Here is a 72,089-nt window from a genome sequence, read left to right on the forward strand (position 1 = left end):
TCACAGCTGGGTTATTTAATACACAGGGTCCTGAGAGAAGTAGCTGTTCAGGTATGGGCATTACCAGGTTTCTCAATCTGATGGCTGAACCATAGCAGTTTCAAAGGGCCTCTCTATTGCAGAAAACCCTAGACAAAACTGTTTCTGAGGACCTAATTTAGGTGGATGATCTAAATTAGGTGAATGATCATAATGTAAATATCTGTGTTTTCCGGTGGTCACGACCCACAGGTTGAGAACCGCTACTGTAGAGCCTAAGACCATCAGAAAACACAGATATTTGCATTACGATTCATAACAGTAGCAAAATTACAGTTATGAAGTAGCAACGAAAATAATTTTATGGTTGGGGGTCACCACAACATGAGGAACTGTATTAAAGGGTCGTGGCATTAGAAAGGTTGAGAACCGCCGAAACCGGTTTGGCTCAGTGGACAGAGCGTCGGCCTGCGGACTGAAGGGGTCCCGGTTCGATTCCGGTCAAGGGCATGTACCTTGGTTGCGGGCATGTCCCCAGTGGGGGGGTGTGCAGGAGGCAGCTGATCAATGTTTCTCTCTCATCGATGTTTCTAGCTCTCTATCCCTCTCCCTTCCTCTCTGTAAAATATCAATAATATATATATATATATATATATATATATATATATATATATATATATATAAAAGAAAGGTTGAGAACCACTGGACTAGAATCTGGGGGCTAGAGACTATCACATTTTTCACCCTAAACTACAAAATTGTCAACATATTAATTAAGGACTTTGGATTCAGGGTCTGGCCTCAGGGATAGAATAGTGGAAACACAAGGCAGAGTAGCCAGGGCAATTTCAGATGGAATGCTGTGCACTGAACCACCTACCATCAATCATCATCATCATCATCATCATCATCACTGGAGAGGAGTCTCTGGTGCTTCTGATCCAAGCCCTAACAGTTGACTCTAATCCCTGCTGTGTGAAGAAACAATGTTTTATCCTTCCTGATGTCTGAATGGCTAACTTTGGGCAACTGTCAGAGATCAAATCAGGGATGCAAGGCAGTGTCTATCAGCATTAGAGTAAAAAATAGTACTGAGGCTCTAGAGGAGTTTTGAAAAGTATCCCAGCCTCACAAAGAGCATTTTTACTAGTGCCAAGTAAGGTATCAGCCGTATGTTTAATTCTAAATAGTGTTGGCCCTGTGCCCTCTCTCAATTTCTCAGCCTATGGAAGTTACGTGCCAAGATTTCTCTGAATTTATTCCTCTTTCTACCTTCAAGGGATCCTTTTCTTTCTTTCCTTCATTCTTTTATTTGACATTGGGAACCTCTGTTAGGCACCATGATGGTAGTGTAACACCTACTCACCCACACAAAAAAACAATCTCAAACCAAGTGATCAGACCCTGGTAGAATTCACTAATGATTTTGGGGAATGTGTGAAAGGAGAGGTTCACATATTAGCAATTGGAGAAAATAAGTATAATGGACACTTATCTCAGTCCTGGATAGTTCTTTATTTATTTCTTCCTCCATTCTTCTCCTTCCTCTTTATTTTTCTTTCCAATTTCGGGTGGGAATACAAGCCCCACAAATTACTTTTTTTCTCAGTCAAAATAGTTCTCTTCCATATCAGTTATAAGGTCATTTGCTGGTGTTAACATCCTCTGCTAAGTTATCATAAGAGAACATAAGGTAGTTTTTGAGGTACATTTTCTCCCTAAAAGAAATTCTTATGTGACCAGTAAAGATAGTAAAACAAATTTGATTTTATGGGCTAGTGACCACAATACTGGTGCTTAAATGATTCAGAATCTCTCTTGAACAATGCTAAGTAAATACTTTATAGGTTTTTTAAAAAGCCAATTCTTTTCTTAATTCTAGCAAATGTCTTTACTAGTCTAATGTTACCTAATGACAGTCAAGTAGTCAAGTTTAGCTTTCCTTACAGTTATTGTATTTCAGGTGCATGTCTTAGCATGTAGATTTTAGAAGATACACTGTTCTCATCAGCAATACTTTCAATATATCTATAATAGTAAGATCCTCTCTTGAATGAATTCCAAGAGAACAACATTTCTTTTATCTTGTTCTCTGTTTGGTTCAGTTTCTGAGAATGACTTTCAACCTTCTCCTTTGATTTTGAGAATGGCCCTTACTTAGAATTGGTGACTCCCTGTGCCCTGGCCATTGTTTCCAGGAAGCATTTTGACAGTAACTTTTGGTCAAACTAATTGTTTCTGTCAGTCTCAATAGAAGCCCAGTTGACAGAGATTCAGAAATGTCACTTTTGATTTTGTTGTGCAAAAACAGTGATTAGAGTAACCAAAATTCCTGATGTGACTCTGCCAAAAACAGTCTGTCCTGTGTAGCAATGCAGTTCACGTTTGATATGCCTCATCATGATGGTGGCCACGTGTATTTTTAATAAAAGTTATCTTATTTGACCACATTAAAAACAAAAATATTTTATAACTGAATTAGTATCCAGGTATTGAAAGCAAGGAAAAGGAAGGTAAGGAATAAGTAGAGTAGCCAGTAGGTTAGAACAAAAGTTAAGTATACTTATTGTACATTAAAGTTTAAGCATAAAACTGAATTTTTGTAGAAGTTTTTTTCTGGTCTATACCTATAAACCTTTTGGGTGTTTTCAAGTAATTTGTATATATTTTACCTTTGTAGTCCCTGGAGTTGGGAAATGTCTGTGGAGACAGTTGTTGTAACATCATAAAAGGAAATATGAATATAATGCAGAAAACTGCTCAAGTATGTCCAACAATTTGCTGCTGCCAATGAACCAGGGTGAAAGCAATCCTTTCTTGTCATCACTGCAGTTTGAATGGTGCATTCGCTGGCCAAAACTTTGTGAGTATATGTGTTTTCTTGGGGTGGGGGTGGATTTAAATAGAAAAAACTTATTTGGTGGTAGATTATCCCATTGTTGGATTCATGAATACTAATGGCTGTGCTGCATTATGGGCTATTCTCTAGGGGAGAAATGAGTAAGACAGGACCAGGCTGTGTGCTAGGGCAGGTTGAAAAAAAACCTGGCGGAGACAGCAAGACTGCTTGCTTCCTTCCTGCCTCTTGGGACGGAACCAGGCGACCAAGTCATTGAGTGAGTGGGAACCTGAAATTCCTGCCCTGCTGTTATAACCCTAGGACAGTGGTCGGCAAACTCATCAGTCAACAGAGCCAAATATCAACAGTACAATGATTGAAATTTCTTTTGAGAGCCAATTTTTTTAAACTTAAACTTCTTCTAATGCCACTTCTTCAAAATAGACTCACCCAGGCCGTGGTACTTTGTGGAAGAGCCACACTCAAGAGGCCAAAGAGCCGCATGTGGCTCACGAGCCGCAGTTTGCCGACCACTGCCCTAGGAGATGGGTATGGCACAGCTATCCTTTTGGAAAGAGTTCTTCTCAGGGTCAGGGGGTGCCTGCTGGGTTTTTAAGAAGGAAGCATGGCACAAGCTGATACCAAAAGTTCTTGTTGAGACGGGTAGAAAGAAGAAGGACCCCAAAGCCTCAGCTCCCCTCGCTAGCTAGCTGAACCCTCAGGGCTGGTTTCTTACCTTGCAGAGAGCTAGATAGTCACAGAAAAGCAAAGATCTTAGTAGATGGGACATTGAAGCTGGTTCTTTGTGTGCAATCAAGTAGATAGGAAGTTCCAACTTGATGCTCATCAACTAAAATTCCTTTCTGAATCCCCAGGAATATTTCTAGACCCATGTCACACAGTTAGAAGGCCTCCTAATATACCAAGGGCCTGCATTCCAGGGGTTCAGAGCTTGAGTGGGAGATATTCATGCAAGCATAGATCCAAGTTGTAATTACCAGAGAACTACAATTAAAAAAAAATCCTATCTAATAAAGAGGGAATATGCTAATTGACCCTCACATTGTCGCAAAGATGGTGGTACCCGCAGCCAATAAGGAGGGAATATGCTAATTGACTGCCACGCCCTCAAAGATGGCGGCGCCCACAGCCATAAGATGGCAGCGCCCAGTCCCCACCAGGGTGTCTGCCTCCAGAGTCCCCCAGTCCGCTCAGCCCCCCAGCTGCCCAGGGCCGGCCTGAGGTGCAGGCAAGCCTTGGATGGTGGCTGCTCAGCTGCCCAGGGCCACCCGAGGCTCAGGTAACCAGGGCTGGCCGAGGCTTGCACTGCAGATAGTGGCAGCAGCAGAGGTATGATGGGGGTGTCAATTTCCCCTGATCGCTGGGTCACCTCCCACCCCTGAGGGCTTCCAGACTGTGAGAAGGGGCAGGCTGGGCTGAGGGACCCTCCCTCCAGTGCATGAATTTCATGCACTGGGCCTCTAGTATATATATATGAATATATCTATAAGAGAGAGAGAAGCATTAATAATGAGAGAGAATTATTGATTGGTTGCCTCCTGCACTTCCCCCACAACCCAGGCATATATCCTTACTGGGAATCGAACCGTGATCTCCTGGTTCATAGGCTTATGCTCATTTCCTGAGCCACAGTGGCCATGCCAGAGAACTACAATTTTGATACAGATTATCACAGATTGATTTTAATGTATTGCAAATTAAATTATATACCTCTGCACAAAAATTAAATGGTGAATTCTTAGAATTAGCTCAGGTTGCAATCTTTATATGGGGTTTTTGTTCTTTTTCTTTTTGATCCTAAAGAAAAGTAAAGAACACACTCTCTTCTTGTCCCTGGGTTGAATTTCTTATGACCCAGGTGTACAGCGTGGCATGTAGGAAGGAATATATTATTGCAACCATATACATCCTGCTTTATTGCCTGGGATACCAAATAAGATCATATTCTTTTTCATATTCAAACTAGATGATGCTGAGTCCCTATACCACCTGTTGCAGGACTATCCATTTTCTTTGTCTGGGATCTCTCTCTTGCGATGACTGCAACAATCTCAGGGATATGTTTTTAGCCCAAGTTAATCCAAGGGTCAGGCCTGGTTACTGTTTGATTTTTTACTATCTCTCCATCTTCTATCTCCAAGCACACTTCAAGAGTCATGGGAAACTGGATAAAGGTGGAAGTGTGCAGAGAAATTTCCCAGAAGCTGGGTGAGTTCCTGGAGAGGCTGAGGACGTAGTCTTCCCTGATGACTAGTTCAGCCACTTGATACAACCGCTTGGCTCTCATTTTAAGCTCCTGCAGCAGTAAGAGTGAGATTAAAGAATTATGTGGGCATTTTGAAATTGTCTCTTTTAAATTCTCTGAGTCCAGTTTAAAGTTTTCTTTAGATAAATTGCTTCATTAGCATCTATCCATGTACACAATGTTTTTCAGACTTTAAAAATAAAAGATGTCAATGTTGAGGTAATCTATTTGATTGGGAGATTATCTTGCCCCTGAACTACAAATCCAAAGAAAACAACAAAAAAGAGAGTAGTTAAGCAGAGGGACATATTATGTGACTCTGGGGAGTGCCCTCCGTCACGAGGCCTGGGGGAAAATATTTTCTTATGCCTCACAAAGATGAGAGACTTTATGGAGAACTTTGATCAGTTTGATTCAACTTTAAGATGTTAGGACTTCTGAGTTCCATATGTTTCTGTGGTCATCAAGAAATCCTTGCACAGAAAAGTTTTCATCAAAGGCAGCTGAATCTGGAATTAGTATAATTCACCCTCCTATCTGATGGGATGGCTCTAGAGGAGATGTAGGTATAGACAGGGAAAAAGAAGTAAGTTGAAAAGTGTTTTAATAACATAAATAACTCTAATATTTATATGCAATTGAAAATAAAGTTTACATAAGAACAAAACCCTGTCTTTTTCATTTCTGAATTCCCCCTCAGTGACCAACTAATCTCTAACTAGTGTGGTTTTGAATGTCCATATATTTCCATACTTGCTTTTGAATTATTTCCCAAACAATTTCTTTACACTATGTTTACAAATAAAATCCTCACTTTCATTATATAGGAATCAACTCCTCTAAAGGTAAATTTTGGGCAATTTGCTTTATTAAAACAGAATTCTCAGTCTGTGTGTCCATGCAGCAAAGGAGATAAGGCCTCTCTTCCTCCTCTCTCTGCCCTCCTGCCCCTCCCCCTTCTTTTCTTCCTGTCATATTGCTTTCTGCCATTGGGTGGAAATTATAAAAAGACTGATTCAGAAAAACACAGTATTTTAATATTTTGACTTTCAAAATATATATGTGAAATCTTCAGGGGCCAGGCCAGACTTGAATAGGGGCATTGCCTGATTGCCATGGGAAGGTGAGAATCCCCTGGCTATGAAGCCTGCATCCTCCTCTGTTTCCCACCCCTCATTCAATCTCTCTAGGACAAAGATGCTTTTCTATTCATTCCTAAATTTTCCTTTTATTTACCTTCATAAGTCCTTTATTTTGCATAGAGATGAGGAGATGTTTTACTGTTCATATCACTGTCACTTGCCAGGGAACTGACTTATCATATGTGACACTAGAAAAAATAAAACACTAATTTATATTCATGAAGTTCTTGTTTGTGCTTTCTAAACGGATATAATACAATCAGTCTATCTAGGACATTCCTGAGGCCTGTCATTTTGTGGCATCTTATTTCCAACATTAATAGGAAAAAACAGTATATGAAACGTAAAAATACTACAAATAAAATTGGATTAAATAGGTTTCAGAAAAATAAAAATTAGAAGAATTACTAAGTGATGTTTTAGTTTCTAAACTTAATTCTGTAATACCTCAGTAGATGCAACAGAAAACATTGGCCTGAAATATGAGGATTAACACAATATGTTTCTCAGGTGCCAATGAATATTTGTATTGAAAAAAGAGCAAACAGAAATCAAAAAACACTTGCCAGTAGTAACTGGGCTCATTCAACTAAAGAAATCTGCAAAAAAAGAAAAGCCTCACCTAAGAACTTACAACACACCAAATCTCTCTTGTTTTTACATGTCCTGAAAGTTTTTACCATATCACACATCTCAACAAAACCAAAAAACAACATTCACCCTTTTAAGTTTTCATTCTTTAAATGAATGCCATAATATTCGAGATCTGCTTGTGAAGCCAGATGGGACCAAGTAGTTTCAACATCACTTCCTTAGAACAAGCTCCCCGAACTTCTAGATTTGTCTAAGCGTGCTCCTCTGGCATGTTCTTCTGAAGCACTCTGTCCTTCCCCGTCATAGACTTTGTACAGTCGCAATGTAAGCAAATATTTCCTGGCTGCTCACCATTAACCCAAGCCCCATGGTGGAGATGCTGCCTGGTCCTCTTCCCACTGTACACCCAGGGCTGACCACAAGGCCTCCCTCATATAGATACTGTACTTGCTCAAAAAATAGGTTGACTAAGGAGTTGTGATCCTCACAATCATCTTTAATGTACTTGAAGCATTTAAAGTTTCCATAAATACAGAGGGATTGCTTCCTCTGAAGGGACTTGGCTTTGAGGTAAACCTACTAAGCTGGTCCAGGGTGTCACAGCATTGGATTTTGTCCGCGGTGAATGCACCTTTGTATTTGCAATTATTACCTGGAATTAAAAATGGTGAGTAATGTGCAGCTAGAGTATTTATGTAATGAGGCCACAACTGGATTTATTCTGTGACAGCTTTTTTAACTTACAGCAGAAGCTAAAAGCTGAGGAAAATAACAATGCCATCTAACCATGGAGATGAGAGCAGCCATTACCAGAAGCTGAGCAGTCATAGGAAGCTTCATTCAGATTTGGAATCTAATACTAAACAATTTTCTATCTCGGCAAGGCAGAACCACATAAACTGAAATAGGGTAAGAAACCCTTTCGAAGGGTGAGCTTGGAAAACAGCCTGTTGGTAAAAATGCCAACTAAGTGGCTGACAAGTCTGGTTTTCTGGAGTGTTGAATGCTGGCTTTCTTAAAATACCACTATAAAAAGCCTGATGGTCCAGCAAATCTGAGATTGTTATTCACAAAGTCAAGGTGAAGGGAAGGAAAAGTCAGGATAATTTTGAGGCTTTAAAGTCTGGTTTAAGGGTTAAAATTGGGACAGAATCATGATATAATTAAAATTAATGCTGTACTCAACATGGGAGTACAGATATCCAGGGTATGGAAACAAGTTAATTATCTGTCAATGGATGGATTTATCAAAAACGTGATATTTAAATAAAATGAAATATTATTCAATGTTTAAAAGGAGGAAAATCCTGCCATTTGTGACAACATGGATAGACCTTGAGGGCATTGTGTTAAGATAAGCCAGACAAAGAAAGACAAATACCACATGGTGTCTCTTATATGTGGAATCTAAAAAAAGATTTTAAAAAACCAACCTCATAGAGACAGATAGTTGAAAAGTAGTTGCCGAGGGCTGAGGGAGTGAGAGAAAATGGGAGAGTGCCGAGGTTCTTGTCCCAGCATTACAAAGGGGTTCAGCAATCTGGAGAAAGGAGCTGATGCATAGATTCAATAAGGAGTCCAAGGACAAAAGATAGTTTTGAAAGGCATTAGGGGTCAGAGGAGCTTCAGCTAAAGGAGCTAAAAACTATCCCTTGACTCAGGACCCCGTGCTATTTATTAACACAATTTGTCCTAAGGCCAGGTGGAGATAATACACTTCAAAGGGTAGGGTTTCAGGTTGGGGAATAGCCTACAGCTGTTCAGGTGTTTGGCCAACAGGAGGCAATAACATGCAGATTAAGATGCTCTGAGCTATCTGGCAGCAGACAATAAGGTTTGGGGGAAATGCCATTTAGCTGCTCCAACAGGTAATTACATGTGTGGCTCAGCCCTTGTTGAGCTCCCAAGCTTCACCAACCTTTTGGTGAAACTCTTGTAATTATGACATGCTGGAATTGGTCCCCAGCAGGAGAGGCTGGTAAAGGGTATACATTTTAGATATATAATGTCTGAGGACCTACTGTGTAACATGGTAACTATAGTTGATAACACTGTATTGTAGAATTGAAATTTGCTGAAAGCGTAGAACTTAAATATTCTTGCCAAAAAGGGAGGGGTATCTATGTGAGGTTAATGAACTTTATAGGGGAATCATTTGACCATATATACATATATGAAATCATCTTATTGTATACTTTAAACACAACATTATTTTCCCATTATACCTCAATAAAGCTGAAAGAAATAAAATAAAATTGGTGGGTACAGCAAGGCAAGGGTTTTATGGTAAGGTCTTTAAGAGTCTTGAAGAGTGCTATCTATTGAAAAGCTGGACAGTCTGATACTAGGTGAAATGGGATTTTGGATAAGTTTCCAAAATGAACAATGACAGTACCTGCAACTTTGATCTTCATGGGCCATGATTTCTTGCAATAGTGAAGTGCTATTGACAAAGACAGTGGGATAGTTAGGTCCTGTTAAAAGTGAACAGTGACCTGCATGGGTGTCAATATTTTCAGGTCTCTGCTCTTCTTGATCCATGACACTTTACTTTTTTAGCAAAAGGTACCCCTTGCAGGAGCATTGGGGAAATATTGGTTACTTCAGCACAAAATTGTTACAGTCAGCAGTGGGAATGGGTGTGATATCTACCTACTGCATCATGAGCAAGACTTACTCCTTATCCTCTATTTCAGCGTGAACATTAGAGCTCATGACTTTAAATCCCCTCATTCCAAAATTTCTAATGAAATAAATATAGAGCAGTGGTTGGCAAACTGCGGCTCACGAGCCACATGCGGCTCTTTGGCCCCTTGAGTGTGGCTCTTCCACAAAATACCACAGCCTGGGTGAGTCTATATGGAGAAGTGGCGTTAGAAGAAGTTTAAGTTTTAAAAATTTGGCTCTCAAAAGAAATTTCAATGGTTGTACTGTTGATATTTGGCTCTGTTGACTAATGAGTTTGCCGACCACTGATATAGAGGAATAAACAAGTACTAAAGCAGAAAAGGAGGGGGAAGTGGCAGATGCTACGTGTTTAATTCATGTACTTAGGGACTTCCAGAAATATTTGGGTGTGTGTGAAATAGTTTATACTGTGAACAGATAACATAAATTTATAAGCTTAGTTACTAATGCATTATGCATGGTATAATACTGCACGCCATATGATATTTCTGATAGGTATAGGAAGAAATGCTATTAAGTGGACCAGCTATAATTTGTTTTGTCTTATTATGTGCTTGGTTAAAAATGTTCATTCTCATAATCAAATGAATACCAGATGAAGGGAATATTGTGATTCAATTCTGATATAACAAATGTTTCTAATAAAATGCAGATTTAATTTTTGGAAAACATATTGCAACTTAGAAAAATGCATTAAAATGCTAAGCAGAATTCTAAAGAGAAAGTCCGTATGTCAAGGCCCTTCCATGGAATGGAAGGCTAGCAAATCCTCCTGACCTGCTAGAGACAGGAAAGATGCGTTACAACTCTCATAGCTACAAAACTGCGTGAACACATGCCTGACCAATGGGACTGATTGTAGCAACTGCATCATCATTATTTTAAGCGACTTAGAGGGAACTGAACTGACTGGGATACTGGTGTGATTTCTTGGCCCTTGCAGGACTCTTCTTCCTCCCCCAAATGCTTCCTTCTGTGATGAAGGGGATGAATCTATGTAGAGCAGGCTCACAAGTCAAATGTCCCACTGAAACTCAATATAAGACAGTGAAGTGGACCCCAGGAAGATTATGAGGAGTACTAAGGACTGTGGGTAACTGGTGATAAGAGCAGCAACAACAGAGATCTGGTTGTTTGTCACCTTGTAGGCCAAATGTGCCAGAGGTTTTGTTACTGGGAAACCCCTGGGTGGGCTCGGGCTTCCTGTCACTGTGTCCAATAACAAAGACAGGGTTGAATCACGTTAGGTGTTTATTGAGAAGCCTAGCCAACCAAGAAGAGAGGGCACCTACAAGCATTCAAATCCTGTCCTCCAGCCAGGTTCAGCGGATAGGATTATAAAGGGGAAGGGGCTGGGGTGAGGCAGCCCTGGAGGTCCACAGACATCAGCTATTGTCCTTTAGTCATCAGGTGATGACACAATGTTGATGAGATGATATTTAGACTCCTGGTGGGTCAGTCTGACCCTGCTTATTGGTTCTGCTTGCTGGATTCACAGCTGAGTCACCTCTTCAATTGCTTCCCACAGGTCTTGAAAAGGAAACTTAAGAAAAACTTAACATGACTTCTGTGCATGCATATGAGCCTAATCAATGGACACAGACAACAGGGGGGTGGGGCATGAGTGGGGGGGTGGGGGGTAATGGGGAAATAAGGACACATATGTAAAAAAATAATAATATAAAAAAAATAATAGAAAAGAAATTGTGAGGTAACCAGAACCCCAAGAATGCCTGAGAACGTCTTTCTTGCCATGCTAGCAGTCATCCGCTGTACGGTAATATTACCTGGGGCAAATGGGGAAATATTTTGGACTTATGTTCCTGACCCTTCATGGGTAAGAGCCCTTACGTGGGCTGATCCCCCTCCTAATGTAGTCACCAATAATACCAAACACCTTGGTCATCCAGGAGGACCATGGGTGGGGCAAAGAAGTATAACTACACAAGGGTCGCCACCCACTTCCCTTTTGTATGACACAAAATCAAACCACTGCTCCTTTGTGTGTAAAATTAAAGAGAGGTTTCTGGCTTGCGTGGACACCAAAGGAAGGGACTATCACTACTTGCTCCTGGGAGAGGTGCAAAAAATGTAACTAAGACCTTGTCTATACAAAAAGAAATTGACAACCAGTTTGAAATGGAATTGCCATGGCCTAGAGCAAAGAATATCCTTACATGATATTATTCTACAATCTCATTATAATTTTTCCCAGATTTGTATTACCCCCATTACCTATAATAGTACCTTGCACCCTTGGGAATCAATAAAAAATCATCTTTTTGGTGCTTGGAGACAAAGGTAACACAACTCTTGATATTTTAGAATTATAACAGCATAATGTACAATTATCCCAAACAAACTTACAAACTAATTATTTGAATGTCTGGCAGCAATTTAAAAAGGACATGAAAGGATTTAGTCCCTTCCACTGTGTAGAGGGCCCCCTGGGAAGGCACCTGAGCATTCTATATTGGCCCCTCTTGCCCTTTTGGCCAAGGGACCCTCTTCTCACAATCCAATTGCCCACAGCTATTGCCTGAGCTTTCTGTTTATGCTGAGGTTGAAGCCTCATGGTGGCTGGAACCATGGATCTGTCTCTCACCCAGTGGGGTGAGCTGGGCCCTCCCTGGAGAAGAAACCTGGGTTCCTCAAGATATGTGATCAGTGCCGGGGTCCCGCCAGAAGGCGAGGGGATCCCAAGGCAGGTGCTGGGCGTGGAGGCCACAGGGCCATAGGCTACCAAGGAGACAGAACTGAACCTCACATCACCCTGCTTGGCCCCAGAGGATGGCTGGTTAGCCAGAGATGGGTAAGATTCCTCAGGGAAGGAACAACCTAAGACAGGCACAGTCACAGAGGGGCCATTAGGAGAGAACTTGGGTGTCAACAGAGGTGGGGCACAGACCCTCACCCCCACAACTTTGCAGGGGCCTGAACCCTCACCCCTTCTGAGGGAGGTCTCCTGCTCCCATGGCTGCTTCGCTTCTCATGCCCAGCTCAAATCAGGACCCAGGTAACAGACAGAGACTTGGCCGACAGCAGCTGCCCTCTCACTGCAACAAGACTTGTTTGAGTTGTCTTGTACTCATGGTGTGGGGAAGTGGGTTTTTGATATCTAAATCCAGCCTAGCACCAGGAATGCTCAGGGCCTACTCAAGAAGGCAAATAATCCTTTTCACTAATATTTACAGGGTAAAATAAGATTGTTGTTAGAGTATTAAATTTGACAGTAAAATAGTAGTCAAGTTCTCAGACTAATTTAAATTGGCTAATTGAAATAAGTGAATAGTCTAGAAAAATTAATGGTACTGGACAAAAAGCTGTTCCTAAAGTGGTAACTAAAATTTTTATTGGTAGTTCATCTCATGGTAAAATTGCGTAACATGTAATGAACCTAAAACAGTCATATTTTAGTTAAAAAAATTAAAATTTAAAAGCTATCAAGACTACATTATAAAATTTCCAAAAGCCTCCTAATATTTAAATCAAAAAAGGGGGGAGAGTAGAAAAATATCATGTAAGGAAAAATATCCTGTAAGTAAATTACATCTAGAAAATTTTTACTTTAGAAAATTAACTTTCATTTGTAATGCTAACAGCAAGACACCCATGAAAAACACACATGGTGTCAAAACAAGCCAAAGGAAAATCGTTTGGGCAAAAAATGAAAAAGGATCCCAAGTCAAATTTATAGAAAAGATTCCTTTATTAACTTTTGGTTGAGAATATGTTTGTATATTTTCAGAAAACAACTCCAAGACCATGTGGATTCCTGCAACAGAGAGCAATTGACAGGACTGCTCCAGCCATGAAGACAGAAGAGAAACAGTCCAGAGATGGAAGACGCTGACGACGCCTTGCCATACTAGCAGTAAGCAGCTGTGCGTCACTGCAGGTTGCCCAGGACCAAACCAGAGAGGGTCGGACCTGCATTACCACCATTTGTCCACCATCCAGAACTGAAATATCATTGCTGACATGTACACATAAGGAACTGTTTGACATTGAAATTGGGACTCAAAAGAACTGTTGGCCCAGAAAGAAACTCACTACAGACTGATTCATTTGCCTCTCAGCATAACCAATATTGCTTGTCTCATTTTTGGTTCTTATAAGTGTATTTCTAGTATCACATGATCTCACTCATGTAGGGGAAATAATGAACAACATAAACTGATGAACAAAAACAGATCCAGAGACAGGGAAGCATTGGTCAGACTGTCAAACCTCAGAGGGAAGGTAGGGGAGGGTGGGGGTAAGGGGGAAAGATCAACCAAAGGACTTGTATGCATGCATATAAGCCTAACCAGTGGTCACAGATAATAGGGGGGGTGGGGGCATGTGTGGGGAGGGGTTTGGGATGGGAATGGGGGGATGAGGACAAATATGTGATAACCTTAATCAATAAAGAAATTAAAAAAAAACAAAAACTTAACCCCCTATTCACATAAGTATGTGTTCTAAGATCTACACTAATAAAAGAGAAAGATGCAAATTGACCGTACTTGCACAACGCCCACCGGCCATTCAGGAGCAAGTGTGCAAATTAACCCAACAAAGATGGTGGGTTAATTTGCATACACAGGCGCTGAGCTGCCAGGGGCAGGGCGGGACACAGGTGTTCCGCACCGCCCCAGCAGCTCCAGGCCTCTGGGCAGTGTGGGAAGGCAGAAAGGTGGCTCTGGGCCGGAGTAAAGGCGGTGCCGGCAGCCAGTGGAAGGAAGGCCCATTCTTGCATGAATTTTCGTGCATCAGGACTCTAGTTTGAAATAATATCGTTATTTTTCAGATTAATTCAGGTGCTCTATTTATCAGATTATAAGTCCCCTCTATCAGTTTTGATGCTTCAAGAAATTCTGACAAATCAGATTTTTAAATATTAGTTTCCTATTTGTAAAGCATATTTTAATTGTCAAAAAATCTACAGATTGAACTTTGCCTGTGGGCCTTATCTTTTTTTAAATAGCTAAATTCTAAAGACATAATAGCCAATATAATATCCATTTTGTCCCTTGTCCCTCTCATTATGTCAGATAGCAGACCATGAATACCTTTTAATTTGAAGAAGAAAGCCCCTAGAGCATCCTAGAGAATCCTTTACTGCCTACAGCAGGATGTGAATTTCCATTGTTAGTTGTACATTATTTTTTTTAGGACAGAGGGACCTTTAGTTTCCTGCTAAACATTAGAGTATATCTGATTATCACCTTAGTGAGGTAATCAAGAAAATCTTAATTCACTAAAACTTCTGCTGAAACTGACTAACTAATGGATTATGGGAGAAAGCAAAGCTTCTGGGAAATGGTTCTACCATGTAAAAAAGTCACTTGTTTAAAATGCAGATCTCCTGGCTGCAACCCTGGAGATTCAGATTTTTAGAATCTAGAGAGGAGGCGCAACTGCATGTCTAAAGAGCACTCCTGGGTGATTCTCAAGCAGGTAGTTTTTAAAAGTAAACAACACTCAAACTTTAGTGTCCATGAGGTCACCCAAAGGGCTTGTTATAAAACAAATTGCTAAGCCCCATCGCCAGAGCTTCTGATTCAGTGGTTCTGGGGTGGGGCCTGAGGATGTGCATTTCTAGCATATTCCCCTTTAATGCTGCTGCTGCTGCTGCTGCTGGACCAGGACACTGCATGCAGGCAGGTTACTGGAGTGGCCCATGGAGGCCCTAGCAAGAGTACGCAGGAGATGAAAGTGAGGATGGGAGAGGCTGAAATAACTTCATCTGCTTCCTAATGTTGCCATGGATCTGGTGCTGGAGCCTGAACTTAACTGCAATGTAGACTTTGCAGCTGGTTCATTCACTCTTCAAATACTTATTGACACTTGTCATGTGCCAGATACTATGCTAGATGGGCGTAGGTCCATACATTATTTACTTATTAAATCACTAATTAATTAATTCAACAAATACCTATTGAGCATCTACCATTTATCCAGGCCATGAGCTAGTTGCTCATAAGAATTAGGAGCCAGCAACTCTTGGCTTCACTGCTGTGATCCATATTCAGAAGGTGGCTTGAAGAAAAGGTTGGTCCTCAGCCCGGCTAGCGTGGCTCAGTGGTTGAGTATTGACCAATGAACCAAGAGGGCACATACGTGGGTTGTGGGCTCAATCCCCAGTAGAGGGCATGCACGAGGCAGCCTACCAATGATTCTCTTTCATCGCTGATGTTTCTTTCTCTGTCTCCCTCTCTCTTCCTCCCTGAAATCAATAAACATTTATTTTAAAAAATAAAATGTTGGTTCATTCTGGGCAGAATAGAATGATAGAGCTGGTTTATTGTGCTATCCTGGGGGAATGATATTTTGCACAGGTCCCTGGAGCTCAGAGCGGGAGACACTGTCTGAACGACACTGACAGCTCTGGTCCTGAGGGCCCAGAGAGGACGCAGAGCACTTTCCTGTTACAAGCATCCAGGCTTCCCAACATCAGCTCTGTGCTGGGCAGCAGGACCCTAGACACTTTTTACAGAAATAGTGTCTAGCGTGTGAAGACAAATACATGAGACAGGCTGTCAAGGGCTGCTCCCATGTAGCAGTCCTGCGTGGTTTCCTGGAAAACAACCCACAGGCCCCACAGGAGACCTGCCCTTTCTCTGTGTGCAGACAGTGGGTGAAAGGGCAGGCAGGGGGTGGGGGTTGGTCAGAGCACAAATATCTCTAAAGTTATAGAGGCAGCTGCAAGTGTCCCCCCACGTCCTGCATGGTTCAGGGTTCAGGTTCTGGAGGAGGCTGCACACAAATGAAAGAGACTAGACAAGAAAATATAAATTTGAGAATTGGGGGCCAGGTGGGAGCCCAGTTCAAGAGGAAGGACTCCCCTTTGCTCTGGCCTTGCTATCTCTTTTATTCAGGTTTTGGGATACACCCATAGCCCTTAGGCAGGCAATTCCAATAATAGCCAATCAGCAAGGATTTACATAAAACTAAAAGGTGGAAGTTGCTTCAGCTACCACTGTCTCAACTAAACAGTGGGTGCAGAGCTCTGACCTTTCAGAGCTCAAGGTCTCCAGCCTTCTGGGTTCCTTGTCAACACCTCTCTGCTAGTGAAGACAATGGGCAGCTTCCAACATCTCCCCTGTTACTTTTCTTTAGTAAATCTTGCATGGTGAATGCCGCCTGAAGAGTTCGAGTCCTCTTAAGACTCTTCATTCAGCATATGCAGACTAGAAATAAACATAAGAGAACAAAAATGAGATAAGCAATTGTGGTTATGCTGAGAGGCAAATGCAAGGATATCCAGTGGAAGGGGTTAAATTCTTTCATGTCCTTTTTAAATTGCTGCCATGCATTCAAAGAATTAGTTTGTAAATTTGCTTGGGATAATTGTAATTCTAAAATATCAAGAGTTGTGTTACCTTTGTCTCCAAGCACCAAGAAGATGATTTTTTATTGATTCCCAAGGGTGCAAGGTACTATTATAGGTAATGGGGGTAACACAAATCTGGGAAAAATTATAATGACACTGTAAGGATATTCTTTGCTCTAGGCCATGGATTTTATCACCCATCCACAAGACTGAAGAACTTAATGCTGTCAATTCAATTTCAAACTGGCTGTCAATTCCTTTTTGTATAGACAAGGTCTTAGTTATATTTTCTGCACCTCTCCCTGGAGCAAGTAGTGATAGTAGACATATTTGGGCTTTTGCCTCCCCCTCCTTTGGTGTCCATGCAAGCCAGAAGCCTCTCTTTAATTTTACACACAAAGGAGCAGTGGTTTGATTTTGTGTCATACAAAAGGGAAGCTGGGTGGCGACACCTGTGTAATCATACTTTGTCCATATACTTCCTTGCCCCACCTGTGTTCCTCCTGGATGACCAAAGTGTTTAGTATTATTGATGACTACATTAGGCTGGGGATCAGCCCACATAAGGGGTCTTACCCATGGAGGGTCAGGAACATAAGTCCAAAATACTTCCCCATTTGCCCCAGGTAATATTTCCCCACAGCTGATTACTGCTAGCATGGCAAGAAAGATGTTCTCAGGCATTCTTGGGGTTCTGGTCTCCTCACAAATTCGCCCAGCTTTCTGTACCATCTTCTTTACCATGCCCCAGGTGGTCTCCGGGCTGTTTGTTGTCTGGCTGGTCCTTCTCCTGCTCCTCATCTTCAGTGGATTGCTTGGAGTCGCTGCTCTCTGTGGCTGAGGTCAGCTGCATGGTGTGGCTCCGGGCACAAGGTCCTTATTAATCTGGCTAGTTCCTCTCTTGGATCCATGTTGCAGTTTAATATTTCTAGCAGGAATCCACACAGGTTTGGAAAAATTCTCTGGAAATATACAAGCATACCCTCTGCCAAAGGTTAATAATTGATTGGGTCCCTTCCATAAACCAGATTCGGGATCTTTCCGTTTAACTAGACCATTTTCCTTTGTTTTATTCTGACACCAGTGTAACTCCATAGGTGTCTTGCCATCAGCATCACAAGTGAAAAAATTTAAAGTAATTAAGGCTTGGTGCAGCCTACCCACAGGTGATTTCTCCATAATCCCCCCTTTTTGTTTTTCAAGTTGGGATTTTAGCTGCTGATGCTGTCGTTCAATAATGGCCTGTCTTTGGGAATTACATGGTATTCCTGTAATGTGCTCAATTTTCCACCTTTTACAAAATTCCTGGAAATGACAGCTTGTGTAAGCAGGCCCATTATCGGTTTTAATAATTTTTGGAATTCTCATGATGGCAAAAGCAGCTAGGCAATGATTAATAACCTGTTTTGCCATTTCTCCTGTAGATGCAGTAATTTCTCCCTCATAATCTGAATCAATGACTCCAGGAAGAAAAGTTAGTCCTTTTAGAGTGTTTCCACTCCTCCCTAAGATTAATCCTAAAGTTCCCAGTGGCACAGGTCCCCAAATTCCTGTAGGAATAGCTTGCCGAGCAATATCGGGGATCAAAGTGACCGCTATAGTGCTGTTAAGATCCAGGCCTGCGCTTCCTGGAGCTGCTCGGATGAGGGAATCCACTGTGGGCCTTGCAGGGCAGATTTCCCCTATTGATGACGGGGCTGGGGGACACCGCTCTGGCCGTTTCCCGGCGGTTGACCATGCCCTATGTCTTGATCTAGCGGCTGCCCATTTCTATGAAATTTCATTCTACACAGACTGGCCCAGTGGTTCCCTTTCTGACATTTAGGACACCGAGAGATTGAATCTGGAAGCGGAGTGTTCACGCCACTCCCTAGAGCGCTACCTTGTGTCCTTCTCAGTTGCCTACATTCCTTTTGGAAATGTCCTATTTTTCCACACTTATAACACCTCTTATTTCCCACTGTTACTGCAGCAGCGAGTAAATTTGCTTGAAAAGTGTCTGATCCCACATTCTGACACGCTCGAATCATCTCTGTAATGGTACTATCTTTTCTCAGAGACGGCAGGCATTTCTTACGATCAGCATTGGCATTTTCATAAGCTAATCGTTGAATTAAAATATCTCCTGCTGTCTCATGTTGAATCTGTCGAGTGAGACGAGCCACAAAATCAGAAAATGACTCTGTAGGTCCCTGTATACATTTACTAAAAGCTCCCTGAGGGGTCCCCTTTTGCTGGTAAAGCCCACCAAGTTCTCCTTCCACAAAGTCTAATTTGCTCATACACCTGTTGCACATAATGTAGCTGATTTTGTACATCCATATACTGTCCCAGTCCTGCCAGCATTTCATAGGTTATTTGAGAATTCGGCCCTCCGTTTGCATGGGCTTGCTCTCAACATTTCTCCAAATATTCTCCCTTCCATAGTAAATAATCTCCTCCATCCAGAGAATACCAATCATAAGGAGTTAAGAATACTTCATAATTTCTCCTGTAAAAAAAGCCGTCGGACCATTTTGAACAACGCTTTCTCACAAAGCTTTTATCATTTTAAAATCAATTTTTCATGGTGTCTTATTATCTAATTTGGGAGCTGTGCGTCAGCTACTTGTATAACAGGAAAAGCAAGCCTTTCTTCCACCGACATGTCCTTCATTCCTTCTCTGATGGCTCTCTGTGTAGATGATTCTATTGATGGCGAATTAAATGTTTCAGGATTAGGACATGGAGGTGGAGGGGGCCATAAAGGCCATCCCTCCAATTTTTCTTCCTGCTCCTCTCTAGGAGCAGAGGGAGCCAGGGGAGGAGACTCCTCCTCAGCCTCTCTAAAAGGCTCTAGGTTAGCAAATGCAGTATTGTGTTCCGCATGGAGAAACAGTTTGGAGGCAAGTTTTCTCCTGCTGCTGAGCTTTTTTCAAGTTTTGACCAACTTTTTGCCAAACATTCAAGATCTAATATACATTCTTCAGGAAACCAAGGGTTATGTTCTATAAAATCAAACAAAAACTGTAAGAGAGTACCTTCTAAAACTTTAATTCTTAAGCATGTAAGCCAAAAGTTTATAATAAAGTTTACTTTATAACCTAATTCTGCCCCATTAGCCTGGCTGAAAAAGACGTTCCCACCCTACTTACAGATTGCGACTTCTGCAGCTGATCGTGGGCTTTGCGTGCGGTGAATTTCCCTCACCTATACAGTGAATTCTTCCCCACCTTTTCGGTGAATTCTTCCCCACTTTTTTGGTGAATTCTTCTCCACATTTTCAGTGTATTCTTCCTTTCTTTGCTCTAAACGAAATATCATCCCCTCCAGAGGTCCCACGTCGAAGGCGCCAGTTGTAAGTGTCCCCCCCCCCCCCCCGCAAGTCCCGCGTGGTTCAGGGTTCGGGTTCTGGAGGAGGCCGCACACAAATGAAAGAGACTAGACAAGAAAATATAAATTTGGGAATTGGGGGCCAGTCCGGAGCCCAGCTCAAGAGGAAGGACTCCCCTTTGCTCTGGCCTTGCTATCCCTTTTATTCAGGTTTTGGGATACACCCACAGCCCTTAGGCAGGCAATTCCAATAATAGCCAATCAGCAAGGATTTACATAAAACTAAAAGGTGGAAGTTGCTTCAGCTACCATTGTCTCAACTAAACAGTGGGTGCAGAGCTCTGACCTTTCAGAGCTCAAGGTCTCCAGCCTTCTGGGTTCCTTGTCAACACCTCTCTGCTAGTGAAGACAATGGGCGGCTTCCAACAGGTAGCTCCATATGACACCCATTGACAAGTAATTGCTTTTTAATGTAAAAGCTAAGCCTGGAGGAGAACAGGGAGTCTCCTGGTAGCTCTCCTTGCTTTCTTGGATTCAGACCTCTTTTTACAAACATGGTACATTGATGTTGAAGTCAAAAAGGGGCTCCAGTCCAGTCTGGCTCTTTCTCTTTTTCTTTCTTTCTCAGTTTTCTGAGTCTATCCATTTTTACACAGCCTAAATAGTAAATTATTATTGAGGGAACACATGTTGAGAGTTTTTAATATGGTAAATGGATTGGTTACATTGGCTTCAAAATATAGATCATTTCCTTGAGACATCATTGTGGTTTTCTAACATTATACAAATTTTTAAAATCACAACTATTTAACTTGCAATACTTAAACTGAAAACTCCTTGGTAACTGAAACTGGCTAATTCAGCCCTATATCTCTCCGATATTTGCACATGGTGGACACTCAATGTATGTTTGTTGACTATATGACAGAAGGAGAGAATGAATGAACATTGCGAGTGTGGAGGAAACAGGCTCAGGGAAGTGTGGGGATGTCTCGAGGTCTTCTTGCAGCAGAAGCAGGTGAGAAGCTGCCTGTTGCCTGCCAGGGCAGCGTTCACGCACGGCCTCTGTCAGAACCCCGCTGACTCTCACTGTTAAGTACAGATGCTTACTCTCAGTTACTAAAGTTGAGATTTGAAGAGTCCAGGGAAAAGTGAGCTGTATCCAGAATAATACATATTTTAATGTAAGTTGAAATTAAAAAACAATTTATTCGGGAGATAGTTTTTTTCCTCTAGGGGACAGATGTAAGAGGAAAATTGGACAGAAAATTTAATTTATAATCTTAGACTCAGGTAAGGATTTTCATAAAAACTCTAAATCCTATTAAAGCTGCTTTAGGGAAACATATGCACACCTTTTACTACAGATCTTTTAATTGACTTGATAAATTGAGTTCACCAGGAGGTGGTATAATCTCTGTAAGGCTGGAAGGAGGAATATTTAATTTCCGTATCTGCTCAAGAAACTATTTAAACTCAGAATACTTATCCTTATGGCTGGAAAACAAGGATAATGTGACACTAGTGAATATAAAAGCTCAAGCAGTTCTAATAATTCTCTGTTTATCTCCTCTGTGCTGTATCTCATTTAGCAGACCGCTCCGGTCTCGAACTGCCATGGCACCATCTAGTTCTGCCAACTGTGTCTCTGAAATACCTCTCAACCCCATTCCTCTTTTCCATTTCCTTTGGCCAAATTTACATGCCCACCATCTCCCTCCTTCTTCTCCTTCACACTACCGTTAGCTCTCATTTGAAACACAAGACACATTATGCCATTTCCTAACACCCTACTATAGCTCTTCACCGCACAGTGTGAAGTCCCAATCCATAGCCAAGTGTTCAGGGCCTCCTGCAGCTCTGCTCCAATTACTCTTTCTTCTCCACACTCTCCATTCCAGCCACGCTCAACTACTCATGGTCCTTCTTCAGATTATAAAACGAGAAACACAGTAAAGTGTAGCTGTTAAGAGCAGGAGCTCTAGGGGCATGCTGCCTGTGTTCAAAAGCCCATTCTGTCGTGAACTTGGTGACCTGAGTATTTGTCACTTCTCTGAGTCTCAATTTTTTCTCATCTGTGAAACAAATAATGATAGAACCTCCCTGGGGAGGTTACCAATAGTTTAACCAGAGATGACACATGTAATATGTTTGGAACAGAGCACATTAGTCACCATTGTCATCTTTCCCGTTGTTGCTCATGATCCCCTCTCGGTGCCCATGGGATCACACTCACCCTGTAGTGAAATGTTCACTTACCACTTCGGAAATCAACCAGTGAACCGATTATTTTTCTGGATTCCTGCAGCATTTGGTTGCCCTTACTTTTTGTGCCTTGAGTTCTAATGAGTACTTGGCTATCTTCATACCCTCCCCCAATGATGAACTCCTGGAAAGCAGGAACACTGTGGTCATTTTACATCTGCTGTGCCAGCCAGGACTTAGCACCTGGGAAATGCTCATCAAATATTTGGTGAAGCAGAAAAAACTTAGCTATGAGATATTCAAAGCATTTTATGAACATCCAAAAAAACAATCTGATTAGAGACTACTACTCATTCACCTTATATAAAAGCTAATTTCACTCACTCAACAAATATTTATTGAATGTCTACTATTGCCAGTCACTGTTCTTAGCACTGGGATACAACAATTTTAAAAAACGGGTAAATTTTCTACCCTCAAAGAGCTTCTATTCTAGCAGATGGAAACAGTTAATAAACAACATTAAGAAGCTAACAGTACTATGGGTAAAAAGAAAGCAGGAAGAAAGATAGATGAAAAGTTGCTATTTTATAAATGGGTGGTCCAGGTAGACCTCATTGAGAGTGTGACATCTGAGCAGAGACGTGGGAGAAACTTGCAGCATTGGAGGGGGAGGGGGAGCTCTCAAAACAGAGGGAATGTCCAATGCCAAGGCTATGAGAAAGAGCTTGCCTGGAGAGTTTAAGGACCAGCAATGCAGATGTGTGGCTGCAATGGTGTAACCCCAAGAGGGAGTGGTGAATGTGAGGTGAGGTGATTGGAGCTGGATCTTATAGAACCTCTGGGGTTCACCATGTTTGAATGTATTTCTCTATTCCCTATCCTCACCCCATCAAAGGTTACCCTTAGCATGAGTCTCTTCATTTCTATTAGAGAAAACTTTAGGATCCAGTTCATAGTCTGCTTTCCTTTCCATCTTTTGAACATTAGTTCTATATGTTTTCAACACCCATGTAGACAAAACATCTAATAACGTAACAACACAACTGGTCCTCTTGCCTCAAAATTACACTCCTCTGTGAAATGCTGAAAATCTGCCTTCTCATTCTTCATGGCAGAATGCCTCAATGTGGCTGGAAAGAAACGTGCACACCTGACCATGCCTAATGAAGCTGCTTCAAACTGGCACCCAACTTGAGTGGATTACTGAACTGCTCATTGGCCTTTTATTTCTCCTTTTTAAAGAATCTTGTTTTCCTTTCCCTCAGTTGAGGATGGCCTGCAATCAAAACAGGAAGGCTATTCTGCTTTCAATACTTATTTTAATTTTTAAAAAGTTATTTTCATATCATTACATGTACAATATCAAAATTCTAAAGGTTAAAACAGGGTGTTAAGAGTGAAAAGTAAGTTAATGGAGCTGTCCCTGCAATACCCAGTTTCCATTTTAGAAGACAATCCTTTTTTAATTTCTTATATCTATGTGGAGGTATGCTGTAAAGCACAAGTAAAAGCACTTGTGTGTGTGCCTATAAATACAGCTTGTAAACATGTGTGTTTGTGTATATGCACACATTTGGAATAACATTATATACACTATCTTGCATCTTGAGACTTACTACATAACAGATCTGTCTCATTACCTTCAATGAAGTGGGAATCTCAGAGTTAAACCAAACACTGGACCAGTGTAATATTTTCACTTCTCTTAATTAATTTCCTTATTGTAAAATGGGGATGATGATAACAATCACCTACCGTGATTTTTGTGAGGAATAAATGAGATAATACTTTGTGAAGCACTTGGCATAGTGCCTGACATAGTAATTGCTCACTAAATATTACAATATAATATTGTAATCAGCTCTATTACTTCTAGTAATGCTGCTGGTTAAGCACCATCAGGATAGCAATATGTGAAATCTATTATTTTCATTCACCACTATTATTAGCTTTAATAGTAAAAAATGGCCTTAAGGTGACTAATTTTCTCAATAAGTAAGCTCAGAGATCATGCTGGCTTTATTATGTTTTTAATTAAAAAGGTATTTTACTTTACCAGTACTTTCCCATTTGTAAAGCAGGGAGTAGAAGGAACATCCAAAAATTGCTTAGAGCTCCCCATCCAAACATAACCATTGTTGCCATACGTATTTCCTCCTGGGAGCCTTTTGTACACACACATTGTTGGGGGGTAGAGCGTCGGCCTATGAACAGAGGGGACCCTGGTTTAATTCCGGTCAAGGGCACATTGCCCAGGTTTGTGAGCTCGATCCCCAGTGGTGGGCATGCAGGAGGCAGCCAATCAAGGATTTTCTCTCATCATTGAGGTTTCTAATCTCTCTCTCCCTCTCTTTCCTCTCTGAAATCAATAAAAATACTTTTTAAAACCTGTTAGTTTCCCTGTTTTCCACCTAGTAGTTTCTATCCATTCCATTCCATTGCCCTTTTTAAGCCAACGAAGAATTATCTAATGCCTATTTTCCCTTATCTAATAATTCACTTTGGGTTTGGTCTTTATGAATGCATATCCTACTTCTCCCAGTAGATTAGGCTAGAGACCCTGCCCAAACCAGTGACCAGTAGCACTGGGCACAGAGGTAATTTCAGCTGGTCTGTTGCGTTTGTGTAATTATAATCCAGCAAAGCGAAAGAAATCTTGACTGGCAAAATTATGGAGGTTTCAAGTAACAAAAGGAAAAATGAAAATAGAGTCCATTAACACGGAAAATTATGAAAACCTATAGAAGGAGCTTGGGGCATAGAGGAGAGAATGCCATTACATCATCCATGCAGTGATGGATAATTTAGAGACACCTGTGGTTATGTCTACAATCCCAAACTATGTGGTGAACTCAGTGGTGAATTAAAACAAACTGATTATTTGGATTTCCTATTAATTAATTAATTCAATGTATATTTATTTAGTGTTTATTATTGTCTCAGGTTATATATGGGTAAAATATATGTAATGAGAACCTTAATCTTAGAAGATTAAATATTGTTATGGTGTTTGATCCAATTACATCTGCCAGTGATTTTAATATAGTAAATTTAGGCATAGATCTCTTACATTGTATTTTTCTATAGTAAATATTATGGGATTTAAATTAACATTGGTTATCTAAATATATGTGTTTCTGTATTATGCATCAAATTAAGCAATAAGATTTTCAGTTGTCAAACATAATGAGATATGTGCCTTTATAAACAATAGAAAAATATTATTTTCTAAACATTTTCTTTGAATATTAGTTTCATAGGGACTTTTTCTAAGAGTCTTCAGGAATTTTTATGGGGCAATGCAATTATATAACTTACGAAATACAAATAATTTATTCCCAAGACCTTATGTGGAAAAGAGATCAGCAGAATTTGTGGGTCATATTATGGTTGTTATTTTCAAATCCAGTTTTAAGATAATTTTTAAAGCATGTCTATCTTTTCACTTTCCAAACTGTTTTTTCTATCTTCATATATAAGTTTTCTTTCAACATTTTTAAAGATAAGCACTTTAACAGCAGAATAATTGGTGGTAAACACACAATACAACATATGAATGATATATTGTAGAATTGTATACCAGAAACCTATGTAATTTTATTAACCAATGTCACCCCAACAAATTCAATAAAAATAAATAAAATAATAAAAAAATATTTTAAGTTTAAGTAGAATAATTTATAAAATGGTATATTACCATGAATATTTTTATATTTCACTTTTTGGGTTCTTTATCCCTAATTGCCTAGATTTCCCTTTTAATAAGCAAAATTTGCAGTTGTATAATCATTTGATTTAGATTCTGCATTAATAGGTTTATAAAGTCCCTTATTATATGAGCTAAGGTATTTCTCTAAGGTATTTAAATTTATCTTCAACCCAGTGGCCCAAGTTCCAAAAGATGCCAGTAATTAGATGTAATTACATATCAGATTAATCCAATGGTGGCCTATCAGGTTACAATTACTACTGGTATCCTCCTGGCACCTTTTCCACATTCTCTTTCAATCTCTCACTTTAGAGCCTCCCTCATGATCACCAGCAAGAAAATGCTTCTAAATTACACCCCACTTCTAAAGCTGCCTAGGAACCAGCTCCCCCGAGAGTCTGTAATCAGCTGTGACAATGGGCACAACAACGTTATAATGTCCATTTCCCCTGAGGAGATCTCTAATTTCCAACTTTAAATCTCTGTTTAAAACCCCTCCAAAAAGATAGCTGCAGCACACCTGACAGCCTTCTCTCTAGGAGCTTCCTCAGCTTTTGTATTTGCTTTATAGTTTGGTGTCCATGATACAATTTTTCATATATTTTGCAGTTCCTTGGAGTGTAACACCCAAAATAACAGTATGGTTTCTCGTGGATGTCAAAGGCAAGAAAAAGAGTTGGCCTCTTTTTTCAGGATTTGCTTAAATAATAAAAGGTGAGGGCTCCGGTCCAGGCAGACAATGGGTGGAGTGTGGGGTCCAGGCAGAGGTCAGGAGGCAAATGTCTCCTGGAGATTCATTTTCTTCATTCTTCATTCGAGGATCTGGAATTATTCAGGGCCATCTCCTAAGGTGGGCAAGGGTGCTAGAATGTCTAGTTATCATTTTCTGCCTTCTTTCATTTGCACATTTTGCTTTTTGCTTCTGTTTTCCAACATTGCAGTTCTTCCCTTGTGGATTATTTGGAGTTGCTCAAATGAACCATTTAATAAACAATATAAATAGCAGCTCATTTGTTAACCAGTTAGTATCAAATTTACAATCCCCTTACACTCCCTCCCTCCCCTGATTCACTAAGTTTTCCTTAGCTCTCCTGAGCAGACCCAGTTTGGTGGCTTCCCAGAGCTCACTGAAGGATGGGCACACATGCTGTTGCCATGGAAACAAGGTAATTGCTCAGAGATTCATCCTGCATGGGTAATATTGAACTAGCTACTGTACAGTTTCTCATTTATTACAAAACATTTACAAGAAAAATGTGATGTGTTTCACGATGTTTAAGTGTTTGCCTTTTTTCAAGAGGGTAAGTAAAATTTTATTAGAATAAATGCTAAACAGGATGGAAACTCTTCAATAAAAAGTGAGTTTAAAATAGGCAAAGGTAACTGATGACAAAAAAAAATAATAATAATTGAAAGGCCATAGGCCTTGACTGAGTAGAGGATGTGAACATTTCTCTCCTCTGGGGCTCAGATGTTTACATCTGTTGAGTTTTACAGTGGCTGTCACTAGGCCTGCCTCACACAGTAACACATGGCTGGAGTACACATTCTTTACTGTGGGGTTTGGATGCCATTTCATATTGTCTACTCTCTGACTTCCTCCTTTGTACATAAGGACCTGATTGACTTTTTCTATCCTAACTTCCTTTCCCTTTGTCTGATTTCCCATGTTCTCTCCCACACTAACTTTTCTTTAAAAAGCAAGGCAATATTTTCCTCTCTCTATCCTTGGACAGAATAGATTTTACCACATATTTGAATTCTAATCTTAGATCTCTACCTTGTATGTAGTAGGATCTCAATAAGCTTTCACTTAAAAATATCTTCTGATAAGACATGTTTTCACCTTTGGCTCCACCATCATCCATAAAACCAATCCCCACGTCAGTGTTTCTCAGCTTCTTGTCCTCAGTTCGCAAGGGGCTTTCTAGATAGCATGCCTTCTGGGTAAGAGTACTTTGATTTTCTAGTTCTAGTGTAATTCCGCCCCTGTTCTCTAGCTTAAGAAAGTGCACATCCTTTATCACAAGCTTCTCGCTCATCCCTATTGAAACTCGTGGGACAGAATAACATGACCTCCAGATTCATGTTCTATTCTCATACACTGCAGTTCTGTGACACTCTCCTTCAGTCACCTCATTGAGAAACCTGGTTTGACCAAGCTGGCTTGCCACAGGAACTCCCAAACAGCTGATGGACACCTTTATCGTTTCCCTCACCACATTTTATTGATGTTAGCTCTTTAGCTACCTGTCTTCCTCCAGTAAACCTGAACTCCTGGAGGTTAAGTCTGTCTCTTATTTATCATTGTTGGCACATTGCCTAGCACAGTGGGTAACAATGGACCTTCAATAAATATTCCATAAACCCAACAGTTGGTTGATTACTTATGTTGATGTACTTATGTCATCCAGATTAAAGTTGTGCCAGTGCATTAAAACAGATCCCAAGTCGGAAGACTTTGCAAACCCTTTACTAATGTGGCTGTCACAGCTCCTAATACGTATTTCAGATCCACCATCAAGTGTTAAGAGACTGATGGGGGGTTAATTGAAAGTGACTAAGCTTGAAGAACACATTTGGGAATTTGTGTTCTTATTTGTATGGCATTCTCCCCATGCCAAGTTTGAGTGGTTTGCTTAAGTGATGTAGTATTGACATTCATGCTGAACAAATGTTTAACCGATCATTTATTCATAGTGTTGGTAATTGGATGGCTAATTTGTCGCTAGTTTTCAAAGACCACAGGATAGAGCCAAATCATACCTCCAGTTCCTCTTGAGGAGTTACAGAATTGGATTTTAATTTCACAAAAATAAATAAAAATAAACTATATGCTCCTAATATGAAATGTCAGCTAAAATCAATAGCAACCTACTTCTTTTTGGAGTGTGAACTGGACCCAGTCAATTAGCAGGCAGCTTGTTAAAACGCATAGGACACAGGTTGTTAGGTGCTTTATCATAATTTTATTTGCCCTGAGCATTTGAATAAATGAGGTGTAATGTTGCCTCAGGTCTCTGAATCTTTGATAGATAATTTCTGGACCTCCTGCTAAAATGCTGTGGGCTAATTTTCTGCAATAAATTTTCTCAGTGATTATTGCAGCCTGTAGCAATGAATGACTTTTTCTCCCACATATCGCCAAGCCTGAGTGCAGAGAGATGACACATAAGCTGGGTGTATGTCTGTGAGAATGCAGTGTGCATTTTTTTTATACAGAGAAATAGCTTTCTCTAGAGTTCTTGCTGAAAATCCCATTCTTCCTTCCAAATAGCAGGCACTCAATAAATGTTCATTGAGTTGTGTTCCATTTTGTGTTATGTGCTGGTATTCCCCACATCTGCAGAATTGGGGAGCATAGTGGAAGGGGTGATGAAAATCAGAAGAAAAGTCTAGTATGATACTGCATGGGCATAGTCATAAGGAGAGGTCCAAATTGACAATTAGACTCACTCACAAGGTGCAAATAAGCTTTAGGCTATATGTGTTAGCTTTATACAAGAATACAGGGCAGGCACTCCCGCAAGGACAGCATCATATGTGGGGACTCAGCAGCTACTCAAGTACACAGCTCCCTTCACCTTCTCCCCCACTCACGCCATATGCTGCTGTCTCAAACAGGAGCCTAGTGGCCCACATATTTTTGTTTTTTAATTTATCTTTATTGTTTTAAGTATTTCAGATGTCCCCCAACTCCCCCGCCCCATTTACCCCTTCCACCGTTCTTGTCCCCTCCACATATCTTTTATGTTGTTCTAGTCCATAGGTCCAAGGCCTGCCAGCTTTCAGCCCCACAGCCCATGTGTAGCTCTACAGATCAGGCGTAAACACAACAAAGCAGATACCACATTCCCAGTTTATCTCAACAGAGCAGTTTCCAAGGAAGCAGTACTGTGGGAACACACTCTGTCCTGCATCAGCTGAGGCCTGGTGGAAAACCTAGATACAGGTATTCATTTCCATATCACTTGAATTGCAAAATAGATGCAAGCAGTGATTTTAAAAAAGAAAAATTCTATTTTCCACTGACTTTTATTGTCCAATTGGAAAAGTGTCCATGGAGAAATCACTCTATTACAGTGAAATGAACATGTCAACCATTCAGGGCTTTAGCATCTGGTCGGTCCCATAGAAAAATGAATGTCTGTGCACCCAGCTGACTGGACCTATTGGATGTTTGACTTAAAATCCACGAAGTTCTGTCTTTTTAGTGCTTTTCAACTCTTTCTTTTGGTTCTAGATACCTCAGTATCTCTCTCAGTCAGAGAAATTTCTCCCCTACCTGGGAACTCATGTATTTGAAATTTCTGTCTCTCAATATTTTGAACATAATCTCACTTAAAAGAGCATCAGATCTGTAGACATCAACCTACAACTGGGTTGAAAATCCCTTAAGTGCAAGGCTTTATTAAAAAACAGTGTCCTTTGCTATACAAATTCAAAATTTGTAGTTTAATTTATCCCAGTTGGTTGTGATTAGAAGTCTCTTATTTATTTGGAAGGATAAATATCCTATAAATACAATAACAACAAACCCAAGTCTTACTTTTCAGCAAAAAATGCATAATAATCAAGTTCACAAATATTTTCAGAACTGAGAATTCTCTATCATTCACATCATGATAATAAGAGCAAATGTTGATCCCAAAGATGAGTCTGAATCATGCTTTGCTTCAGCAAAGGACAAAATTATATATTATATCTTAAATGAAGATATCTGCTTTGAAAGTGAAGCAGAAGTCAATTCCTACTTGACTTCCTATTTCCCTTGTTGTTCATTATTCTATTGGAGAAGAACTTAGGTAAATCCATATTTGTGAAGAAATCATATTGGAAAATGCACACATCAAGTGTGATTGCTGAGAAATATGAACAAAAATGTAATACTTATATGTGTCAAAGTTTTAAGCAAAAAGAATAGATAAAATGAAATTGTTTTAAAATATATGATTTCATCATTATGCTTGAATTTATATTGTTCACATTTTTACATATCCTATATAATAATAGCCTAATATGCAAATTGTCCCCTCAACCGGGAGTTCAACCAGGGGGTGGGGCCGGCCAGCTAACCATGGGAAGGGAGGCCCTTGCAGGCAGTTGGCAGCCACTAGGGACCCTACCCATGCACGAATTGTGCACTAGGCCTCTAATACTTTATATAGAGACTAGAGGTCCAGTGCACAAAATTCATGCACTAGGTCAGGGTCGGGGGGATCCCTCAGCCCAGCCTGCATCCTCTCACAGTCCGGGAGCTCTCGGGGGATGTCCAACTGACATCTAAGCCAGCAGTTGGACATCCTTAGCACTGCCACAGAGGCAGGAGATGATCCCGCCACCACCGCTGCGCTGGCCAGCCGTGAGCCCAGCTTCTGGCTGAGCGGTGCACTGACCACCAGGGGGAAGCTCCTGCATTGAGCATCTGCCCCCTGGTGGTCATTGCGCATCATAGCGACTGGACTGGTTGTTCCGCTGTTTGGTCAATTTGCATATTAGCCTTTTATTATATAGGATGTCCCTAGTGAACTTCTGTAATTGATATGATTGATTACCTTTCAATAGAAACCTTAATTGAGGTACATTACTGACATAGGACAAATTGTTTGAAGTTAGGTACTCAGGGAAAGTCACTAAAATACTGTGGCTAGTGGAAACATGAAATTATAAGGATTAATTTATGTGATGTTACTAACATATTTTATTGTATAAAATTTAGCATGTAATCCCAAAAACCATTGGTTAAAAATACCAAGGAATATGGATTATCATAATCTTTACATGTCTGCTTTTGATTGATATATGCAAAGTGCCATTTGCAGTTTCTTCTTATCTAATGCTTTATTTAATTCATTATAATTCCATTTTTTAAAGTTTAATTATAATACTATTATTTTTTCAATTTCTCCACCTGGATACTATATGTACTTTATACATAATTTAGATTAACACAGGGCTCCTGGATTCTTCATTTCATAAAATTATTCTTTAAATCTAATGATTTGATAAATTTACACTCACACCTTTTTTGTTTGTGTTTTTTAATTAATTGATTATCTTGTTTGGCACATATAACCAAATTTAAAAATCTTAAATTCACCAAACTTGCTGTGAGGGAAGAAAGGACAGTGCATTTTTGAGGTCACAGGAGTATAAAGATTAGTAAGAGAAAGATTAGTCTTCAGTGAGGACCATCTAGCCAAATATTTGCCACCCCCTCTCCCAATTATCTTCCTTTCTAATGGAGAAAAATAGATATAGACTACCTCCAGGTAGATCCTGCCTGCTGTGCTAATTCAATAATATACTTGATGCCACAGATATGCTCTCTGCTTTGATACCTACCCTGTCATCACTATCAGAGAATCAATCAGGAAGTTCCTAGTGAGTTTTAATTTTGGTTGACTTACAGAAGAGAGATCCATGCCAATTATTATAACCCCATTTCAACCCAGGAGATGGATGGGAATAAAAATTGTATGTCTCAGAAGTCATTGCCTTCAAGCATACATTGCATATTCATAACTGTTTCTTCTTTAACCTGAAAATAACAATTTAGTTCATGTCTCTTGAATTGATTTTTATCCCTTGACAGGCTCTGACTCAGCAAGCTCCAAGAGAATAAATACAATTCTAAGGTGCCAAATTTTGTTACAGCTAATTTGTTAATACTATGCCCTCAAACCATAAGATGAGTTATGTGATCACACAGCAATTTCCAGTAGATCATTTATGAGGAGGTGAGATTTGGAGTAGGAAAAGACAGCTTTGAAAAAAAATCACAGATAATAAAATTTTAAGATAACTTTTAGTGACTTCAAAGTAAAATTGTGATTATTTTGCACAACACATAAAATTTGGAAGCCTGCACTTCTACTTAACCCACACCGTCATGAATATTTATTAACTTTTTAGACCACTTTATTATGGCACACTATGTTTCTATACACAAAATTACCATGGCCTAATACTATTTTTTAAATTAGAACACTAAAATAGGAAATTATATTCAATACATTCTTGAACTTGGTTTGTATTGCATCAAAGAAAATGGTTGTTGTTCAATATGTATAGAGTCTGTACACTTCTAGTCCTTTTAAAGAATTGTGAGCTGCCCCTGACAGGCTGAAATAATAATAGATTGTGATAATGTATACATTAAATGCAAGGCATGTTCATATATAGTAAGTCCTCACTTAATGTCAATAGGTTCTTCAACTCTAAGCAAAATGATGTTCAGTGTGGGGAAAAAGTAGGTTAACAGCTGTGAGTATGCAAAACATAGTTTATTATTGTAATATTATTTATTAATTATTGTATTATTTTCCATATAAACAACTGTAAACCTACCTTGCCTCACCCTGTATAACAAAACCAATCATACCAAGGACTAGTTGATATAAACAAGAATTCCTAGGAATCTCATCAATATTATAATGAAACAACCTTAAATGAAACTATGTCATTCGAGGACCTCCTGTATACATTTACAATAAAGCCATTGGAAATCTTCTGGTAGTACAGGTTTTAAAACACTATGGGTTAAATCGTATTTCTCAAATGATGAATAGTGTATGTTTCTAAATACTACCTTGGAAATGTAGAAAATGAGTGTAATTGCTCTGTGGCATTGTTTTTTAATAATTTGTTCATGTTTATGGGTAATTTGCTATATAATTTTATGTTTGGCCAAGGTCCAATGAAAGTAAATTTATTTATTTAGGAACCCTCATATTGTCAATGAAGATAAAATACAGGAGATCTTTCACTGACTTTATGTCCTCTAAGTCAGTAGACACTAAGACTCATAATAAAGTTATGACATTATCCATTATAAAGTTAAGGAATAAGCCAAACACCAGCTCCATGGCATGCAGACATAGTAGCAAAGACTAAGAAGAGCTTGTCTTAAAAATACATCTCTAACAAAACCACAGCAGAGAGAAAAATGATTATTTAAAGAGAAAAAAATTAAAAATTTAAATCAGAACCAATATCTAAAATATGTTTCAATTACTTGTTAAGTGAGTAGTGGGAATTCATCTTCAAGACATCTTGCTTGTAATAAATCTTATGTACTAATATTTTGTCTTTAAGTTCATATAAGTTTATAATTGCATGAAGAAAGTGCCTGCAGTTTACCCTATTTTGTTGCCCTTGAGAAGGCAATGTTACAGTCATCAACATTGCAATTGCAAATATGATTTTCTAATCCACATTTCATTTTCTGGTTCTCTGCAGACTATAGCATTGGGAATGGCAGATCCCCACAGGGTATAGGAAGGATCCATTTTCATCACCTGCACACATTTATTATATGGATTCCTCTCTGTCTTGCTCTGATTACCAGTCCTGATATTCATGCATCTCCAATCACAATTGTATTTTTTTAACCTAATTTTGCTAATAAATTTGGAGAGACCATCAGCAGATACAGAAGAATAGCCATAGTGGACCCATAATATATGCTGGCACTGAGCCTGACCTTGCCAAGAGAGGAGCTGAGATAGGAAGCAGACTGAGAGCTGAATATTTCCCACATCCATGGACAGGCCTGGCTATCCCCCTAGATTGCTAGTGGCAGGGAATTTCAGCACAATTTCTGCCCTTTTTATCCAGTGAATTCCACTATGCTGGCTGAATTTCTACATTTCACTGAATTTCCATGAGAAATGTGTTTAGAACGGTATTTCATACCTGAAATACTATTACATTTAGAATCATTGAATTTTAGATCTGAGAGCTAAGAGAACATTTACTCCCACCCATCACTTAACAGATAAAGACTCTGAAATCCAAAAGGTTAAGTGGCTTTTCTGAATCCGTGTAGTGTTTTTGTGACAGAGCCGAGCTATTCTTAACGTTGGTCCTGAGCTCTTTCCTGTCCACTTTAGGATAATTCTTCCTTAAATAGCTTAGCCTGTGTTAAAATGCTGTGTCTTTCTACACAGATGTTTTAAAAAGTTTTAGCTATTAAAAGTGTTATGTTTTATTTATGTATATTATCCAGTAAAAGAACAATATAGAAAGGGGATTCAAATAGATGAGTGCATTTGCCATTTCAGAGCTCATGTGTCAGTAACAGAAAACACCTGTTAATATTTCAGAGAGGTTGTAAACTCAAAGAAAGCAGGAACCACGGTTAATGAATCACCAGATTCCTGGTGCCTAGAACTTAATCTGACCCATGGTAGACACTCTATATGTTTGCTGAATGACTAAAGAAAACATTTTGGTGCTGAAGAGTTAGAAGGTATCAAAACACGCTTTAATGTGTGTTTTAAAAATAGTCCTGCTACGTAAACTTGCAATGAAAGATCCCATGAAGTTCTCATACCTTAAGGACACATCATCAAAGATAAGCTCAGGAAGGTGACAAAGTTGGCAACTGCATCAGTTAGGTTCTAGCTTTTAGGAAAAACGAAACTTTGGGTGTAACTGCTCCACAAATGTGCTGAGAACAAAAATAAACCCAGAGGACTTAGGTAAAGAGATTCTGAAGTAAAAGAGAAAATGGTTGAAGCAAAGAAAGGGTAAGAAGGACTGGTAACCTTCAGAGTGGCAATAAGATGTTTATGACACTTGGCTAGACCTTAATGAAGTCTAGAAAAGACACTGGTTTTGTTTTGCTTCCAAAGCTGACAACTCTGAGAAGTATAAATGACTAACAAAGCGTAAATGACTAACGAACTCTTGGGAGAGAGTCGGGACCAGACGGGGTAATAAATCCTTCCACTAGAAAATCTTTGCTGTGCCCAATTTTTATTTTTACTTCCTTTCTTATTGAGCAACTTAGCAAAATAGTTCTTTCCATCACTTTTACAGAAATATGTATTTTTCTGGGAAATGGAATTAGACCCAAAGTTACATGCAAAGTAATGAGGTCAAAGTGAGAGAGACCCTTTTCAGAGGGGTTTCGCGTTAGGAATGAGATTAAGCATCTATTTGAAATGGAGGCAAGGTATTTTTTTTATTTCAAAATTAAAGCTATATTATGCAGGTATAAGGTGGTAAGAAAGGGGAGGGCACAACAACAAATGTAAATGTTAGGTGTTCCTAAAGCATGAAGAGTGAAACAGGAAGTTCTTGATAAGTCTTGACTACCTTGAGAAAAAACAAATCCCCATCCTCTGACTAGTTTCTAGACTTTGTGTTAATAAGAAAGAAAATGAATAAAGTAAGTCTTCCCAGCCAGTGTGGCTCAGTGGTTGAGCATAGACCCATGAACCAAAAGGTCATGGGTTTGATTACCGGTCAGGGCACATGCCAAGGTGGTGGGCTCCATCCCTTGTAGGGGGCATGCAGGAGGCAGCTGATCAATGTTCCACTCTCACATCAATGTTTCTCTTTATATTTCCCTCCCCCTTCCTCACTCTCTGAAATCAATAAAAACATTTCTTTAAATAAAAGAAAAGAAAATTAGTGTAAGGAGTTGTGTCATAAATCCAGAATCATAAGATTTTGGAGGTGTGGGGGTAACATATATGTTGAGAAGCTCGCCTCTGAAGCTCTGACCTCATGTGGACCTTCCAATGAAGTGAAGTCTCTTTCATGCAGTCAATGGTTTAGGGGACATTAAAATGGATTTTCTTAGTGCATGCTGCTAATATGTCTTTTAGAAATTAAACAAACCTATATTTGGCCTCAATTTATTTTTCTTACCCAGATTAGTGCTGATATACCAAATTTCCTGAAAAAATAATGTCCAAGTGAAATATGCTAAGGCTATCTGAGGTCTCTGAAGCTAAAGCTTTTATTGCACTTAGGTGCTGTGTGTAAAAAATAAGCTAAGGGATCAAGATCTTCATGAAATGTAACCTCAGACAGCTGTGAAACGCTCTAGAAGTTTTTGAGACCAACCATAAGATAAAATGCTAAAAATATGTTGGAACTAAATTAAAAGGAAGGTCAGGACACAACGATGTCTGAATGGAAGATATAAAGCACAGTGAATATAAATTGATAATGCTGAGGCGAGAGATCATTTATTGCTCCTCCATTTTTCTTTTAGGGAACAAGCAATAAAATTGAAATGAATGAGCCAATTTTAGACCTAATTTTCATACAGCATCATTTCTCCTGAAGGTTCAGCAAAGATAGAAATCAAAGAGAAAAATAAAAAGAAAACCAACTTACTTCATTTTCAACTCATCTTATTGAGGGAGGGCTCAATATTTTGCCTGAGGAACACTCTTTTTAAAATATAAATTTTGAACTACAAAATCTGAAGCACAAATTCTATTCTTGTATGCATATGTTCTTAACTTGTATATTAATACTCATTATCCATACACACACATGAAAGTACATACATACACATATACTCCCCAATACATACTCTATTCTTTCTCTGTCTCTCTTTGTCATCTGTTATCTATTTTTATCTATTTAGCTATCTATCATCCATGATATTCACCTGTAAGTCACTTAAAATATGGTTTTGATTCTGTGCTTGATAGTTTGTTTTTCTCTCATGCTTGTATCTGTCTTCTTATAAACATACTAGAGGCCCGGTGGACGAAATGCGTGCATGGGTAGGGTCTCTAGGCCAAGCCGGTGATCAGAGCCGATCAGGGCCTTCCTTCCCCTGGCTGCTGGCTGCCAGCCGTGGCCTTCCTTTGTTCTGAGCCACCCCCTGGTGGTCAGCGCACATCATAGTGAGCGGTCTAACTCCTGGTCGGTCGAACTCCCAAGGGGACAATTTGCATATTAACCTTTTATTATATAGGATATGCCTGCCTTGTCTTCTAAGGCATTAAAAGTTGTTGCTTTGAAGGAGATTATATAAAGATCCTATGTGATTCTCTCTTTGGAAGTTAGAGACTCTCAAGAACTTTGAAAGTTTTGAAATGTTACCCTACTTACCACCTTAAAAGGTAGCTTTCAACAGTTTCGTGGATGCTAGCAGAAGACAGGAGACTCTTGCGTCAGAGACAAAGAACTTTATTACTCATGGCACAGCAGGCCTTATAGACCTTATATTCACATTGGTTCTCCTTCCCCCACAGTCCCAAGGGCATAATGCAGGGAAGCGCAGGTCAATGCAGTACATTCAGTGGTTTTGTGTCCCTGGTGATGAACCTGATTAGAGAAAATACATTCTTTTAAAGGGGCTGTCAGCAAACATGCTCAACTTTTGCCCCAGAGAGAGACACATTTTCTTTATTCTCTTGGACAGAAAAATAAAATAAAATAAAATAAGTCTGCTGTCAGCCCGTGAGGAAGACAGTCTTTGTATTTTTCAAAGATGTTTGCTTAAAAAAAGACCCTTGGAAAAGTTAGTCCAGGGGAAAAATCTATAGTGACTTTCAACAGAAACATGAGACACCTGTTGAGAATTGTCCCCCAATACAGACTTGCTTCTATAGTTCTGAACACATGTGTTCATATTATCAGTAGTCCAGAAGGTAAATACTTAGTTTGCCTATCAGTTTCCACAAAGTTCTCTTGTCAGACAAAAAAACTGTATTTTCCTTATTATTTTTTTTAGTTAGTCCTGGTACAGAAGCATTAATCTCTTGCTCCATGTTTTGTCCTGAACACCCTGAGCAGTTTTGCAAACCTATACCACATTGGGACAATCCCTTTCCAACTTTTCCTCTTTTTCAGCTGAAGTTCTAACTACTTGGCTAAACATCCTAGCTCTGGTTTTTATTTGCGGTCAAAGACTGCTGCAATTGATGAGTCAAATTGTCTGTGTTTTTCAGATCTCAATAGGTGACGATTCTAACAGAATCTGATGGATTTGCCCTTGAACATTCATATTTTAGGCAATCTCTTCCTACTTTTTCAAAACCCCTCTTAGTGTATATACCCTCTTACCTCACCAGTGTCACGCTGACGAAAGATGATACCTTAGGAAAACAATGCTCCAAGTACCTGTGTAACTTGTACAGGCTCATGCCCAGTGCTCTCTCTGAATTCATAAATCTGGGACATGCTTGTCTGTTTGCTTCTTATACCATAGGGAGGAAATGCTGCTCTTAAGATAATGAAAATGATAGCAAACAGAGCCAAACTTTTGCTTTGATACAAGTTTGAGACCCTTCAAAATAAGCTTCTTGGAAATCATAGACTTAACCCAATTTTTCTGTCTTTGCTCAGAATATTTTTGGAATTCTTTTCAGAATCTAATATACATTTTTGGACTGTCTGCTGCAGTAGCCAATCTTTATCCTTTAGTGCTGAATTTTATTTTTGGAGCTAGCTACGAGTTATATAAAACCCAATAAAAAGTAGATAAACCAACTGGGTTTAAAAATATGTGACTATGTGCAATAATGCAATATCCTTATATGAATGATAAGTTGGCTCTGAACACAATTCCAGCAGAGAAGTTCCAAGTGTCCCAGGTTTTTTAATGCTGCAGGATAGGGGTGGGGAACCTTTATTCTGCCAAGGGCCATTTGGATATTTATCACATCATTCATGGGCCATATAACATCATTTGTGGGCCATACAAAATTATCAACTTAAAAATTAGCCTGCTATATTTGGTCAAACATTTAATTAACTCACCCTTAATACCCTGGCAGGGCCAGATCAAATGACTTTTAGGGCCTTATATGGCCTGTGGGCCAGATGTTCCCCAACCCTGCTGTTGGAGAAATTAAAAGTCTTCTTCCCTGAAGGACTGACAACTCCTTCACTAGAAGTATGAATGATGAAGAATTGTTAAAATGTACCCTTTTCTCTGTTATATCTTCTACAGTAATCACTTCTAAGCTAAAGAGATTAGATCACGATGGAGGCATTTGTCGGCGGATGCCCTCTGCTTATTGCCAGAGCCAACGAAATCACTTACAGAGTTGTCTACATTACCAATAAAATGACTCTGTTTATTTCCCTTTGTTATATTCCCAATCCTTCTTTGCTTTATCTAGCTTTTGAGAGATCATGTGTTTGGTCAGAAATCATGGGCATTTATGAGTAAATTCTATAACTTATATGGCTTTGAGTTAAATTCAGGCATCTTACCATTTAGCTTAGACTTACTCAAATATAAAAATGAGAATGTTAATACCTGATTTGCAGTATGATTTTTAGATTAATGAGATAGCATATTTGAAGATGAAGGGCAACATTGAAAGGGAATTGATGATCAATAATTATCTTCCCACCTGCCCTTTATTTGACTGCATGCCTATTTTAAATATAAAATTAGTATTTCCCCTTGGGCAGAAGAAATGGATTGAAACCTCTAAGTTCATGATGTCTTGGCTGCCAGCTTCAAATTTATTCTCAAGATGCATGAAAACTTTAAGACAAAGAGGCAAGGCTGAGGAAGGGCCTATTCCTTCTAGCACCCCCCTTTGTAAATATACACTGAGTGGCCAGATTATTATGATCTCTGAACGCATAATAATCTGGCCACTCAGAGTATATCCTATATAATAAAAGGCTAATATGCAAATTGTCCCCTTGATCAGGAGCTCGACCAGCAGACAGGCCGGCCAACTGCCCATGTCCCCTCCCCTGGCCAGGCTGGCCGGACCCCAACCATGCATGAATTCATGCACTGGGCCATATATATATATATATATATATATATATATATATATATATACACACACACACACACACACACACACACACATACACACACATATACACACACACACTGAGTGGCCAGATTATTATGTGTTCAGAGATCATAATAATCTGGCCACTCAGTATAGATGAATGATTGTAACATGGTGAGACTATAAACTGACCCACTCCAAACTATTGGGCTGGGCTTCAATCCTATGATGTTAGGCACAGAAACTGTTCTGCAAGAATTCCTCAATATGGAACCCGTTCAGTGGGGGAGTCATCAGGGAAAACATAAGACCACTCTTTTTTTTTTTTTTTTAATAAATCTTTATTGTTCAGATTATTACAGGTGTTCCTCTTTTTTTCCCCATAGCTCCCTTCCACCTGATTCCCCACCCCACCCCATGCCCTTACCCCCCGCCACTGTCTTCATCCATAGGTGTAAGCTTTTTGTCCAGTCTCTTCCCACACCCCTCACACCCCCTCCCCCCTGAGAATTGTCAGTCCACTCCCTTTCTATGTCCCTGATTTTATTATATTCACCAGTCCATTCTGTTCTTCAGATTTTTTATTCACTTGATTTTTAGATTCACTTGTTGGTAGGTATGTATTTGATGTCATTTTGTTGTTCATAATTTTTATCTTTACCTTTTTCTTCTTCTTCCTCTTCTTAAAGAACACCCTTCAGCATTTCATGTAATCCTGGTTTGGTGGTGATGAACTCCTTTAGCTTTTTCTTGTCTGTGAAGCTCTTTATCTGACCTTCAACTCTGAATGATAGCTTTGCTGGGTAGAGTAATCTTGGTTGTAGGTTCTTGCTGTTCATCACTTTGAATATTTCTTGCCACTCCCTTCTGGCCTGCATAGTTTCTCTTGAGAAATCAGCTGACAGTCGTATGGGTGCTCCCTTGTAGGTAACTAACAGTTTTTCTCTTGCTGCTTTCAAGATTCTCTCTTTGTCTTTTGCCCTTGGCATTTTAATTATGATGTGTCTTGGTATGGTCCTCTTTGGATTCCTCTTGTATGGGGTTCTGTGTGCTTCCTGAACTTGTAAGTCTATTTCTTTCACCAGGTAGGGAAAGTTTTCTGTCATTATTTCTTCTAATAGGTTTTCAATATTTTGCTCTCTGTCTTCTTCTGGCACCCCCATAATTCTGATATTGGTACGCTTGAAGTTGTCCCAGAGGCTCCTTACACTATCTTCATATTTTTGGATTTTTTCTTTTTGTTTTTCTGGTTGGGTGTTTTTTGTTTCCTCATATTTAAGATCTTTGGTTTGATTCTTGGGGTACGTTGATCTACAGTTGAGTTTCTGTATATTCTTTATTTCAGACAGTGTATGCTTAATTTCTGACTGGTCCTTTTCCATTTTTTTGGCATTCTCATTAAGGTCCTTGAAGGTCTCACTAAGCTCCTCGGAGGTCTCATCAAGTTTCTCGGCGGTTTTTAGAAGATTCTTGAGTAACCTTATAAATGTGGTTCTGAACTCTATGTCGTCCAGTAGTTTGCTTTCCTCCATTTCTCTCATTCGTGACATGTTTCTTTGTCTCCGCATTTTGTTGATTCCTTGTGTTGATGGAGTGGCTTTGTGTGGTAGGTGACCTATAGGGGCCAGTAACTCAGCCTCCCCAATCACCTGAGGTGGACGCCTTTGGTACACCCCTTTGTGGGCTGAGTGCAAAGTCTTGGTGTAGTTAAGCCTTGATTGCTGTTGGTACACTGGGAGGAATTGACCTCCAGGCCAATTGGCTGTGAGGACCCGCTGTGTCTATAATGGAAGAACTGCTGCACTGGAGACACTCTTATGGTGCAGGACTTGTTTCAGTGAGGCTTTGGTGCTCACTGAGTCTGCCTCTTGAATGTGTCACTTATGGATGTGAGGAGTTGAAATCTGGTGTCTCACACTGACCACTAGGTACACTGGCTTCTGGATCTCCAATGGGGTGCAGGTCAGCTACTGTCTGAGGCCACCCAGCAGGAGCTACAGCAAGAACTACAGTTTTCTCCTCTTTGCTTGGGGTTTGGAGGTTTTGGAGTTGTCTGACCCGGGCTGCAAGTTTGCTAGGTTAAGCTGCGATAGGGCAGGCCATTCATATGCTAAAGCCACTGCTTGGAGCTTGGGTGGGTTCGTAGATTGTGCAGGGCGGGGTCTCAGGGCGTGACTAGGCTAGGGCATGGCAAACAGCGATGGCTGCCAGTAAGCCGGCTCTGCAGCTCTGCGTCTCCTACCGTTGTCCCCGCGTCCTGCGCCCCAGCACAATAAACAATTGTTCCTGCGCGCAGCCCTGCAAGCAAGCCTCCCTCACTTTCCGACCCCACGGCAGACAGTCCAGCTTCTCCCTGTAGGAGTTTGGGTCCCCTGCATCTCCCCAGAAACTGGAGTTCGGAGTAATCGGGAGCTTATCGCCCTTCAGGTTGAAAACAGCAGCTCTCCCAGTCACCCGTCGCCAGCCCGATTTGCGCGTCTCCGTACCTGAGATTTTCAGCACTTGTGCACATCTCAATGCTGTTTTCTCTTTCCTTCTAGTTGTAGAACTTCCACTCAGCCAGCTTTCCCGTGGTTCTGGGTGATAGACGTTTTGTCTTTTAGTTGTAGTTTTGAAATTGTTGTGCGAGGCAGCAGTTTAGGTGTTTACCTACGCCGCCATCTTGGATATAAGACTACTCTTTAGTGGGGTAATTGGAGGTATCGATAGCAGTGGAGCAGAAGAATAAAATTGAGTTCTATTTCATAATATGCACCCTCTTGCTTCTCCACCTGGTGGCAACAAGGGGTGCTGCACTGAGGGGAGGGGTTCCTTAGCTCAGGGTGTTGGCCAGTTGGAGGGTGTGGAACGTGGGAGAGAGTGAAGTACTGGGGGAAAGAGAGTTTTGAAGTGTTGCTTATTCTACTTGTCTACTCTTTCCAGGCTATAGAAAATATTGCGAGATTTTTGTGGAGTAGCAAATGCTTTGCATGCATGTGTCCCTTTGATGGGTTTACCTGATTCAGTTGCTAAGGAATCCAAGAGCAATAGCTGGATGGATCTGGGTTCAGTAGACGCCAGAAAAGTCACATCCTCAGAATATAAAATCCCAAATGTGGTCCTTCCTTAGTGGTTCTCAGCTTCTATTTTGGAACTTCTGGACTTATTTTCAGCTGTTAGGGCAATAGTGGGAATGCTAGCTTACATAACTGTTTCTCCATGGATTCTTGAAGCTCTTGGGGAGGAAAAGATACGCATGGGGCTGTTTTGGTTTGTCTTCCCTCTTCTTGTCCTTTTCATGCTTCAGTGGAAACCCTGGAGAATCTGTTGACCCAGCAGGTTGGAATTGCAGGCCATCTCGGCACAGGAACACCTCTGACATGAGGACCAAAGCTATTGGAATGAATGAATGAGGTCAATGTCAATACAGTAATGAGTCAATTAGTCTTAAATTGTTATCTGTTTATGGCCCAAGCAAATAAGGGGCTGAGCTGGGATTTGCAACAAAGCTCATCTGATTCCAAAGATCTTCCCATCATACTTTCCCTGTAAATGCATCATCAATGCCGAATAAGCATATACCAAATCTGCATCTACAGCCAGGTATGGACGTGACAACAATCCCTGAGAAAAACAAGAAGGACCTATAAAAGTAAGTAGCAAGTTATTGTTCTCAAATATTTGAGAGTACCATTTACTGTTCAGCCTAACCATAACTGCAGTGATTTTTTTTAACATTAACTCAAATTACCCATGAAAATTTTTTTCCTATTCCTTTTCCCTCTCAAACACTAAGCACTCATTACCTATCATAGAGTAAATACTCTCACTAAATAAAACACCAGTATTACATCCCAACCACCTGATTCCTGGCAATAAAGCATCACTGAAATTGAGAATAGTCCAGTTAAATAAAATACAAGCTCTATGTGATGCCACGGAATTGGCTCTGATTTAATTTTTACTACCCAGTGTTCCATGTTAGTCACTGCTCATTTGAGTGATAGTATTTTTATTCTATGACTGTATCTTCTAGACTTGGCATTTGATCAAAATAATTGGACAGTGATACAATAGTTTTGAAGTTTTATTTTTCCTTTTCCTCACTAAAGCATTCTCACTGGGAAAAGTATCTGAAGGATGGTTCTGGAGGAAGCAGGCTCTTTCATTGGTCTTCAAGTTCCAATATTCTGGCCACAAGTAGGTCTGTCACACATCCAAGTACTCCAGGGCCTCCGGCTGCAAAGAGGCCCACATCCTGGCTGGAAAGCTGCCAAAGTCAGGTACCATTTTGACTCTGGAGCTGGAAATAGAGGTCAAAAGAAACACGGTGCATTCAGCATTCTTGACATGCCGGGAGCTTTATTTCATTACGGTAGATAATAAACATGAAAAAACGATGTGCCTTCAGGGAAGTAGAACTGCAAATAACTCAGTTTTATTGATGAACCTGGCCTAGCAAAATTCAACTATTCTTTCTCATCTCTCCCTTCAAGGAGTTAACTTTCAAAGATTGGTAAAGCTGGTAAAATGCTTGACAAATGTCTCAGCAAAAATAAAAGGAGTGCTTTCCAAATACGTTTAATTACACAAGATGAATATAGAAAATATACATACTTTTTCCAGGTGTAATGGTGTCTTTTAAACTAATTTGGATTCTGCTTGTTGCAAGTAATATAGAAACACAATTGGAACCCGCTGAACAAAAAGGAAAAGGATAATACCAGACAGACATCCCCAAGTGTGAATGGATGCCGAAGTGTATCATGGAACCAGAAGACATGATGTCCACTGGGCTTCAGAAATGGGCCAGAGGATGGAGCTCTTGTGGGACACGTGAGAATCTTTCCTTCTATGTCTTTTATCTTGGTTTTCCCCATGAGTGTATATTTTTCTTTCCCCGTGCTAGCTCCCAAGTCTATATAGAGGAGCATAACTTCCTTTATTTTCTTTATTGATTAAGGTATGATATATGTGTCCTTATCCCCTCATTGGCCCCCCAACCTTCCACTCATACCGTAACTACCCTGGTGTCTGTGTCCATTGGTTAGGCTTATTTGCATGCATACAAGTCCTTTGGTTGATCTCTTCCCATTACCCCCACCCTCGCCTACCTTCCCTCTGAGGTTTGACGATCTGATCGATGCTTCTCTGTCTCTGGATCTGTTTTTGTTCATCAGTTTATGTTGTTCATTATATTACACAAAGGAGTGAGATCATATGATATTTATCTTTCTCTGACTGGCTTATTTCGCTTAGCATAATGCTCTCCAGTTCCATCCATGCTGTTGCAAATGATAGGAATTCCTTCTTTTTTACCACAGCGTAGTATTCCATTGTGTAGATGTACCACAGTTTTTTAATCCACTCATCTGCTGATGGGCACTTAGGTTGTTTCCAAATCTTAGCTATTGTAAATTGCGCCGCTATGAACATAGGGGTGCATATATCCTTTCTGATCGGTGTTTCTAGTTTCTTGGGATATATTCCTAGAAGAGGGATCACTGGGTCAAATGGGAGTTCCATTTTTAGTTTTTTGAGGAAACTCCATATTGTTCTCCACAGTGGCTGCACCAGTCTGCATTCCCACCAGCAGTGCATGAGGGTTTCTTTTTCTCTGCATCGTAGCCAGCACTTGTCATTTGTTGATTTGTTGATGATAACCATTCTAACAGGTGTGAGATGGTACTGCATTGTCATTTTGATTTGCATCTCTCAGATGATTAGTGACATTGAGCATGTTTTCATATGTCTTTTGGCCTTCCTTATGTCCTCTTTCAAAAAGTGTCTATTTAGGTCCATTGCCATTTTTTTATTGGAAAGAACAAAGTAGGAGGGATCTCAATACCAGATATCAAGCTGTATTACAAAGCCACTGTTCTCAGAACTACCTGAAACTGGCACAAGAACAGACATATAGATCAATGGAATAGAATAGAGAACCCAGAAATCAACTCAAACCCCTATGCTCAATTAATATTTGACAAAGGAGGCAAGAACATACAATGGAGTCAAGACAGTCTCTTCAATAAATAGTATTGGAAAAATTGGACAGATACATGCAAAAAAATGAAACTATTCCACCAATTTACACCGTACACAAAAATAAACTCAAAATGGATAAAGGACTTAAACGTAAGATGGGAAACCATAAAAATATTAGAGGAATCCACAGACAGCAAAATCTCAGACATATGCCAAAGCAATATCTTCACCAATACAGCTCCTAGGGCAATGGAAACTAAAAAGAAAATAAACAAATGGGACTACATCAAAATAAAAAGCTCTGTACAGCAAAAGAAACTATCAGCAAAACAATAAGAAAGCCCACTGTATGGGAGAACATATTTGCCATTGTTATCACTGATAAGGGTTTAATCTCCAACATTTACAGGGAACTCATTCAACTTAACAAGAGGAGCATAACTTTCAAAAAGTGTCTGTTTTTATAGGTCACAAATGAGACAGCTAGGGATAGTCCCAGTTCCAAATTCCCAAGGCAGGAATCATTTGTCTCAGACTAAGTCATGCACCCATTCAGAATAAACTGTGACCAGGGTGACTGGGTCATGCTACAAAATTACCACTTCAGTTTTAGATCTACATATTGGAGTGGCTGAGGCAGTGCTCAAACATTTTGAGGTATTTCCCTTGAAAAATTTTGTGGGATGGGGTGGTTTGGAGCAAACTCAAAATATTGGTATCTTGCAATTTCAACTTTTCAAATAGTGAATACTAAGTCCTGATGTTTTCAACAGAGTAATGGAGATAATAGAATGAATTAATGGGAGAATTAAATATGTAGCACATTGCCACTAAATTAAATGCTACTGGGCCCTAACTGATTTGGCTCAGTGGACAGAGCATCGGCCTGTGGACTGAAATGTCCCAGGTTTGATTCCGGTCAAGGACATGTACCTTGGTTGCGGGCACATCCCCGGTGGGAGGTGTGCAGGAGGCAGCTGATCGATGTTTCTCTCTCATCGACCTTTCTAACTCTCTATCCCTCTCCTTTCTCTCTGTAAAAAATCAATAAAATATATTTTAAAAAATATAAAAATAAAATGCTACTGGGATTTATTTGGGAAGCAGCTAACATAACAGACGCATAAGAGAAAAGTTAAATGTTGACTCTGACAATTTTTTGGCCTAAATTTGAAATCTGACTCCACTATTGACTGCCAATAGAACTTCTCTATGTGCAAATTATCTTATCTGTATAAGGGGAGTAATAGCATTGTCCATTTTGATGGGTTATTAGGAGATTATAATGGATTAGCACACATGTAAAGTGCTTTTTAAGAGTGCCTGATATATAGGAACATTCAGAAATGCTAATTTCTCTTACTTTTTTTCTTTTGGATTTTCAGTATGAGAAATCAATTCCACTTTATTTTTCACCCCACCCAATAATTGTGGAATAATAAAAGACCCAGTTTTTGCTGCATAAAATTGGACCCAGCTCTTTATGTAGCTAATACTGACATTGGTTGTCTTTGGTGGGAACTTAGCAAATCACTCAAAGTCATACACTCCTTGATAAAACAAATAGCAAAGAACTGAACAATATCCAAAAGTCAGATTAGGTCTTGAATTCAATTTTAACTTAAATCTACATAAGTCTATATGATATTGGGACCCTTCTCTTTCACTAGTCATATAAGGAGACAGATGTAGGTAGAAACTGTTACATTCAAAATTGTAGTTATTTTATATACACATAAAATCAGGAGGCCTGTAGGTTAGGAAATAATAATATACCATTATTTTCAGCTGAGTTCTGGTTGTTGTGAGTGAAAATGATAGGCTCAGCTTCGGATGTGAAGTATTTCAGAGGTTGTCAGAATTACCACTATAACTGGCTATTCGCTAATCTGGTCTGAATCTAAATAGAAGAAATTGGGCTGAATGTGAATAAATGTGGATACTGTTTAGGTAGAAATTATGGTGAATGTGATCACTACAATGAGATGAGAAAGGACTCAGGAATAGAATTGGGGTACTCAGTTCGCCTATAGTCTAAAGGGGGCTCAGTAACCTTGTTCCATTCAATTTGCCTCAGTTAGCCCTCCACTTGGTGACTCGTCATTTTCAACTGAGGACGAGAATGGATATAAACATCATTCTGCCATGGACAGCTTCTGCGTGCATGTATGTATGAATGTGTACTTGCATGTCTGTGTGTGTACGAGAAGATAGGGGAGCAATAAGATACCCTGAGAAGAAAACAGTTAAAATTTATCAAGCAAGTAGAAGTTACACTAAGAACCAGAAAAGTAAAGTGTTGTCACTGACATCAAGGTTAAAGAAAATTTCAAAAGCAGAGTCATCAGTGATGTCAGACAGTTTAAAGAAGAAGGTAAGAATGTGAAAAAGCAATTGAATAATTAGTTTATTGAAGTCACTCTAAAAAACAAGATATTGCAGAATGTTAGGGGAAGATCCTTTTTCCAAGGCACTGGAAAGTAAACCAAAGTGGGGGATGGATGGTGTTTTAAGTGAAGTCTCTGAGCATAGCCTGTTATTTTTAGAAGTTCCCTTTAAAGGGAAAAGATTAAACAGTAGCTCAATGCAGAGGCAGGAACAAGGGAGGGATTGTTGTAGGACAGGGAATATAGAAACATGTTTCTAATCAGAAGAGAAGAAACTGAAGGATCGAAGGTGAAGGAACAGGGATGATTGATGGAGTGAAGTTTTAGAGGACAGAAGGATGAAAGGCATCAAGATAAGGGGAATAATTATTTTACAAAAGACAGAGTAAGTCTTCCTCTGAGGTGAGGGAGAAGGTAATTAACTAGCTGTTTCCATGACTCTTATGGAAATGCACCCAGGATTTGGTCATGCTTCACCTCAAACTGTGGGTTTGTTGTGAATTATAATTATGCCAAGACAGCACAAAACCATAAGACAACAGTTTTGCTACTTAGTGAGATCTAGTGACCATGTCCAGCTCTGAGCCTTGGGAATAGTACTGGGTCAGCAAAGGGGCAATCGTCCCTTACCTGCACCTGCATTTCAGGGCCCAGCACTTTCTCACTCATGGCAGATGTCCATGCACTTTCCAGGAGCAGTTCTGACCACAATCTTCCAAGGCAACTGCTGCTCTTCTTAAAAGGTAGCAGCAACATTTGAACACTTTTCAGAGGCTGTTGGGGTAAGTGAGTGTGCAGCCTGAGAGGATACCTAAAGATGCAAAGCAAAAATGAAACGCAACTGGAACATGTGAGTTTAAAATTAACTTATACTTTAATGGTAAAGTTGAGGAAGATAGAGCATTGTGTACTATTTGGTAAATACTAGGTAACTATGAATAAATTGGAAGTTCATGTTTGTATCAGAAGTCAGAAAAGATTGTCAAACTAAATTGTGAGAAGCCCATACTAATAAATACATTCTTAGATTTGCTTTTTTATTTTTTCCTTTCTACATTATGCAACAACTAATCATCCCAATAGTTACATTTAATTCTTGGATTAAGTCAGATCCCCTGCAATCTGTATCTTACTCCCAAAAATCACTTTTACTGGATATGATTTGGTATTTTGCATTAAGACACCATGGAGAGATTATACAAAATGCTCTCTTTTCATATTGCAGGAATATTGCTGAAGGTATTTCTCACCATAGAAAGCAGTGTCTCCTTTATGTGGGCCTAGAGGAGTAATTTTTCTTTGGCCTTAGGATGTAAGTTGAATTTTTTCTGAGCAACTGGAACATTTTGATTCTATGGGCATTGAGGATATTATAATTGGTTGTTGTGATTCATTTTTTGCTTTGGCTGTGTATCAGTTGAGGCTGCTTTTAGCCACAATTACTTACAATAACTTCAGTAGGTTTTCTTTTTCTTTTTACATAACAAGAAGCCTGAAGGTAAATACTGCTGGGATTGGTTCAGCTTCTCATCTGGGAATCAGTGTCTATGAATTTCCTTCAGACTTAGGATGGCTGCTGCAACTCTAGCTGTAGTTGACTTTCGTGTGCATTGGAATTACCTGGAAGCTGACAAGGCAGACAGAGGCTCAGGCTCCTTGAAGAACAGAGCCCTGTCCTTTTATATGTTCACTAAGTTCCTCAGATGATTCTAATATCGACCAGAACTTGAGAATTCCTGCTCTGGTGCCTACCACTCGAGACCAGACAGAAGAAATAGGATAAAAGTCTTCTCTTCCTCAAGCTCTGTCTTCTTAGCTGGAGGGAAAAAAATGTTCAGTCAATCCAGACTATTGCCTCTTATTCCTTCTCTGTGGAAGATGGGGGAGGACCTAATTCTTCAGAGATCAAATAACTCTGCTACCAAACCCAGACATTAGTGTTAAGGAAGAAGCAGGTTGTTGGATGAACAAAGGATAGTTGTTTGGGTCCAAAATTGCTTCTAGTTATTATACAGGAACTGATTTTACATTTCTTCATGTTGTTACTTTATTCTGAATTACTTTGGCTTGCTCGTGTTTCTCTAATTTTTCTATTAAAAATTAGTTGTTTTATATGAATTTATATAACCAACCTTCAACCATTTGTGAAATATGTGAGTATGGTGCTTAGGATAAAGTTCTTGCTCCCTGTGTTTAAAGGTTGGCAATTCCTCTTTATCAACAAAAGAGTCCAGGGATGGTACTATTCTGCTCTCTACGCTGCCTTGGGCCCCATTTTCTACTTGTTCATTCTCTGTGCCATGAAGCAGACTGACCAGGTGGCTCACAGAATCAAAATTAAGCTGAGACTCCACCTTGATTAGATACAATTTGGGATTGGTCTCTCTTGGCAATTTTCTTTTAGCCGAAGTATGAATCATGGTTATTTCTAGACCTGTCATGGGTCCAGCTCCATAGATCATCATAACTGTCCCTGCGCATCAGGATCTCCTAAAGATACCAATGACCTGTACATCTTGATTGGAGTTGGGGCCCCAACATTCAGGTTTTCACTTCAAGTAAATTGCCTAACAAACTTGTTTGTGTGACTTCCGCCTGTCAATTACCAGAGGCCAGCTACCTCAGGGAAGCTTGTGGCCTTGAGTGAGGCAGCTCTCCACAGTTAGAAGAGATTATGAAAAAGCTGACAGCTCGGGGCTGTTTACTGACCACATTCCTGAGCTGTGTGGCAAGTTCTCTCATGATGGAACTTGCGTGCACCTGCCACAGTTATTCTATCACCCCTCTGGTTTGCAGGTGGAAAGGGCCCAGGTCTGATGTGCGCCTGGCCAAGGTCAGATGGTTATTCCTCACATTGCCTATTTTTAGGAATAATGCTCTCTGTATTCCTCATCAACGAATCTGTGGACAAATAAGACATTTTGGAAGACTAAAGACATGCATAAATTTAAGTTATTCAATTCCTGGACTACAGCTTAAGTTTGGTTTTTTATTTTTTAAAATCACCAATGAGAAGAGAGAAATAAAGTAAGTAAAAATAAAGCGGGACAAGAGTGATTCTCAATGGGTATCAATCCTCAGGCCTTTGTCTGAGGTGTGCCTGGAGATTCTGCTAATGGCCTATGAGCAAACAACAGCATCTGTGCACAGAGCTCCCAGGAATCCAGTTCCCAAAATCACCCAGGGTACCTCTTCATAATTTATAAAAGAATTCATTTCAATAGCCTGCTAGAAATTTTTAAAGTGATACCTATGGAGAGTATTATGCTAAGCGAAATAAGCCAGTCAGAGAAAGATAAGTATCACATGATCTCACTCATATATGGAATCTAATGAACCAAATAAACTGATGAGCAAAAACAGACCCAGAGACACAGAAGCATGAACAGACTATTGAACCTCAAAGAGAAGGAAGGGGAGGGTGGGTTGGAAGAGGTCAACCAATGAACTTGTATACATATATGCATAACCCGAGGACACAGACAATGGGTTGGTGAGGGTCTGGGGGGGGGGGGGGGAAGGGGGAGGAGATGGGAGAGGACAGGAAGAGGTTAATGGGGGGAAAAGGAAGACCTATGTAATACTTTCAACAATAAATATTAAAAAATAAATAAAAGTGAAACCTAATTGTTGATTTGCTGCTTATTTTCCAAAATAACTAAAATTTAATTCTAATTTTCCTAAAAATGTTTGTCTCAGTTCTACTTAACATTTAAATTTCTCAGCTGCTGTGGTCTTTGTCTTCATTCCTTACTCTAAGCTCAGCAAAAGCTGGGTTAATTCCTGAAGAAAGATAAATGAAAAAGGATTTCCAGTAGGTTTGGGTGATTGTTTTACAAATGCCTTTGACCAAGTGGTCATAAATATACAGCATAACCAGACCTCTGTGGAGCCTCATGGGTGGGGGACGCTAGACCATAGAATTTTGGACAGTCTACACAAGGACCACTGCTCCTGTGATTCTCCATGAAAGCTCCTTAGTGCCTTCCTAAATCATTCTAGTCAAGCAGGAAATGCAGTATTGTTGAGTGAATTCTGTCTGCAATTCTCTGAAGCATGGAACTAGATTTGTATCTACTCAAAGAGTGTAGCCTAGCAATGAAGAGTACAAGTTTTATTGTAACAGAAAACTGAGTTTGAATCTTACCACTGAAAGAATGGCTGTGGGACTTCAGGAAAATAGCTTGGTTTCTCTAAGCATTAGTGTCATTATATGAAAGATGGGGATAATAATTTCTAATTAGCGTATATGTTTTCAATGTCTATTATAGTGCTGAGCACACTAAATATTCAACAAATGGAGAGAAACCAAGATGGCGGCATAGGTAAACACCTATACTGCTGCCTCGCACAACAATTTCAAAACTGCAACTGGAAGACAGAGCGGACATCGTCCAGAACCACTGGAAAGCTGGCTGAGTGGAAATCCTACAACTAGAAGGAAAGATAAAAGGACACTGAGATCCAGAGGAGCTGTGGAGGACAGAGGTGCAGAGACCCGCGCAGAAAGGGCGGGCAGCTGAATACGTGGCTGGCTTATACGCAGCGCACAGAGGGCAGGCAGCAAGCACGGGCTAGCTTTCTGGTTCAGGAGGGAAACAAAACCTCCCGACTGCACTGAAATCCAGTTCCGGGTGAGACTTTGGGAACCCAGACTCATTCGGGGAGAAACTGAACTGTCTGGCAGCAGACAAAACTCAAGGGCAGCCTTCTCTCAGAGGTGCACGTAGCCATTTCCGCGGGACACTGAGACACAGGTGCCTCGTAGGGCGGGGCTGACAGGAAACCAAGGCTGTCTACTCCACCCTGAGACTCCGCCCCATCTAAGCTGAGCACAGAAGCTCTCCCAGCGGAGACACAGCTGATCCTCACAGCCAATTGGCCTTGAGGTCAACTCCCCGCAGTGATACTAACAACAATCTAGGCTTAACTACAACAAGACTGCACACACAGCCCACAAAGGGGCCCAAGAGTGTCCACCTCAGGTAACTGGGGAGGCTGAGCCACTGGGCCCTATAGGACACCTAGCACACAAAGCCACTCCATCAACTCAGGGAAGCAGCCAAAATGTGGAGACAAAGAGACAGGTCACAAATGAAGGAAATGGAGGAAAGTAAATGACTGGATATAGAGTTCAAAACCACGGTTATAAGGTTTTTCAAGAATTTCCTAGAAAAGGCCAATAAATTTAACGAGACCCTTGAGGATATGAAAAAGTACCAAAGAAATTAAGCACACACTGACTGAAATAAAAAATATTATACAGAGACCTAACAGCAGACTAGAGGATTGCAAGAACCAAGTCAAAGATTTGGAATACAAAGAAGCAAAAAACACTCAACTGGAAAAGCAAAAAGAAAAAGGAATCCAAAAATTTGAAGATAGTGTAAGAAGCCTCTGGGACAACTTCAAACGTACCAACATCAGAATTATGGGGGTGCCAGAAGAAGAGAGAGAGCAAGATACTGAAAACCTATTTGAAGAAATAGTGACTGAAAACTTCCCCCACCTGGTGAAAGGAATAGACTTACAAGTCCAGGAAGCACACAGAACCCCAAACAAGAGGAATCCAAAGAGGATCACACCAAGACACATCATAATTAAAATGCCAAGAGCAAAAGACAAAGAGAGAATCTTGAAAGCAGCAAGAGAAAAACAGTTAGTTACCTACAAGGGAGCACCCATATGATTGTCAGCTGATTTCTCAAGAGAAACTATGCAGGCCAGACAGGAGTGGCAAGAAATATTCAAAGTGATGAATAGCAAGTTACTACAACCAAGATTACTCTACCCAGCAAAGCTATCATTCAAAATTGAAGGTCAGATAAAGAGCTTCACAGATAAGAAAAAGCTAAAGGAGTTCATCACCACCAAACCAGAATTATATGAAATGCTGAAAGGTATTCTTTAAGAAGAGGAAGAAGAAGAAAAAGATAAAGATAAAAATTATGAACAACAAATACGTATCTATCAACAAGTGAATCTAAAAACCAAGGGAATAAAAAATCTGATGAACAGTATTAACTGGTGAATATAATAGAATCGGGGCATAGAAAGGGAGTGGACTGACAATTCTTGGGGGAAAAGGGGAGTGGGGGTGTGGGAAGAGACTGGACAAAAAGCGTACACCTATGGATGAGGACAGTGGGGGGGAGGTAAGGGCAGAGGGTGGGGTAGGAACCTGGTGGAGGGGAGCTATGGGGGGGGGGGAAAGAGGAACAATTGTAATAATCTGAACAATAAAGATTTATTAAATTTAAAAATAAATAAATAAATAAATAAATATTCAACAAATGGCACATGACCTCAACATCATCCTCGTCACCTTTTTTTTTTTTTTAACCCTTTCAATGTTCAAGAGAAGAATCATATTTCTCTTAAATGCACATCATGTTTTGACCCATACTGGGTTTGTTTGTTTTTTCCTTTTCCTTTTCCTCTTTTCTTTGAAAGTCACATATTGGTTATTCCCATTGCATGTTCTTGTACTCCTGGTTTTTAGTGATGGGGAGTTGTATGTGCAGATAAAGGGTTTGGGCTGTGCAGTTCTCAGTGACATCTAAATGATGGCATTGCTGTCAAAGATTAATTTAGTGACTATGTTAGGCCAAATCACATTTTTTGGGGATAGCTTTGGTTTCTATGTTGGAAAGGTGTTTTTCTAAGTTCCCAGTGGCCATAATGTGAACCATTTGAGATTAAGGAAACTCCATCTGCCTTGGGAGACATTAACTCCACTTTGAATGGAATCAATTCCCTGTGGGCTTTTTATGGAAAAAAGTCCAAATATTTATATGGTAGAAGCATTTTCTAGCCTAAATTTGGGTTGAAACCAACATTAACTCCTTTTACCACCTCTCCTAGCTTCTTATCTGTACTTTTAAAATTCTCTAAATTCCCTATCCTTGGCAATTGTTCTTATTATGTATATTTTGGGTTAAAGAAAGATAGAAATATTAATGATGATGGGGTAAACACTTGTAACACATATGGTGACAGGAAATAGGCCATACAAATGTGTCAGCTATAGACATCAGTTTCAAAGATTATCCGTCCCATGGTCCTGGTGGTGCAGCCTCCACTCTCTGAGTCCCTCATCAGTGACTAAACTAGTATCTCTGTATTCACTGCTGCTCTCCTCTTTGCTTATCTGTTAATATTATTCCAGTTCAGAGTAGTTTTAAGATGACATGTTCTAGAATCTGACTGCTTGGGATCAAATTCTTTTAATGTTTTTGCAGCTTATAAGGTTTTAACTTCTTTTTTTTTTTTAATATATTTTATTGATATTTCACAGAGAGGAAGGGAGAGGGATAGAAAGCTAGAAACATCGATGAGAGAGAAACATCGATCAGCTGCCTCCTGCACACCTCCCACTGGGGATGTGCCCGCAACCAAGGTACATGCCCTTGCTGGAATCGAACCCGGGACCTTTCAGTCCGCAGGCCGACGCTCTATCCACTGAGCCAAACCGGTTTCGGCAAGGTTTTAACTTCTTAAGGCTCAGTTTACTCTTCTCTAAAATAGGAGCAAATACCTATCTCAGTAGGTTATAAGGATCAGGTGAGGTCATATATATAACATACTTAGGATAGTGTCTAGCAAAATACATATTGGCTGTTAATCTTTTATTATTATTATTAACATGCAACCTCCTGAACTCATGAGTGTTTTCATAGTCAGGTTCCATGGAGACCTGGTGTCTTTTGGGTCACCACCAGTTTATGGAGCAATCCTTCCTCGTCCAGGTAAGAAAAGCTTTAATCAAAAAATGAAAAAATGGCTGCACAATCACTTACCCCAACAGCCCCTGTCTACTGTGAATAGGTTATCCACATAGCATTATGAGGCATGTAACAAATAAGATCTCTTCCATCAAGTTACAGAGGATGGATAAATACCAGTACACGCCTGATGACAACCACCTCTTAGTCAGCTCAGACTGCTATAACAAAATACCATAAAATGGGTAGTTTAGAAACAACTGAAATTTATTCCTCACAGTTCTGAAGACTCAGACTCTGAGATCAGGTGCCATCATGGTCTAGTTTTGCTGAGGGCCCTCTTCCAGTTGCAGATAAATGGTTGACTTCTCGTGTCTCCTCACATGGCAGAGAACAGAGAGAGAGGAAGCAAACTTTTTGTGGCTCATTAGGGCACTAATCCCATTCATGAGAACACCAACCTCAAGAATTCATCCAATCCAGTTACCTTCTGACGGCCCCACCTCCTAAGCTACCGCAGTGTGGAGTAGGGTTTGAGCAAATGAATTGGAGGGGGGCACAAACGTTCAGTCTATACCACCACCTTACCAAGCCCCATGACTATGTAACCTGATGCAGACCTCCCATTCCTCCCCTATCCTCCCTATCAGTAGATCTCAATACAACAATAGCTCCAGGGTGAAGCCCTCAGTAGAGGGCACAATAAAGTATTAGTTAAAGAGAATTAGCAGAATGTACAAAAAGTTTGCTTTTCAGTGACTCAATTTGGAACAGTTTCTGGGATCATTATTGATTTGCTACACAAGCAAATGAACAACACAGGTATTCTAGAACACAAATAAGGTGATATTATTTGACACAGAGATTTCTAAAAGTTAGAGGCTTGAGGGAGAATAAATGTGTGAGTATAAATTAATAGAAAGGGAAAGCACTAATACCACTGATGCATTAACTGGACACTGACGAATTAGCCGGTCCTTCCCACATTAGTCTATATTAAAAACAAAAAGGTTGTGAGAGGAAAGTGAGTCCAAATGGCTATAAATGTAAATATACATCTTACCACAATTGCCAAGATACTTAGGAGCAGAGGACTTGTAATATGAGTTAAGTGCAGTCTGTGACATTTTATGGTGTTTAAGATTGATTTCCGTTGCAGTTTTAGGCATTGCAATCTATTAAAATGTCAATGCTGAGCTTTAGCTGTCAGGGCCAGTACCAGAAACCACATCATTGTCTCTATTATTGATCAGATTCTCCTCCAAGTCCCCCTTTTCAAACCTAAAGTGATTAAAATGTGCTCCTACTCCTAAATTCAAAACATTCTTAATCCATCTCTTGGAGGTCTGCACAGAGACACATGAAAGTGCAAGATAAAATATAACTCTCCTCTCCCCCCACAAAAACACAGAACACAAAATGACCACTACTCTCGAAGGCATGCACAATTAAACATGACTGCCCACTATACAGTACACATGTGTATTTAGTAAACAAATCCTTAAGAAGTGCAGTGAAAGTATTCTGGATGAAAGAAAGAGGATTCCATCTTAATGAGATTTGAAAAGATTAGCAAATAAAAGTAATATACCGTGGAGCTTATAATAATAACTGACTTCTAATAAAGTATGATGAATCTACATTAACTTCAAACCCTCGTATTTTGATTTTTGCATTTCTTGTTAGTGAACAAACAAATGTGAATTCATTATTCCATGAATTATAGGAACAAAACCCCAAAGTATCTTTAGTAAAAAAAGCTTGAACAATAAAATGTGAAATACAGTACTCTATAAACATAAATGCAATGCCTAAATGCATGAATATTTTTCCCTGGTTTATTTTTGCTTTTCTAGATAACAATTCAGCTCTGAATTTATATCACTCCAGCTAATAATTACCTTATTTCTGGGTAATGTAACCTGTGAAATGACAGCATGCAGCTGCTAACAATACCTCAGGAAGGCATGATAATGATGTCTCCCAGATGTTTGTCTAAAAAGAAAATAAGAATACGGTAAGGTGGAAGTAGATCTGATAAGCATTAAATGGCAGTGTGCGCTTGAAGTTGCGTGCATGGACCACTGCCCCTCTTGCAACATCGGAGCTCACAACCACCAGCCCTGCATCACTAGCCTTTTCAAGAGCTATTTTAAAAGAGACGTGTCCATTTTTTCCCTAACATTGTAACTAAGACATATTTAAAATATTGTGTTGTCCAGAATTCACAGAGACTTGAGGGAGAATTCATAGGGACTTTATTGAAGGCGGGAAGCTCTTCAATAAAGGGATATGCCATAAAGAAGGCATCTGTATCCCTAAGGACTATTTGCTCTATGGTGGGTTAGGATCTTGCTGGGCAATAACGTGCTCTGTGCTCTGTACAGGTGTATTTGTTCAAGAAACCCTAACAGTAAGGACTGAAAAGTATGCTCTGGAGGCAACCAGGCCTTTATTACTTTTTCATTCTTGATACCATCATTTTCTGTTAGGCGTTAAATTGTTGAAGTGTTAACCCCAGGTACTTGTGAATGTGACCTCATTCAGAAACAGTTGTTACAGATGTAATCATAAGGGAACTTGGGTGGGCCATAATTCAGCATGACTATTGTCTTTATAGGAAGAGAAGAGAACATCCACAGCCAGACACACAGGGAGAACAGCCTGTGATGATGGAGGCAGGGATTGGAGTGATGCTCTATGAGAATGCCAAACCTTGCCAGCAACACCAGAAGTTAAGAGAAAAGCCTAGAGCCCAGCTGGTGTTGCTCAGTGGTTTAGCACTGACCCATGAACCAGGAGGTCACTGTTCAATTCCCAGTCAGGGCACATGCCTGGGTTGCCCGCTTGTTCCCCAGTGTGGGGTGTGTAGGAGGCAGCCAACCAATGATGATTCTCTCTCCCTATCTCTTCCTCTCTGAAATCAATAATAAAAATATATTTTAAAGAGAGAGAGAGAGAGAGAGAGAGAGAGAGAGAGAGAGAGAGAGAGAGAGAAGCCTGGAATAGATTCTCCCATAGCACCTTCAGAGAGACAATGGCCCTGCCCACACCTTGATTTTAGATTTCTTGCCTCTAGAGCTGTGAAAGAATAAATTTGTGCTGTTTAAAGCCACCAATTTGTGGCATTTTGTAACAGCAGCCCTAGGAAACTAATACACTATGTAGATTTTGGTCTGCAGAGTGAGGGGCAATGAGCTAGCAAGCATACCAGGACAGACTAGTAGTGCATGACACAGATGTTCACCAGGGTGCAAATGTTTCTCCACATCCATTCACGAAGGAACATGTTGCAGGGTGGGTTGGTCAGCTTGGTCTTGGTTTGTCCAGGCCATCCCCATTTCCACTTACTCTCTGGGCCTAATAACTAATAGGCCCCTTTGTACTTTCCAAATATCTCATTCCAGTTTGGATGATAAATTATGGTCACTCTGTCTATGTGGACACACTTAATCACTTAGCAAAGGAATAAATTTCCACCACTCATGTTCAGTATCCTTGATTAAAAAATTATTTCCAGTGTCCCATTCAAAATCCCTCCAACACTGCAGCAAGTAAAGGTTCAAGATTCCAGGAGTCTGGGTCACTTTAGGCTTAATTTACTGCAGACCCACCAATTTACATCTCTTACCTGTGTCTGCTTAGAAAACAATGTTTCACCTTGTTCAGAACAGTTGGAATAAACACAGCTAATCAAGCCCCTAGGGTTGCAGGAGTCCTCAAACTACGGCCCGCTGAGGACATTTATCCAGCCCGCCGGGTGCCGCTGCCTGTCCTACTTAGCAGCCGACTCGTCCAGGGCCCGGAATTTGTTCATAGTTGTTTTTTTTTTTTAACTATAGTCCAGCCCTCCAACGGTCTGAGGGACAGTGAACTGGCCCCCTGTTTAAAAAGTCTGAGGACCCCTGATTTAGAGAGAGAGGAAGGGGAGGAAAAGAATAGCAAATAAACTCAAGGGTGGCGGGAGGAATATTCTGAATGCTTCAATCCATTTCCGTTATTGCAAGAAGCTTAAGGCCAGCAGTGTGGTCTGAAAGGGTGAGAGATGTGCCTCTATTCCTCACTTTCTCATAAATCCTTCACGACTTTGAATAAATCTGTCTTTGCCCTCAGTTTTCCTACTTGAGTGGTGAGGGATTTAGTGATGGGTTTTTATTTTTTTAATGCTTGTCAACTAATCAGGGAATGCTGGTGGAATGCCTTCAACAATCTGAAAAATATTCTGTACTAGTATGTTCCACACCTTGATGATGGACCAATGCAGAATTTACTGCTCAGTGTTGGAAGGAAAAATTAATTCCCGTTTCTTGTCAGTTCTATGCTTGCTATCATTAAGCACACTACTGGTGAAGTGAACGGTATATGAAAAATGACTTGATACAATGTCTACAAATCTTTGTTCACTCTTCGTTAGCCTCCCCTCTATACCGTGTTCAATTTAACATAAAGCAGTTGAAATAAGCCAGACAGAGAAACACAAGTACCATATGAGTTGACTTATATGTGGAATCTAATGAACAAAATTAACAAACAAAATAGAAACAGACTCATAGATACAGAGAACAGACTGACAGCTGTCAGAGGGGAGGGGAGTTAGGGAACTGGGTGAAAAAGGTGAAGGGATTAAGCATATAAAAATAACTTCATAGATACAGACAAAAGTGTGGTGATTACCAGAAGGAAAGGGGAGTTGAGGGAGATAGAAAATGGTAAAGGGGGGATTAATGGCGATGGAAGGAGACTTGACTTTGGGTGGTAAACACAAAATACAATATGCAGATGATGTATTATAAAATTTTACACATGTAACCTATATAATTTTATTAACTAATGTCACTCCAATAAGTTCAATAAAAATTTAAGAAAATATAGTGGTTGTCATCATTTTCTTCTAGTGTCTGCTTTAGCTTCATTCATCTCTGGCTTCTAAAGTAAAGATGGAGTTCACCGTTTATTTCTATACTTAATGCCTATCAATCTGCCACCGTTGGAAGATGTAGGGGATGTAGCGACTGCAAAGAGCAGATTGGAAGTTGCCAGTATTGAGGGGGGTGATGTTTCCCAGGATATTTGTTCATGTAGGTGTGAGCAAAGTGGTCTAGTGCAACTGTTAACATCAGTCCCCTCCGTATTTGCACAATGCCCTATTAACAGTGATACCATTGCAATGAGAGAATTATGTTTCTAGTTTTGCTTCTTTCACTGGATAATGAGTTCCTAAAGTTTGGAACACATCTTACTCATATTTTTATCTCCCTTATTTCCCACATGTTTGAAAATAGGTGGCACTCAATGCACATCTGTTGAATAAGTGAACAGTAGCCTTTTAAAGAAGAACCATTGGCTGATTATATAATCAGTGGACTGGTGTAGGGGTTTCGTAACATGTTAACTTGACTAGGCTGAACTATGTGTTTTTTTTTTTAATTTCTTTATTGATTAAGGTATTACATATGTGTCCTTATTCCCCCATTACATGGGGGTAATGAACTATGTATTTAAGATTTTATTTTTCTAAATTTTTTTTAGGATATCAATGAGAGACATTTTTTGCATAAGATTTAGAGAAAGGAAATGAAGCAGCAACTGTCGTATTTTTAAAGCTCAAAGGTTGATACTACAAGGTCATTAAATATTTTGTAGCTCACATTGTTGCTTATTGCTGTATAAGATCAAATCCCTGTACCAAATACCTTTATACACACACACACCTGTGTGTATATGTATGTGTGTGTGTATGTAAGTGCTACTAGGGGTTGTGCTTCTCTGAATGAACCCAGATTGAGACAACTAGTCTTGAGACTTTGGGAATAAATTGCATAAGAGTGCTTATGTTTCTATGCGTGCGTGTGTGTGTGTGTGTGTGTAAGTGTACATAAATATGACTGACCTAAAGGCACTACTAGTTAGAATAATGGAAGCTATTGGAACTAACAGATCCATAAACAAAACTGAGCAATTTAACACAAAAAAAATACTTTTTTCCCTCTATAAAAGTCTAGTGTATATTCCTGCCTGGTAGAGAAAAACATATTCTTTTTCTGTATTCAGTTAGAAACCTACCCTGAGAGATTCTACTGTCCTAAAAAAGTGGCTATTATGGTCTCCCTGGGCAAAAAAATCAGCCAGAAGATTGGAGAAGAGAGTGGATAGAATATGCTTCCTGCCACCTCAGGTTAGAAGTGACACTCACCATTCTGCTTATACTCCATTGGTGAGAACTAGTCCCATGGAACCACTTAGAAGCAAGTGGCAGTGCTGGGAAATGGAATCACTGATGGGCAGCCCCTTCCCAGCTACCACTGCACTGGGGAAGGGGAGCACAAATCCTCAGGGGAACAGAGGCTATCACTGCCACACAGAATCTTGTATAAAAAATGTTGATTCAACCATATTTCTTGGTTATTACATTTCAGCTGGGTTCCTGGCCTGTTTGGAAGGAAAAATATAGGAGTCAGTCTATAGGGAGCTAGAAAGGAGGATCTAGCCAGCTTTGTTATGGCTTGTTCTATTGTATCCTGAGGCAAATGGAAGGCAGCACAGCTTACAGCCACATAGAAGGATATCTGGCCCTTGGTGATAGAATTAAAATTGAAATATCCACTTGAAAATCCTACACTAAGTGCCCATACCATTAATGTCCAAGTTCCATCTGTATTAATACTTCAAAGTTAGAACAATGCAAGTGCTTGGAGGAGGTATACTTAGAATTCTCCTGAAAGCAACTCTATACCCACCAGTAAGGATGTATTTATTAGTCCAGCTCTGCCAGTTTGTACCAGCTGAATACCAGCCTTGCCTAGGTACTCACCATGCAGATTAAGAAAGAAAAGAGCATTTCTGTCACCTTTAGGTTCTTTGTGTCCGCTTCTCAAATCATATCCCATTCTTTCCTCTCTAATTGGTAGTGATTATTCTGATTTTTATGTGCATCATTTCCTTACTTTACACCAGATATGTGTCTATGCCTAAATAATAGTGTTGTATTGTTCTTGTGTTTAAACTTTATATAAATTGAATCATATTGTATATATTTATCAACTTTTTTGTTCAATATTATGTTCTTGATATTTATCTATGTTTTTACAGGCAGTTGAAATGTATTCCTTTCTCCTGATATATAGTAATCTATCATGATTATTCCAAATTTTCCCTGTCTACTGTGAATAAACCTCTCTCTCTCTCTCTCTCTCTCTCTATATATATATATATATATATATCTTATCTAATAAAAGAGTAATATGCAAATTAACCATCAATCTGATATACCCACAAGCCATGCCCACAAGCCACACCCACCACCCAATCAGGAGCAAGTATGCAAATTAACCCAACCAAGATGGCTGCAGCCATGGAGAAAGCAGGAGGCTTGGGTTTCCCTGGCGATGGAGGAAGCCAAGCTTTCCACACAACTTGGCCAGCCCAGGCCTCTGCTTAAGGCTACAAAGTTTCAATTATAGAAGATAAATTAATCCCAACAAAAATGGCGGCAGCCACAGAGCTGGAGAGAGCAGGAGGCTTGAGTTGCCCCCGGCGATGGAGGAAGCCAAGCTTTCTGCACACCCTGGCCTGCTTGGCCTCTGCTTAAGGCTACAAAGTTTCAATTATAGAAGAAAAATAAATCCCAACAGAAACGGCTGCTGCCACGGAGCGAGCAGAAAGTTTGGCTCCACTCCAGGCTACAAAGTTTCAATTGTAGAAGATAAATAAATCCCAGATACCAGGGCCTCTGCTTGGGTCGCTGGGGGGCGTGGCCGACCTGCAAACCACCACAGGCCCCTCACCCAGGCTGCCCCATGCCCCAAGGGAACCCCCACCCTTCCAGGCACCCTTCAGGGCAAACCAGCTGGCCCCCACCCATGCACCAGGCCTCTATCCTATCTAATAAAAGAATAATATGCAAACTGACCATCACTCCAACACACAAGGTGGCTGCCCCCATGTGGTCAAAGATCCTGCCCCCATATGGACACAACATGGCCACCACAAGATGGCCAGCAGGGGAGGGCAGTTGGGAGGGACCAGGCCTACAAGGGAGGGCAGTTGGGGGTGATCAAGCCTGCAGGGGAGGGCAGTTAGGGGCAACCAGGCTGGCAGAGGAGGGAAGTTGGGGGCAAACAGGCTGGCAGGGGAGCAGTTAGACATCAATCAGGCTGGCAGAGGAGTGGTTAGGGGGTGATCAGGCTGGCAGGCGAAGCGGTTAGGGACAATCAGGAAGGCAGGCAGGCGAGCAGTTGGGAGCCAGCAGTACTGGATTGTGAGAGGGATGTCCGACTGCCCATTTAGGCCCAAGGATTGGAGAGGGTGCAGGCTGGGCTGAGGGAACCCCCCCTCCCCCCGCCCATGCACGAATTTCGTGCACGGGGCCTCTAGTATATATATATATGTGTGTGTGTATATATGTGTGTATATATGTGTGTGTATATATATATATATATATATATATATATATATATCCAGTAGTAGAATAGCCGAGTTGCAGTCACTGCACAAATCAACTTTACCAGATAATGCTAAATTGTTTTCTGAAATGATTATAGACTACCGTCAGTGTTTAAGTGTACTTGTTACTCCATAGCCTTGACAACACTTAATTTTTGCAAATCTGTTAGAAAGAAAATGAGTTGTGGTTAATTAATTTCCATTCATTTCTCTGCTTCTCAAGGAAATTAAGCATCTTTTCATATGTGTATTTTGATACTACAAAAGCTTCCTTAAGGAAATGTTCTTCAAGACTTTTGTCAAGCCTTGGCCAATTTCGCTCAGTGGATAGAGGGTCCGCCTGTGCATCACAGGGTCCTGGGTTCAATTCTGGTCAAGGGCACATACCCAGGTTGCAGGCTTGATCCCCAGTAGAGGACATGCAGGAGGCAGCCGATCAGTGATTCTCTCTCATTATTGATGCTTCTATTTCTCCCTCTCCTTCCCTCTCTGAAATCAATAAAAATTTATTTTTTTAAAAAAGACTTTTGTCAATATTTTGTGTCATTTTCTTATTGATTTATATGAGATTTTTCTTAAATTTATTTTTAAAATACATTTAAATTCTATCTTTTAAATTAAATTATATATCCTATCTCTTTTTGTTCATATATTGAATACAATGATCAACCAGCAAACTTGCTAAATTCTTATTATTTTTAACATTTTATGTGTACAGTTTTTGGTTTTTCTGTTCTTATATCATCTGTGAATAATAATTTTTTTCTTTCATTAGCTTTACAACTTATTTGTTTTTCAAATTTTACTGTGTCTGCTAGTACCTTCAGCATAATGAGTTGTATCATATCTCCAATTCAGGTATGGATGACAGATGGAAACACTTTAAATTGTGGCATGCCAAGGTTGGTTTAAAAGGGTTGTAGTGCCCCCTACCTCATAATCTCCATCAACATCCCTAAATCACTCAAATGAACACCCTATCTAAGTCTATGTGTTTGCTAAGCAACTGCAATTTACAATTACCCCAGTCCCAGTACCACTTCCAACAAACTGCCTTTCCAAATCCTTCCCAATACAGGATGATGTGTGCAACAATACATTTACAAGAGCAAAAGGAGTCTCAGGAAGATCTCAGTGGAAATTACCTCTGAATATGATTTTGAAGGACCAAGAAGGAAATGAGTAACAAGTAGAAAGACTACCTGTGCTTCAGTATAAAATGCAGAGATGGGGAGAGGATTTGCACGGCTTGGGGACCAGTAGAGCTACGAGAGGGTCATTATCTGGAGCTAGAGATATCAGAACACAGAGGTCACTGCATACTATGCTAAAAATCTTGGGCTTCAACTGTAAATAGGAAGGAAACACCTAGGGGTTTAATGAACTAAAATCTAAGAGAGGTAATTTTGTTTCCCCTGTGGAAATTGTACTGGAAGGGAGACATTAGAGGAGGGGGGCAAACCAAGGCAAGTGAGTAGGAGACATGTTCAGTTTATTTATATTATGTTACTTAGTTCTCTAATTTACACTCACCTTAAATGCTCCATAGCATTTTTAGCATATGATACAGACCATTCTGCCTTGCCAGATTCTTTTCATTATACTGGTTATTTTAGTGCTGTTTGTACCTTGCAGTAATAGTTATTGGTGTGGCTTCATCGTAAAGCTACTTTGCAGAAATCTTAAAATTTTCACGGTCATTGCCAAATTGGCAAAAGCAAATTTTGAGGCCATCTTGCTGGAATGGTTTTTAAGTCAGTGTGATTATTTCATGAGAGGAAGTAGATCTTGTGCTTTTTTCGAATGCATCATAAAAACAACCACTCATTTAATAAGATAATGCACCAAGAGCTGTGGATGCTTCAGTGGTTAATGAATGTGGCAGGATTCTTTCCAAATCAGCAACTCTGAGCAGGAGACAAACAGTGGTATTCAAACAATGAAGAATTCTGAATAAGGAATTAATGGGGTGGAGAAATGCTACTTTTAAGATGAAAGGAGCTCATAACCACCTCCACAGTCAAACAATTTCTATTCAAAATGAGTTTTCTGATTTTTAAAAGTGAGGCATTCTTGCATATAGCTAGTTGCTCTCTCTCTCTCTCTCTCTCTCTCTCTCTCTCTCTCTCTCTCTCTCTCTCACACACACACACACACACACACACACACACACACACACACACACACCACACAAATGGAACCTCATACAAGCCAATTTCCAAAGAATAAAGATATAGCGTGCTTTCTAGAATTATTTGCCATAGTGAAACCTATTGTATTTTTTGTATTTAAGGTTCAGCCCTGGCTGCACCTTAGCAACATCTTCTCCTTATGCAGTTGCTTCTTCAGGACCTTGAAGAATGATGTAAACAACTCCTCAGCAGGGTAGTTTTTACTGAGACTGAAATTAAACATTTTAGCACTGATTGCTCTCAGTAAATGTGTGTACATTGGAGTCTTTTGTTTCCTAATGGTCTGTAATTGTACTTCCTTCACAGTTTCTAAGAATTTAAAAGACAAAGTGAAGAGATAGCAGTAGTTCAAACCTCGAATGCACAAATCGAATATAAGGAAAAGGAAATCACAAAGCTTCTTATAAACAAGTGTATGGAAGCTTTAGGTAACTTAGAGTGCTTCAAAAGGTTAGTCGAGGAAGGAAAAGAAAGAAAAAAGCTGGCTCAGTACTTTATAAACTGTTTAAATACTTAAATGTACAATTCTACTGAGGTCTGAATTCATCAATATTGCTCATTCTTTCCCACTTGAAAGCAATAATATATGCACAATTATTCCAAACACCTTAATTTAGAGTTGCCAAAACATCAAATTCCTTGCCATCTGTCAATTTGTTCTATTTAATAAAGCGTATGTTACCCCTAAATTAAAGATTTTATCCCCAACAACATTTGACACATGTACTTAAAGTAAGTATTAAATTATTTTAATAATTTCATTGTCAGCTGTCTGGTAATGCTCATATTTCAGAAAAGCATTTTCACATATCAAAAGTGGTGATTGCTTTTCAAATTACCTCCATAATTCTTATCCACACACTATGACAAGTTTACATATTTAAAGAGTTATTATTATCACATGCAAGAGTGACACCAATGCATGCAGTCATGAGGGCTGCACAATGTGCAACTGTGAGTGCCATTCACTTAGACTGCTATGGGACCAGTGCCCCTGAAATCCTGAATAAGATGGAATAGTGAAAGAATGATCTTCCACTATGTACTTGCCACCTTGTAGAAACTCAGTATGCATGTGAGAGTTGTCAGCATAAAAATGTACTGTGCCTGTGAATAGGAGGGAGCAGAAATAAAGTTGAGAACTGGTGATGCTGAATAGCCAATTTGAGCCTATAATCCTCAGATAATAGTATATTTATCTCAGTGTTAGATTGTTCTTAAGAATCTCTTTGAAATATTTATTTTCTTCCTTTTAACTATATTGTATAGCTAAGTTAGCAAAACCTTATTTTCTGAACCCAGTATGCAATGTAATAGCCAAGAGCTTGGTTCAACTAAAATGATGCTTATTATTAACTAGAGGCCTGATGCACAAAATTCGTGCACGGCGGGGCGGGGGGGGGGGGGGGTGGGGTGGAGGTGTCCCTCAGCCCAACCTGCACCCTCTTCAATCTGGGACCCCTCGAGGGATGTCCAACTGCCTGTTTAGGCCCGATCCCACCGGGATCCCACCGGGATCGGGCCTAAATGGGCAGTCGGACATCCCTCTCACAATCCAGGACTGCTGGCTCCCAACTGCTCACCTGCCTGCCTTCTTGATTGCCCCTAACTGATTCTGCCTGCCAGCCTGATCACCCCCTAACCACTCTCCTGCCAGCCTGATTGATGCCTAACTGTTCCCTGCCAGCCTGTTTGCCCCTAACTGCCCTCTCCTGCAGGCCTGGTCTCCCCCAACTTCCCTCTTCTGCTGGCCTGGTCACCCCTAACTGCCCTCCCCTGCAGGCCTGAACACCCACAACTGCCCTCCTTTGCAGGCCTGGTCCCTCCCAACTGCCTTCCCCTGCTGGCCATCTTGTGGTGGCCATCTTGTGTCCACATGGGGGCAGGATCTTTGACCACATGGTGGCAGCCATCTTGTGTGTTGGAGTGATGGTCAATCTGCATATTACTCTTTTATTAGATAGGATAGAGGTCTGGTACATGGGTGGGGGCCAGCTGGTTTGCCCTGAAGGGTGTCCTGGATCAGGGTGGGGGTTTCCTTGGGGCGTGGGGTGGCCTGGGCAAGTGGCCTGTGGTGGTTTGCAGGCCAGCCACGCCCCCCGGTGACCCAAGTGGAGGCCCTGGTATCTGGGATTTATTTATCTTCTACAGTTGAAACTTTGTAGCCTGGAGCAGAGCCAAGCCTTCTGCTCGCTCTGTGGTGGCAGCCATTTCTTCTATAATTTTTCTTCTATAATTAAAACTTTGTAGCCTGGAGTGGAGGCCTGGGCCAGCAAGGGCCGGTGGAAAGCTTGGCTTCCTCCATTGCCGGGGAAACGCAAGCCTCCCTCCTGCTCTCTGTGGCTGCAGCCATCTTAGTTGGGTTTATTTGCATATTCGCTCCTGATTGGCTGGTGGGCATGGCTGGTGGGTATAGCGGAGGTACTGTCAATTTGCATATTACTCTTTTATTAAATAGGATCATTGAGTGGTTACTAATGAGATTCCCTTGACCATGAAGCACTTTTCAAACAGAAGACTTCTTGTTCCTGTTGGTACAGAAGCATAGAATATAAAGAGGCTTTGTGGGAAATGAGCTAGAGCTCCACAGATGAAATTTCCCTCGAAGGCATTTATCATATTTCAGAGGCAGGTCCTCAAACTTTATAGGCTCAGAATCTTAATTTTTCTGAGTTCTTTTATCTCTTGGGGATAGATTCTCATGAACAAATATCATATATGCTGTCTGCTGGGTGGTAATTAGACTACCACTGTTTTAACCACAAATTAACATTCCAATTAAGTGATAAAAAGGTTATACATTCCATTTGTTCTAAGGCTGCAGTCAACCTTCTGTTATCTTAAGAGTATATAAATAAGACCCTGTGGTATTCTTTTGTATCTAGCCTCTTCTTTTACAACTTAAAAAAAAAAAAAAAAGTTGCTTCAAGAAGGGAATGCCCTGTGCCAGCCTTAAAAATCCACATGTGACCACAGTATAACTATAGATTCAGAGAGATAATGCCAAAATGGGAGAGGAAACCTTGGGAAGCAACTCTCCCTCAGGCCAGTCCCTTCTCTTTACTCCCGGGAAAGATGGATTGCCCACATGCCTCTCCCTGGTCTCTTTGTCCTGTTTTTCATTCTCCTCCTTGATAAAAGCCCTGGCCTGCACTGAGAAGGGAAAATGGATTTTTGAGGACTGGGGAAAGTCCCCCATCTTCTCAAGATGCTGGCACTTGAATAAATCTCTTTCCTTTTACCAGCACCTATCTCACGACTTTGGCTTTTGTTTTGTTTTCACCTTCTAGAAATACCTCTATTCACAGAGCACAATATCATTGACAAGTCTTCCATTTACAATCCTACCCTGGTTTTCTGATGCACTGCACCAGCCATGGAAGGAGGTCCTCTAGTTCCCCACAGAGAGCCTGCCAGCCCCTTCTGGGGCATTCCTGACACATAGTGGGTCATGTTTGTGTGTATTCCTGCTCTGTTGGATATAGCTGATTAGGACAAGGTTAAATGATAAAGAGAAAAATAAACATAGTCAGTAGTGGCAGGAACAGAAGAAGCAGCAATATGGCCTTATAGATCCACTGCAATGTCATAATTTGGTAACGAAACAATGGAGGATGAGAGGATTCTGTTGGCTCCTGTTGACTCCTGAGCAACCTTTCAGGGTCTACAACCTCTGGTCATGAGGCTCCTGAGAGGGTCTCCTGTCTCCTTCCCTTCCCTTTATACTATTTGGCCATTACTTGAGGTAATTTGAGTGAGTCTTTGCTTTTCACCACCTTGAAAGAGTCTGATTACATTTATTGAAGTTTTGCAGTCACTTACAGATAATCTCAGAATTTACTCCCACATTTCATTAAGACCATATGTGTGTTTTCCTTGTCAAACTGTCAAAGGCGAATTTTATGTCCAGATACTCAGGTAGTATCAAAATGCTGCCCTGATATACTGACTGCTTTGGAGACAAGCCAGCGCACAATGCTGTGTGGATTCCCTTACAAGCTCTTAGTTTTGCTTATAAGCTGAATTGCTAAATCACAGAGTATTTCTACCATCGCTTTAATTAGTAGGACTGCAATCTTGTTCTTTAAAGTACTGTGGCAAGGCAGTGTCCTATTACTTGAGACCATAACTCTAAGTGACCTGCACTTAGAGTAATATAATCTTGCTATAATCATTAGTCATTTTCAGCCAATTTAAGCAGAGACTAATTATGCCTGCAGTCTTCTAACCATGATGTGTAGCAAGGTAGCAGGTTGTTTAACCTTTAAGTTTAGGGGATCACTGCCAAATTATTCATGCATGCAATTTTATAGCAACAAAATGGCACTTAAGCATCATCAAACTTAACCATGTGAGTGACATGAGAAAGTGTCTGTGGCCTGACCTTTGTAATGTCTAAAGCAATGTCTAACTCCCAAAGAGTAAAACAAAATCCATAGTGATGAAGAATATGAGAGAGCCATCAAATATTCTGTAATCAGATGGGTCAATGAGATGAGTCATGATTTTAGTTGGTCTAATTTTTTATCATAATAGAAAACAGAACAAAGCAAGATTATGACTGTCATCTACCATTAACACACATTCCCTCCCTTTCTCTGTGTCATACTTAAAATCAAACTACATGTTGCCTTGTCCTGTAAATGTTGGTCTTAGCAGAGTTTCAAGTTGAAATCTGAAATTCGAGGGCTGCAATGATATTGCTCAACCAAAATGCTTTAAAAGCTCAGTGGGAAAGCAAAAATCATCCCTAGAGAGAAGGACAAAAAGACACCACATGCTATAGGTAGAATTTGGGCAGCA

Source organism: Plecotus auritus (assembly GCF_963455305.1).
Source record: "Plecotus auritus genome assembly, chromosome: 4".
NCBI classification, from domain to species: Eukaryota; Metazoa; Chordata; class Mammalia; order Chiroptera; family Vespertilionidae; genus Plecotus; species Plecotus auritus.